At 45.6% G+C, this 53,304-nt stretch overlaps 1 protein-coding gene across 4 annotated transcripts; it reads left to right on the top strand.

Annotated features, from left to right (window-relative positions):
- Positions 1-6,230: 6,230 nt before the first annotated feature.
- On the top strand, positions 6,231-30,065 carry CCDC126 (coiled-coil domain containing 126). Of its 4 annotated transcripts, XM_007505359.3 has the most exons (5): positions 6,231-6,503; positions 7,218-7,799; positions 17,099-17,310; positions 17,467-17,856; positions 27,976-30,065. In XM_007505359.3, exons 4-5 carry the CDS (start codon positions 17,619-17,621, stop codon positions 28,158-28,160), a joined length of 423 nt encoding a protein of 140 aa, XP_007505421.1. In that variant the 5' UTR covers positions 6,231-6,503; positions 7,218-7,799; positions 17,099-17,310; positions 17,467-17,618; the 3' UTR covers positions 28,161-30,065. The 4 variants fall into 4 exon arrangements, with proteins under 4 accessions (XP_007505421.1, XP_007505420.1, XP_016281995.1 ...); XM_007505358.3 differs by lacking the exon at positions 7,218-7,799; XM_016426509.2 differs by lacking the exon at positions 17,099-17,310.
- Positions 30,066-53,304: the final 23,239 nt, after the last annotated feature.

The raw sequence follows: 53,304 nt of genomic DNA, 5'->3' as shown, positions 1-53,304 counted from the left end.
CAGCTGTTAGGCATCCGTGTTCCTCTCCTCCATCTTCCTGCCCATTACCTTTATCTAGTATGCATTTATTTTGTAACCTATAATGGATATGTGTGTACTTTTATAGCTTAAAACTGTACCAAGACTTTTGTGACAGCCTGAATTTTTCATCTACTTATATGTACACATTATATATGTGTGTGTGTGTGTGTGTCAATTCCCTAAGGGTAAAACTATTCTAATTTTGCTTAATTAGATTCTCTAATGCCAACTCCAGGACTATTTCTGCCTCATTGAGTTGCTTCTGTTTATTGAAACTTGTTAGTGAAATAACAACTGATTTATACAAAGACTTATATGTAGTAATTAGAGAATAATAAATCTCTAATAAAATTCTAAACTGGATATAATCAAATCACTTTGAACTCTATGATTCCAAGTGCCAAAATATATGATGCAAACAATGCAACATTAAACGCAAAATGAAAATATAAACATTTCAGAATCATGAATTCTCTTCTGTTATTTACTGTCGTTGAATTATTTTTCATGCTTATGTCTTTCATGTTTTATCTTTCCTATTCAGCAAATACTGATGAAGTTTTGTTTGCATATACCATGTCTCAATGGCAGTAACAAAGAATTTCATATTGGTTTTCTCTAAATTCCTTTACTTCCAGAACCATATAATTTAGCACTGCACTGCATTGCTCTCTAGTCCATTTATTTCTCCAAGTAATGCTTTCTTAGTTATATTCCTCAAGAGTAGGGACAGCATCATATATTTCCCTTGAGTCCCCTGAAGCATCTAAGAGTAAATGACACCTGGTAGAGATCAGTAGTTCTTATTGATGGATGGATGTATTGATTACTTGTCAATTAACTAACAAAATGATGTGTGTATGTATTATTATTCAATGTGGCCTGCCCGTTCCCAAGGCTTTATATCTTGTGAAGACATATAGAGAAAAGAGAATTATCAGCCAGAGGAAAGGGGCAGGCAGGGAGGGAATGATAACAACCTAGGATCCAAGCTGCCAGTTTCTCTCTTCCTTCCCAGAGTCTCTCTTTTGTCTACTCTGGAACTCCAGAGAAGGGAGCTGACAAGGTCTGGGTGAGAGGAGCTGAGACTGTATCAGAATTTTCTCAACTGATTCCATATGTACTATAACAGTACCAATCGGAGTAAGTCAAAGAATGGACACTGTATTGGAATGTTGAAGTTTATGGAACACGAGAAATTGAAGAAAATGTCCGGAAGATCATAGGAATCAATGAAAGAGAATTGGTTGGTGCATAGTTGATAGATATCAAAAAGACTTTTAAAAACAGAAAGCCTGAGCTCGTAGAGAAGCTCCTCTCCAATTTTTCGTCAATCTTATAACACCTTTAGAACTACATCTAGGTAGAATAGTACCTGGGTTTTTATATTTTATTTTTATATTATTTATATTTACAAATGGGAAAGCAGGTAAGTTATTTTATCTCTGTTTTTCTATGATAGAGAAGGAAATGGCAAACCACTCTAGGATCTTTGCCAAGAAAACCTGAAATGGGGTCACAGAGTTGGATGTGACTGAAACGAGCACATAACAAGGGTTAAATTGGTATCTATAAGAGAGTATATACCTTTTACTTTTATCTTATTTGTCTAATCTACCTGCTGGTAAGGCTGGTCCTAAATATGCTATGGATATGGAAGGAAAGAACACTGCATTTTTGTCAAAAGACTTGGCTTCAAAACACAATTTTTCACTTGTTCTTCATGAGACCTTGGCTAATTTACTAATTTCCCTAGGCCTCAGTTTCCTCATCTGTAAAAGAAGAGAGTTGGATTAGATGATTTCTAAAGACCTTTCCAGCTCTTAATCCAAGATTCCTTATAGCCAGTCAACAACCATTCATTATGTGCTAGACTCTAGGCTAAGTATGACATATATTTACACCTAGGCATAGTCATTCTTTATCCTCTGCTTGCAGACTTCAGTGGGATGAACCTGCTCTCAAATTCAAGAGCTGGAAAATTAGAATTAATATTTTTAAGCCAACATTTTAGGCATTTTCTACAACTAGATTGTTGTAGCTCCTTCATCATCATCCTTTCACTGGGTGAAAATTACTCTTCATTAATGATGTACAAATTGTAAGCACTATTAATTGGCAGAGCTACATCATTTGTGTGTGTGTGTGTGTGTGTGTGTGTGTGTGTGTGTGTGTGTGTTAGAGAGAGAGACAGAGAGATAGAGAGAGATAGAGAGAGAGACAGAGAGACAGAAACAGAGAGACAGACAGAGGGAGAGACAGAGAGATAGAGAGAGAGATACAAAGAGAGAGAGAGAGAGAGAGAGAGAGAGACAGAGAGAGAGAGAGACAGAGAGAGACAGAGCTATTTGTGGTTCTGAATTGAAGAAGTTCTTTGGGCATAATACAATGGCAGAGAGCTCCCTTAAGGAAATATATTAGGAGCTTGTAAACAAATGACTTCTCTCTCCCCATCCCACCATACTACAACTAAGTTCTAGCCTTCTGGGAGTTTTTAGGTCAGTAAGAACTATAGAATTTCCCATGCAGGGATGATGTCTTGCTAGTTAACTTAGGACCATAGATTTGCTGGAAATGAGTTAGGAGAATCATTTGGTTCAACTTCCTCATTTTTCAGATGAGGAAACTGAGTCCAGGGAGTTTGGGTTATCCTTCTGAAGTCACTAAGGGTAGTAAGTGGCAGAGTCAGGATCTGAATTCCAATCCAGTGGTCTGTGAAGAGAGAATTGAACTCTTGGTTTATTTTTAAATGCAATCAATCAGCAACCTTTAATTTAATCAAATCAAGAATTTGAAGTACCCCTACTTAGCAATTAGTAAGTCACTAGGTAAGCCTCCCCCCCTCCCCCTTGGGCAGTGTAGGCAAAATTGGGAGACTGAAATTGCTTTCTGTAAAGAGGAGGAGAGATGGGAAGTGCCACAATTTGTTTAGGCATCCACCAATTGATGAGCATCTGAGAATATTTTCTAATGCAATAATGAGGAATAAAAAAATACACAGATATTAAGATAGGAAGAAAAACACTAGCAGTTGAGAGAATCAAGAAAGACTTCATGAAGAAGATGGTGCTTGGCTTGTGTCTTAAAGGAAGAGAAAGACTCTAAGTTGGAGATGAGGAGTGAATGTATTCCAGGCAGGAGTATGGTCAGTGCAAAGGTATGGACATGGGATATTGTAGATCATTTGTGAGGAACAGAAGACAAGAAGCATAAATTATTTGAACTTCTTTAAAAAAGAAAGCAGCTTATATAGTATATAGTATAAAAAGATATGTTAATGCAAGTAAAATATCAAGATCAAATCTGAGAAGTTGGAAAAACTATTCAGTAAGCAGCACTGCATAAACCATGTTTTTGGTTCAATGTTTATTCGATAAACATTAAGTTCCTCTTGCTTAAAATGTGCTAGGTGTTATAGGCTATTCCAAGATAAATGAGACATTGTCCCTCTAAGCATACAGTTTAGTAGGGACCCAAGCCGGTGTTTTCATCATGATGACCAATCATAGGAAAGGACTTTAGAAAAGGAAGCAAATTTGGAACATGAGCAAATGATTAAGAAGATGATGTCGGAAAAGCTCATTGGCTTTTTGGATCACGATTTAAAATATAGGAGTAACTGGCTTGTATTTAACAAATAAAATATAGGAGTAACTGGCTTGTATTTAACAAATAAAATGTAGGAGTAACTGGCTTGTATTTAACAAATAAAATGTAGGAGTAACTGGCTTGTATTTAACAAATAAAATATAGGAGTAACTGGCTTGTATTTAACAAATAAAATGTAGGAGTAACTGGCTTGTATTTAACAAATAAAATGTAGGAGTAACTGGCTTGTATTTAACAAGGTTGCTGAGAATATAATTGTGTGAAGTCTTTAGAATCCACCCCAAAGGGCTTTAGCTTGAATAGAAAAGGGAGCGAGAAGCAGTTTAAAGAGACCCCATCTCCTGTATGTGTAAAGCCCCATAGCACTCATTCTTCCAAGCTAGCCAACACTTTTGTAGAGAGAAAACTTACCCTCCTAAAGAGTCTTTTGATCTGTCTCTGCTCAGTAACAATGCTATCAGCTTGGGCTATTTCTCCAGGTCATCCCAGTCCTCCCCAAGGGAAGTAGCCATTACAAGGAAAAGTTGTATTGGGAGATGGTTGGTAATGATGAGCAAACTGGGGGCTGCAAATGTCTCCCAGAGAGGGCAAATGAACTTTTGACTCATAACTTGGGGAACTGAAATGACTAATGCTTTTGCAAAGGGTAGATGGTGCAGTTGATGGAGTGCCAGATCTGGAATGAGAATGATTTGTCTTGCTGAATTCAAATCCTGCTTCAGACACTTCCTAGCTATGTGACTCTGGGCAAAATCCCGTTTGCCTCAGTTTCCTCATCTGTAAAATGAGCTGGAGAAGGACATGGCAAATAATTTCACTATCTTTGCCAAGAAGACTCCCAAATGGGGTCATGAAGAGTCAGACACAGTTTTCAACTGAGGAAATGGAGGATCAAGGAGGTTAATGGAGTTGCCAGCAGTCACACAGGCAGTAAATTTCAGAGCTGGGATTGGAACCCAAGTATTCTTGACTCTATATCAGGCCCTTTAGGGCAGGAGTTTTCTACCTTTTTTGATGTCCTGGATCTCTTTGCACATTTGGGTAAATTTCATGAACCCTTCCCAGAACAATGCTTTAAAATATAGAAAACAAAATACATAGCATTCGGATGAAATAGTTATCTAAACATTTTGTTTAAAAAAACCCCCAAACCAAGTTCATGGATCCCTGGTTAAGAAGCCCTTCTCTCAGGCACGTCTACAGACCTTGTAGGAGTCTTCCACAATTTAAGTATCCAAAAATTTATCACCCTCTGGTCACTATAGACTGATGAATTTCCCTGTCATTCTCTGTCTCTGTCTCCATCTTTCTCTTTGTTTCTGTCCCTTTTCCTTCTGTCTTAGCATCAGTTCTAAGATGGAAGAGCTGTAAGGGCTAGGGGTTAAGTGACTTGTCCAGGGTCACAAAGCTTGCAACTGTCTGAGGCCAGAGTTGAACCCAGAACCTCCTGGCTCCAGATCCGATGCTCTATCTCACGAAGCTGCCCCTCTGCACATACTGGTTGCCATCCTAGCACGTAAGCTCCTTCAGGACAGGAGCCCCTCTGGGTCTTTTCCTTTGTCGGAGACCCTGGAGTGGGCGCCTCTCGGATCTCGGCTCTGCTGGTCCTTAGGGTCCTTCGGGGCTCTAGAGCTCCGTCTGTTACAAGACTCAGTGACCCTCTATCACCGAGTGACCTCGTTGCGCTGCCTTTAAATCCTAGAGATAGACTCGGGACCTGGGGACTCCCAGGAGAGGACTCTCCCTCCGACAATGCAGGTTTCTTCCCGGCAAACCCAAGCCTTAAAGGGACGTCTGAGGCGCTGAGTGATTGTCCTTTACTTGGAGTCAGCTGACCGGAGTTCAGGGGGAGGTCCTCTGGGGGAGGCCACATGACCTCCTGCTTCCTGGTGCTGCAAGACACATCTGTGAACACTGTAGCCACGCAAGAACAGCTCCGTTAATGACAATGTTGTTCTCCTAGGACTTTTGCAAGGGCTCCGTGTGGGTTCTATTGCCCCAACTTTACAGATGAGGAAAGTGAGGCCCAAAGAGGCCTCATACAACTAGTGTCAGCATTTGAACCCACATCTGTCAAGACTTCAGGCTATTTCATCTTTGTGCGCCAGAATCTACCCCAGAAAAGTGTCTGCAAAACAAGTGTTTGTTTGGTCACTGTGGGCTAGAGCCCAAGTGGCTCCTGCTTTGTACAGGCCAGCCCCTAGTCCAGTGCTATTAGCTCCATTTTACAGAGGAGGCAGACAGAGGTTAAGCGATTTGTCCAGGGTCTCCAGAATCTGTCTGAGTTAGCATTCGAACTCAGGGCTTCCTGAGCCCAGTTCCTTCGTTCCATCCTTTGCATCGCCTGTTTGCCTCAGTCGAGCTCTAGACCTCAGTTTTCTCGTCCATCAAATGCAGAGGTTAAGCTCGATGGCCTCTAAGGGGAGCCTCCTAGTGCCGAACCTTGGATACACTCCCAGAGCTACAAGCCTAGTCGTTTCTATTTAGTGACAACACACATGCGCACACTATCTAGGGTGAAGGGGAGGTGCCCTGGTTGCTACGCAACGGCATTTCCGAGGGTGGGGTGGAGGAGGAAGAGGCGGGGGAGAGGGCAGGGTCGGTGGGCGGAGTCTGAGGACATGGGTGGGGCGGGCATTCCTGGAGACTCATTTAGCCGCCCAGCCACTTCTTCCGCCGGGCCGAACTACATTCCCCACAATGCAAAGCGGGAGGCGGAGCGGAAGCCGGGAGTGAGAGGGGGCGGCCTGAGCTCTGTGCCTCGATCCCGAACCTGCCCGGGGAGTCTTCAGCCTCCACGCCGGTACCTGTGCGTGTACCGCCAAGGGCGTCCGCGCCTCCGCACTGACCTGGACTGACGGACGGACGACGAGGTAATCCCGGAGGCGGCGTGGTGGCGGCGGCCCCCGTTGCACAGCGCTCTCCGCTGCCCCACCTGGCCCAGCTGGGCCTCCCTCTGTGCCCCGGGTACCCTGGAGTGTGAGGCGCAGGCTGGAGCCTAGCTTAGACCCAGGACCAGGCTCACCCCCGCCCCAACCCAACCCTGGGGGTCTGGGGCTTCTCCCTAAGGTGGTCCCTCCAGTGGTGCAGATCGCATCCCTCACCTGCTCTGGGGGAAGGTGCAGGGCCCGAGCTTTGACCTTGACCTCCCTCCCCTATTCCTTTTCCATCCCCTTCCCCCTGCCCGTGCCCAGGCTGTCCCTGATCGCCCCTGCCGCCCGGAAGGCCCGAAGGGGTCCCAGTCCCTTGGGGTCACCTTCACTCCCAACCTGGCGGGACCTCCACTTCCCCATCTGTGAAGTGGGCGTGCAGCGACAGTGGTGGTTCCCATGTCCGTCACTCTCAGGTTGGGGTCCCGTGGCTCTGGGGGACTGCTTGGAGAGGGGCAGCCCCTTCCTCCCCAGTGGGTGGTGGGAATGAATTTGAACCCAGGATCAGGAGTCTATGTGTGCAGCCCCTCCGTAGGGAGTAGCCAGCCACAGGTTGTGTTCTGTCCAAACAATCCTCCTAACATGGCAGCCCTCGTTTAGCTCTCAGGGACGCCCAGGATTTCCACGGATTCTCTCTGGGGTTTTTGTGGGGTGTAGGAAGAGCTCCGGAGAGGGCATCCGTCGGAGCCCTTTTACAGCTGGAGACATCGAGGCCAGCAGGGAGGAAGGGCCAGTAAACCACAGAGCCAGGCCTTGAACCCGGGTCTTCTGCGGCCAGGTCTGGTGAGCCGGTGCCTCCACGTTCTGCCCCAAAGCAGAAAACTCCTGTGGGGTGGCTGGTGGTGGTTGCCTCTATCAACAGTTGTGAATGGCTCACAGATGCTTTGGGGTTGGATCTTTGTGTCTTTCACCCCAAGAAGAGAATCAGATCTGAGTGAGTTCCTGGGGTTCAATTGTTCCTAGAGCCATGGGAGCACCCTAAATCCTGTGCCCATCCCCCCTTCCTCCTCAGACCAGAGTAAGAGGATTTTCCTGCCCCTGCCATCTTCTGCAGGCCTCCCGCCTTCAGGTAGGCACGGAGGAGAATACACTGGAGAAACTGCTGATCTTGCTTCTTTAGGGATCAGTTTTCCTTTTTTAGCCTCCCTTTAGAGGATTCTGAGCTGTCCTACAAGTGTTTTGCTCCTGCGTCCTAGATCCTGCCGGGTCCTAAAGGAGTCTCCAGCGTGGTTTACTTTGGTAAGCTCTGAGCCTCCTCACGTCTCCTTGATTAGGGCTCTCTCATCTCTTAGATGCGGCATTTCTGAGTAGTTTTTGTGATGCTGAGGATGGCCAAATTAGTGTCCTTACTCAGCAGTGTATCAGCAGAGTTGGCAAATGGGCTGCCCTCGGTTTCTCCACAGTTTTATTTGTATTTGGTGCTGGTAGGCTTTTCTTTCTTCTTCTTCTGTATTATTGAGCTTGGTAGGGAATTTCCCCATCTTTTGAAAAAGAAAATGTTTGCAGGCCTCAATAGAATAGAATTTTATTTCAAATAGCCATTCTGTTGTATTTTATGGGCACATAGGATTGAGATTATCCTAGCCATGAGCTTGTTATTTTTGGAATAAATGCTGTTTTGTTAAACAGCAAATGGCACACAAGAATCGGAAGTGGGACATTTATGGCAACGGGTAGGTTTTCTTTCCTTTTTCAAAAATATTATTTTTCACATTAATTTAAAAAAATCTGAGTTCACCTCCCCCCCCCCCCATCTCCTCCCACACCATTGAAAAGCTAAGCAAAGGATACCCATTATACAAGTCAAGCAAAACAGTTCCAGATTAGTGGGGGGAAAAAAGGTACACTATGAGCCCATCAGTTCTCTGGAAGTGGCTGGCATTTTCTTTTCTCTCCACCCCCACCCCCATTTCTCTCTCTCTCTTCTTCCTCTTTTTCTCTCTCTCTCCTTCCTTCCTTCCTTCCTTCCTTCCTTCCTTCCTTCCTTCCTTCCTTCCTTCCTTCCTTCCTTCCTTCCTTCCTTCCTTCCTTCCTTCCTACATTCCTTCCTTCCCTCCTTCCCTCCTTCCCTCCTTCCCTCTTTCCTTCCCTTCTCCATCCATCTTAGAATCTACCCATTGCTTCTAAAGCAGAGGAACAGTGAGGGGTGGGCAATGGGGGTTATGTGACTTGCCCAAGGTCACATACCTGTGAAGTTTCTGATGTCAGATTTGAACCCAGAATGGCCCAGCTCTAGGCCTGCTCTCAATCCACTGAGCCATCTAGCTGTCTCTTCTCATGTTTAAACATGGAAGTGATGGAACATTCTTTCATCCAAGCTTGGGACACTGCAGCAGAGTTCAAGGTGTAAGAACATTGGCTCTGTGCCCTTATTCTTCGAGTAAAGTCCCATAGAGGCAGTAGAAGTTGTTACGTTTGAATTCTGTTGTTCTGTTGACATCCACATCCACACTTGGGGCAGATGGACCCCTCAGTTGCATTCCCCCAGCTACATGAGACCCCTTTTAGGGGGGACTTCCAAGCAGAGACTCTGTATTTGTTCTGACAGTGTTGGGGTCAGACAATTCATTTGGTTCCTGTGGATCCTCGTTTTATGGAGAGACCCCGAGTGATTCGTGCAAGCAGGAGGGCCTGGGCTTTGAGCTGTGTTTTCAGGGTCACTGGCAGTTTTCTTATGTTCTTCTGAGCAAGGCTGGAAGCCCAAGCTGCCCAGGCCGGTGGTCTGGCTCATCCTTCGGTCATCCCCGGCGGATGGCTATCTCTGGTCTGCTGCCCTGTGTGCCTGGTGGTCTGCCTTCTTCCCAGCCACAGTGGGTGGTGGGCTCTCCTTTTGCCACCAAGTGAATGGCATTTCTGGGCCTTGCTTAGTCCCGCCACTATTCCTCAGGGCTGAAAACTGTGCTATACCTGGATTGTGTTGTTTGAGGAAATAGCCCAAGCTGTCCATTTTTAGTCTCGTGACGATTGTTCTGGGGAGCCACCTAGAATTAGAATTAGAGAATCTCCGAGGCAAAGGCCATTCGGAAGCCTGGCCTGTGTCTGAGCTGGAATTCCCTCTCACAGATCCCTCCAGGTGCTTAGCAAGTCCTCTGGGGTGGACCCTTCCCTCCTTCTCTGCCACCCTCTCCTCTCCCTGAGCAGCTTCTTGTCACTTTTGGGTTACTCCAATGTTGGGTGTTCCCTTCTGTGGACCCTGTGGCCGCTCCTGGAAGTGTTCCTCCATCAGTTCTAGTCCTGCCTCCCAGGGTCAGGGAGAAGATGACCAAACCCTTTTCTGTCTCCAGCCAGCCCTGCCCAGACTGCCCTTTTGGGGTCCCAGGAAGACCAGCTGGAAGCTGGGGTGTTTTGCCGTAAGGCCTCTTTCTTTAAGCTTAGGCGTTCTGGCTTGGGGAACTCTAGGTGAGGCACGCAGGTATTTAGGGTGCTCAGGATTGCGTAGCCTCCTTCCCTCCTACCCTTCCAGGGCACAGAATAGGGAGAAATGGCCTTTGTCCTCTAGGGGCTTCCAGCCTAGCTGGGGAACCATGGCAGGGAACGGTTAGAGGTGGTGTTGGCAGAGATGGGTCCTTGAGGCTGAGCCTGGGGTCATGTGTGCTATGGCCAGGAGGCTTTAAGTGGGGTTGAGGGCCTTGGCTTGAGGCCTCTGTCCCTCCTGCTCTTCCTCAGAGAACTTAAACAAGTCACCTCCTTTCCGAGGCCTCTACACACTCATCCATAAGTGAGAGGGTTCAGCTCCGGATGTCCGAGCTCCCTTCTGCTTCCATGGCGTGGCCTTTGGGCAGAGGAGCCCAGAAGGGACTTGAGAGGAGAAATCCTGGTGGACTGTAGGGCCCTTTTGTGCCCAGGCCTGAGCTGAGGAGTGTAACAGGCTCCTTGTTCTGGGGGTGGCAGGGGTCTTCCTTGGGTAGGAGACAGGCAGCTGGAAGGAGACGGCTTAGAGAGGAACAGGAAGAAGTAAGGCAGGAATGGAAGGGGAGTCCCCAACATGGCGGGCATGGATGGTAACGCCTGGGGAGTGGGAGCAGGCCCTAGCGGCGAGGACTGACCTTGGTGTTGTCAGGTGAGCCAGCAAGCGTTCTTTGGGCACCCGCTGGGCATCATGCACTGAGGGCTCCCTGCCTGCAAGGAGCTTTGCATTTGGTTCAGGGAGAGATCTCCAGATTTGGAGTAGACCGGTGAGATACAGAGTCAGGTGGGGGGATGTGGGCAGCTGGGAAGGTTGGGAAGGACCTCATGTAGAGGCTGAGCCCTGGGGAAAAAAAAGCTGGAAATGAGAGGGAAAAGCATCCCAGGCACTAGGGACCACTGGGGCAAAGGCAGAGAGGCTGGAGGTGGAACTTTGTTAGGGAAGGTTAGAAAGGTAGGGGAGCCAGAGGCTGGGGGGCTTTCAAAGCAGCTGAGGGGGAGTTTGAGGCAGTTGTGGGCCAGCCTCATTCCCCACAGGACCGACAGTGCTCTAGGAGGGAGGTTGGAGAGACCCGGGGGGAGTCTGCATGCAGCTTTCCTAGGTAGAAGCTTAACTGGTCTAGCTAGGGAGGAGCTCAGGACTTTGACTTTAGTGTTCCATAGCTTTAAGTAAGAGAAAGCCTTTAGATAGTTCCAAGAGGCCAAACGTCTTTGTTAGTCATTTCCATTGTGTCTGGCTCTTTGTGGCCCCATTTGGGGTTTTCTTGGCAAGAGATACGGAGATGGTTGGCTGTTGCCTTCTTCAGCTCATTTTCTAGATGAGAAAACTGAGGCAAATGGGGTTGTGACTCGGGGTCACCCCGCTTGGGAGTGTCCCAGACCAGATTTGAATTGAGGAGGATGAGTCTTCCTGATTCCAGGCCTGATCCTTCAGCCCCTGCACCGTTAAGTAGCCAGGAAGCGAGGGAAGCAGAGATGCCAAGTCAGGCAAGAGCAGAGGAGAGCCTAAGGCTTAAGTAATGCTGACTAAGGCTCGTTCTGTTGTGATTGGGAGATGACTTTAATTATGGATAGGCCCTGTGGTTGAATGTACAAATAAAAAGCACTGGACAAGCAAACAGGGCTTAATTGGATCCCCTAGCCTTCCCCCACCGCCTCCTATTTACTTTGGATAAAAAGGTTGTGATGGAGAAGAAAGTAGCTTTGGTTAGCTGTTAAAAACCCAAAGGGGACAGCCGGGTAGCTCAGTGGATTGAGAGCCAGGTCTAGAGATGGGAGGTCCTGGGTTCAAATCTGGACTCAGACACTTCCCAGCTGCGTGACCCTGGGCAAGTCACTAGACCCCCATTGCCTAGCTCTGACCGCTCTTCTGCCTTGGAACCAATAAAAAAACCCCAAAGAGCTGAACGTGGCCTGTAACCCTCCCTTTCCCACGCTGACTTCTCTGGGCCCTTTCATGTAGCCCGTATTTAGGGCAGTGCATTGGGAGATTGGCCCTCGGGCAGCCTATATCAGGAGAAAAAGTCTATGAAGGAAGGCATGGAGCAGGCTGTGCCGGATCACCCAGCGGTACCCAGAGGGGAGGAAGGGAAAGGATGCAGCCAGGATGATGCTCTTCAGCCCTTTCTCCCAGGATACTTGGGCAAAAAGGAAGAGATGCTTTTCAAAGATGTTAGCCTAAAGAGTTGCTATTCTACTGGCCCACTATCTATGGGCCTCACTCACCTCGGTGATAGGTCCAAGCCTCCATGCTTCATTCTCCTCTTGGCTGTGCTTCTGATTCTCTCAGCTCACCCTGCCTTCTCCCTCTAGCCCACCTGCTTTTCTACTGCTTTTTATGAATGGCCTTGCCTGTTAGAATGTCAGCTTTGGGACAGGGACCAGCTTTTTGCTTGTATTTGTATCCCCAGCCCTAGAACAGTGCCTGGCTCCCCATAAGCTTGTCGTCTTGCCTTTGAGTGCCTCTTCAATGCCATACCAACCAAACGACCAAATAATTATTTTATAGAATTAGAAAAAAAGAATAACAAAATTTATCTGAAGAACTGAAGGTCAAGAATATCAGGAAACTAAAGAAAAGAAACGTGAAGGAAGGTAGCCCAAGCAGTACCAGATCTCAAACTGTATTATAAAGCAGCAAGAAATAGAATGGTGGATCAGTGGAGTAGATTAGTAGTAAATGACCTCAGCAGTGTCGATAAATCCAAAGACCCTAGCTTTTGGGATAAGAACTCACTGTTTTGACAAAAACTTTTGGGAAAACTGGAAAACAGTATGGCAGAAGCTAGGTATAGACCCATATCTTATACCTTATACTTGTGATGGTGAACCTTTTAGAGACCAAGTACCCAACCCTCAACCCTCACGACGCCCCGCCTTACCCAAGACAGGGGAGGGAGGAAGCATTTTGGGCAGAGGGGTGGTGATGGGAAAAATGTCCTCAGGCACAGTGGAGAGGGAGGAGGGCAACCCCCTGTGGCATGCTCCAGCACACATGCCATAGGTTTGCCAACATGGCCCTATGCCAAGATAAGGTCCAAATTAGTATATGATTTAGACATAAAGGGTGATACCATAAGTAAATTAGGGGGAACATAGAATAGTTTACCAGGTAGAGCTATGGAGAAGGGAAGAGTTTGTGACCAAACCAAAGATAGAGAACACCACCAGATATAAAATGAATAATTTTAACTATATTAAATTTAAAAGTTTTATTCAAATAAAACAATACCACCAAGATTAGAAGGAAACAACAAACTGGGAAAAATTTTCTATAGCAAGTTTCTCTAGTAAAGGTCTCATTTCTCAAATCTATAGAGACAACTCAGTAATTTATAAGAATATAAGTTATTCCCCAATTGACAAATGGTCAAAGGATATGAATAAGTAATTTTCAGATAAAGAACTCAAAGCTATCAATAATCATATTCACTCTTGATTAGAGAAATGCAAATTCAAACAACTATAACCCATCAGATTGGCCAATATGACAGTAAAGAAAAAGTGATGTTGGAGAGGATGTAGCAAAATTAGGACACTAATGCATTGTTGGTGGAGTTGTGAACTGATCCAACCTCTTGGATCTCTTTGGAACTCTATCCAAAGGGCTATAAAATTTTTTAATAAATTAAAAAACATTTTTATATAAAATTTTACTTTGATCCTGTAATACCACTATTGGGTTTGTATCCCAAAGAGATCATGAAAAAGGGGAAAGAAACTACCTACACAAAAACATTTATAGCTGCTCTTTTTGTGGTGGCAAAGAATTGGAAATCAAGGGGATGGCTGAACAAATTGTGGTATATGATGCTGATGGAATTCTATTGTGCCTTAAGGAATGATGAACAGGATGATTTCATAAAAAAAAAAAAAAACCCTAGAAAAATCTTAATGAACTGACACATAATGAAATAAGCAGAACCAGGAGAGCATCGCTTATAGTAACAGCAATTTGTAGTGGAATGATCAACTGTGATAGACTTAGCTACTCTCAGCAATACAATGATCTGGGATAATTCTGAGGGACTCATGACAAAGAATGCTATCTACCTCTCGAGAAAGAACTGTTGGAGTCAGATGCAGATCAAAGCATATGATCTTTCACATCAGTATATTTACAGTTTTATTTTGGGTTTATATGATTATTCTCTTATAACAATGACCAACATGGAAGTATGTTTTACATGATGATACATATATAATCCAAATCAAATTGCTTTCCATCTCCAAGAATAGGGAGGAAAAGGAGGGAGAGAGATAATTTGGATCTTATAAGTTCATAAAGTGTATGTTGAAAATTGTTATTACATGTAATTAGGAAAATAAAATATCTTTGAATAAAAAATTACTATTAAATTTTAAAAATTACTATTAAAAAAAGCCTAAAAAGTTACTATGCCTATTGGTCAGCTCCATCTAGGGGCCTCACTCACCTTGGCAATGGGTCCAAATCCCCATGCTTCATTCTCCTCTTGGCTGACTGACTGTCCTGATTCACTCTGCCTTTTTCCCCTGGACCACCTCTCCACCATCCCTGCCCCATTCCTTTTTATGAATCGTTTAGCCCAATTAGAATGTCATCTTTGGGACAGGGACTGTTTTTTTTTTTGCTTGTATCTGTATCCCCAGCATTAACACGGTGCCTGGCTCCCCATAAACACTTAAATACTTGTTGCTTTGCCTGTAGGTTAGGGGGTTCTTCATCTTTGTACCCTTTCTAAAAAGAGTGGTTTTTAATGCATCCAATAAAAATATAGGATTACAAAGGAAATAAACTCTATTGAATTATAGCTCTGAAAATATTTTAAAAACCAGGTCTCAGGTTAAGAACTCCTGCTTTAGACTATTATTGAGACAGATCTTAGGAGGCATCTGTTTAGAACGAGAAGCAACTTTTGAGGGCATTTGGCCTCTTCTGTTTTCTCTCTGATTGTTTGATATTCTGTTTCTTCTGGGATTCACTCAAGTTTCTCCAGTCTTCTGCCAGTCTCCAGTCTCAATGGTACCTTTTTTCCCTCTGCCCTTTTCAGCTCCCTTTTATGACTGTCAACTTGAGGGTTGGAACTGACTGTTTTGCTTGGTGACTCGACTCCATCTGACTTCTAGTAGTCCAGAGTTGGACAGTGCTGCCCCTTGAGCTGCGGCCCCTCTTTTCTCTTCCCTAGTGGTGTTGTGTCTAGTCATAGACTTTGGCTTTGCCCTAGGACAAGTTGAAGAGCTGGAACGTTGGGACCATAGATGTACATTTAGAAGGAACAACCCTGAGAGCTCATCTGGGCCAATAGCCTTCTTAATAGAAGGAGAAAAGCAACAACTTGTCCACCCCCAGAATGGGCAAGTAGCATGATTGGAACCCAGTTCTCTTGTTTCCAAATCCAGTGGTTTTTTTCCTGCTGCCCCTCCTTGTTGTTGCTCTATCCTAGTGTCAAAGCCTAAAGGTTTCAGAGCTGGGTTTTCCTTAGCTCTTTCACATTGACTTGGTTCTTTGGATGCAGGATCAGGAGAGACCGATATTACCAGTTAATTTACATGGGAATATAGACTCGATTTTCTAGCTGGGGCCAGTGCCTTGTGCACTCCCTTTCTGGTAAGCATGTGCTCATAGGCATCAGAGCCTGTTGATAGCTTCAGATGTGCCCGCCACACCCTGAGGACCTCACCTGCTCCAACCCTGGAATATTTCTTTTCACCAGCACCATTTGTCTGGGATCCGGAAGCACCTCCTTTCCCTGGTTGGTACTGGAGCCATACTGGCACCCCTGACTCCTCTGTGTAGGCAGGCCCCATCTGGGCAGAGACTCCCTCTTGACATGAGGAACAGGGCATACTTTGGGGCACGCTGTCCTTCCAGCTTGTTACGCCACTCATAGCATGTAGAGAGTCCCTGCCCAACACTACCCATGTTGTTATAACTAATTCCTCTTGTAAGTTCAGAGGACCCAGAGAATTTTTACAGGTCCACAAAAATGACTCGAGCCCATATTAGTGCCCATGAAGACAAGAGTGCTTGCCTGTTAAAGGATCAGTCATTTATAGTGCACTACCAAGATGGCTCCCAGTGCAACTCTGATCATTTGGCATCTTCCTTGCCTTTTGGCCTTCAGTCCTCCATGCCCAGCAGATGTGGATCTTCCTTTGTAACTTGTACCTCCCCAAGGCCAGACCGAAGTTTTTGTATTCAGAACCCTTCTCTTTTTCCCACCACCCACGTTTTTGCATGGCCAAAGAGAGGTGGGTGATGCTGCCAGGACTCCTTTGTTTGGGCAGGGTCTTGGAGAATGAGTGACTGGTTCTAGGTGGTTCTCTGGGGTTAATTTTTGATGACTAATTTATCTCAGAAGGGAGGCTGAGGCCAGCCTTCAGGAGAACTCCACTATCATCTCCATGACATGCTGTTGGCAAGCCCAGTGGGCTCCTTCCCATGGCACACTCCCTTGATCCTTGGGTCCCATTTTTCTCAGCTGCCACTAAATCTTGGCAGTCAATAAGTATTTATTAATTTACTGCTCTGTGCCAGACCCTGTGCTAAGTACTGATGGGACAAGGAAAGTCCCAAACTGTAGCCCCTCCCCTCAAAGATCTCTGAGCCTAACGTAGGAGGACATGGAAACAGACCAAATATACACACGACACCTTGGGGGCATCTTGAAGAGAAGCCACCCACATGAGGGGGGACTGGGAAAGCCTTTTTGCAGGGGGCGGGACTTTAGTGGTCAGAGATGAGCAGGGAGAGAGTAGGTTATCTCTGTGGTGAGTACAGTCCCTGCTTTCCATGCCCCCCTCCATGAGGGCCAGGATCCTATTGCGTTTTGTATTCCCAGTTCCTGGAACTAGTGGCCGTCTAGGAAATGGTTGTTTGGGTGACCTTGAAGGAGGGGCTTTGATTAGAATGTGTCTCCCAGCAACATTTTGAAATTGCTCGCTTGTCACCATTTTCTTTGGACAATTAAACCTCATATTGTGATGGCTTCTAGGCTTGTCTGTTTCCGACCTTTGTCTGGTTTGCTTTCCCCCCCAATTCTGGTCTGCCCCCTTGGGCCTATCTCATTCCTCTACCTTTGGGTCTTGTGTGTGCTGACTCCAGGAGTTCCCATTTCCCTGCCCATTCTAGCCTTTCTCCCATTTTGTAGGAGACAGAGGCGGTACCCAAACTTGTGCATAGAATCCCCAGAGCCACCCAAGCGGACCATGGTGATCTCCGAGTTCCAAAGGAGAATGTTTCTCGGAGTTGTACCAGTATGGTGGTGATGATAACGCTTCGGACGGACTTCAGTTTAAGCAACTAAAGAGTTTTGTCCAGTACCCTGGGTTGAAGCAGTTCATTAATGGAATAGGAGATAAGGTAACTAGCTGCCCTCCATCTTCAGAAAGCCGTCAGATTTAGACATTAGCTAATGGTTTAAAGCAAATCCAAGCTCTTCTGCTGTCTCTCATTCTTCTGCTTCTCTGCTCTGGAACACGAAGAGTAATTACTCTTTTTTCCCTGACTTTCACATAGGGACGGTGCATTGACTGGGAGTTGGAAAGAATTGTGCTCAAGATGAACCATCCAGGAGATTAAAGGGGTTCCCCCCAATCTATTTTTCCAGTCATTTTCTGGTGTCGCTTCCCAACTCTCCAGGCCAGCTCCATCTGCTCCCTGCATCCGGAATGTTCCTGACATTCTCCAGAAAAAACATGTCCCAGAAACTGAGTTTGTTGTTGATTATATTCGGCTTCATCTGGGGGCTGCTTTTGCTTCACTACACGGTCCAACATCCACGACGTCCGAGCAGTGTGGAGTTACGGGAACAGATCCTGGACTTAAGCAAAAGATACGTGAAAGCTTTGGCCGAGGAAAACAAGAGCCTCATGGATGGCGAGAATGGGGCATCTCTGGCAGGATATGGTAAGGGGGCTCCTGGGATCTTAAGCTTTTTCTCCCCAGTTAAATCAGAAAGGAAATCGAGTTGTGCTCTAGGTATATGTCTTTCATTTAGTCCTTCTGCATCCATCTTTTCGGGCTGTTCTTGTGCAGGTGTCTGGGTGAGCAGTACCCCCAACACAACATTTTTGACTGCAAGGACAGGGGGAGCCTCATCAGTGTTCCCAAACTCTTTCACATTCACACATTTGCTGGGAAACTCCAGAAGGGACGCTCGCTCTTTTCTGAGCTAGACGTGACCCTGGCTTGGCTCTCTGGCCATGCGCCACTTCCAGCACAAGATTGGTACCTACACGCTTTTCAGATCCATTAGAATGGAATCTCTTTGCCAGGGGCATTGTTTGTTCTTTGTACTTGAATCTGCAGCGCCTATTCCCTGGCACCCAGGAGCCCCTTCATAAATGCTTATGGGTTGATTAATAAACCCAAATACATCCCGGCCACCTCTTCCCTCTTGGCCTTCCCATCTTTGCCCTTTGTGTAGTGGCAGATACCTTCTTCAGCCTTATGGTTAGTCAAAACAAAACACAGGCCAGGAAAAGTAGAGGATGCCACGATGCCAGGAAGGAACAAGGAAATGGGGAAAAAAGACCTAATGGACCCCCAAGGAAAAAACCATCTTCAACAAATGAATTCTCTTCTTGCCCTTCTGAGAGCTAGCTTACCTTTTAGTAACTGAACTTGAGAAGTCTTCATTTTTACCCCAGGAAGTTAAACTCCTCCAGACATTTAATAAAAGCTTCTCCCAAGAGGACATCTCCCTTGGCTTAGACTTTTAGCATGTGGAATTTGAAAGAAAATGAGATTTCCTAAGTCAAGATTTACTAAGCTCTTCCTCCTCGATTTAATCCCAATTCTGTTGAAGGATGGACACCAATGTGAGCATCCCTTCAGGAAGTATTGATATGCTCCTGTACTTTTCAGTGAGTCTGCAAGAAGAGCCCAGGTGCTAGGTACCATGACAGGCCGTAGGAGACCAGTGCAAAGAGGGGCACAATTCCTCTCCTTACCAGTAGCTTACATGGGGCAGGGTGGCGCCTAGGACACAACAGGTACATCAAGACAGCATATAGACATACAGCATAAATACAAAGTGAATAAATACCAGGTGGTTTGGGAGGGATGGCACCACTGATTGGGAGACCAGCCAAGGCTTCTTGCCAAAGGTGGGAGTGCCACTGCTTCTCAAAGCAAGAGAGGGATTCTTTGAGACACAGAATGGAATATCAGTTTGGTGAGATTGGGAAGAGAGAGACAGAAAGAGAAAGAAGGAGGGAGAGACAGAGAGAGAGACAGAGAGAGAGAGAGACAGACAGACAGAGACAGAGAAAGAGAGAGAGAGAGCGAGAGAGAGGAAGAGAGAGTAGGGGGAGAAAGAGAAACAGAGAGGAGTGGGACAGAGAGACAGAGACAGAGAGAGAGAGGGAGAGAGAGAGACAGAGAGAGACAGAGACAGAGAGAGAGAGACAGAGAGAGAGGGAGAGAGAGAGTAGGGGGAGGAAGAGAAACAGAGAGGAGTGGGACAGAGAGACAGAGAGACAGAGACAGAGTGAGAGTGAGAGTGTTGGGGGCGGGGGTTAGAGATAAGAGGGATGAACCCAGCATTCACTAAGTGCCTACCATGTGCCAGGACCTGTGCTAAACAAATATGATCTCTTTTAATCCTCCCCACCACCTTGTGAGGTAGGTGCTTTTATTATCCCTATTTTATAGTTGCAGAAATCGAGGCAGACAGATGGAGGGTAAAGAGCTTCAGAACTTCAACAAAAGAGTTTTTATGCCAGGAATCCCTGGAGTTGATGGAGCAGGAAGTGAGTGGATCAGATCTGTGCTGAGCAAACTTACTTTGGGAACAGTGTAGAGGAGGGCCTGGGGTCGGGAGAAACTGAGGCAAGGAGGCTACAGCAATAACCCTGGCCAGAGGGGATGAGGGTCTGCTCCAAGGTGGGAGCTGGGTGAGAGGAGACACTGAAGACATAGAAAGGGCAAGATTTTGTCCCCGATGAGCTGTGCCAGGTGAGGCAGAGTGAGGACTGGAGCCTGGCAGAACTGGGGCCTTGATAGAAATCTGGACTGGGGGAGGCAGCGAGTTCAATTTGGGTGAAGTGGAATTGAGACGTCTCCCCGGTATCCAATTTAAAATGTAGAGTAGACGGTTGGTGATGTAGGACCAAAGTTTGGGTGGCAGTCGGGGCGAGACCCGTAGCTGGGAGCGACCTGTTGGAGCGAGAATGGAACGAGAGGCCAGGGGAGCCGTGCCACACATCCTGGGGATGGACGAGCCAGATTGAGGGGACATGAGCCAGCAAGGGGGTGGGGGAGCAGCCAGAGGAGAGGAGAGAGCATTCTGGAAGGGAAGATGGCCCGCGTCATCCCAGAGAGCAGACAGGGCAGAAGACCGTCAAACTGCAAACGAGAGATTGGGGGTCACGGGGCAGAGGACAGTTTCTGTTGGTGGAGGCCTGAGGAATGGAGGCGAGAGGGGGAGAAGGAGTGGGGATCCTTGTTTCTGCGAGTTGGGCTGAGAACGAGAGGAGAGATCTAACATGACTGTCTGAGGAGGCCCCTGAAGGATGTGCAAGCCTGAGGAGGTTTGGGCCGTTCAGAGGCATCAGGAAAAGAAGCAGCGATCAAGGGGGCCAATGGAAGAAGGTGGCAGGGGGTGGGCCCAGGGCCCGGGCAGGGGGCCAGGGGGATGGTCTTCAGGGCTTTGGGACGAAGAGGAAGGGCACGAGGGAGCTTCTCTTTGAATGGACTCGGTTCTCTCAAAGGCTGGAAAGAGAGCAGGGAGGCAGGGCGGGAGCCTGAGGACCGGAGAGGATTGGAAGGGCTTCTGTGAGGCTTCGGAGAGCCGCTTTGTTGTACCAGGTTTGAGCTGGCCTTCAAGCCTGAAGGCAGGGCTTGGCAGAGGCTTCCCCGAGAGCTGGATCTCTAGTGGAGAGCTGCTGGTCTGTGCTCGCAGGTCCTGTGGCTTACATGATAGAGAAGATGGTTCTCTGCTGTAGAATATGCTGATATAATAATGGTTTCCTTTGCATCCTCTTTATTATGGATTTAAAGAACAGTTCTGAGAAGGGCGCCATGGCCTTCACTGGAGTGATGGCCCGGGGGTTGTTGTTGCCCAAAAAGCCTGCATCGTGCTGTGATCGCTAGCTGGGTCCTCGGCAAGGCCTCGAGTCAGCAGAGCCTCTGTGACGGAGGGAGAAGGGGCTGCTCTGAGGGGACCCTGGAATTCACAGCTTCCCAGCCTGCTGGGGGCTGGATCCTCACAGACTTAGTGGACAGTCACTCGGGGCCAGCCTCAGTCTGTCCTGGCCCGTCTTGGGCGCCTTCCCAGTGCGAGGTAGCCCCTCCCAGGCCTCCCCCTCTTCTCTTCTGGCTTCTGAGGACTGGGGCACCCCTGGCCAGGATGCAAGAGCAGGGCAGGGCCTTAGTGGATGACTCAGGAAAAGCGGGGCCCCCAGGCTGTGGGCCGCTTCAGGGGAGCTGCAGGAAGCTCTGTGGCTTCTGGGCTGCCACCCTCCATCACTTCTTATCTGACAGCTCCTTCTGTGGCGATGGGAGATGAGGGCCGTTCTGGCACCCAGCTTGATCGTCCCACGGGCCTTTGGACTGGGCGTCTCTCCCGCTCCGGGCCAGAAGCCGGCGTGTAGCCTGTGAGGACTCTGACAAATGTCGGGGCCCTTCGCAGGAGCCCTCCTTCTGCGCCTCCCTCACGCACCCACACGCAGGGGGCAGCTTAGTCTCGGCGTTTTCTTCTGGTTCCAACCCTCCTTCCGGTTACCGTGTTTGCCGCCTCTTGTCCCCTCAGCCTCCACGGAGGCGTTGGTTCCCCTCTCTGCTGCCCGGCCACCCCCGGCTGAGATGGCTTTCTGGGGGCTTTGGGGCACCAAAGCTGTCCTTGTAGCCGCCAGGGCTTTCCCCAACCAGCGCCATCCTCTGCCTCGGGAGCTCCACAGGCTCCCTAAGCCCCAGGACCACGAGGCAGCCCCTCATTAGCCAGGGCTTCCTTTCATGCCCTCCTGGCCTTTGCCTCCCCCCGGGCCTAGGTCAAGGCCAGCCTCCTGGGGGAAGCCTGTGCCAGTCCCCAGGACCTGGGGCCACCTCGGCGTGCTGTGGGCTTGGGTGCGAGCCCCTTGTCTCCCCTCTGTTCCCCATGGGGCATAATAACTTGGAGGGCAGGGCCGTGCGTCTTTGTCGTGACATGGCTTCCTGGCCTATTGCAGGGACTTCATTCATGATTTTTGGGTTTTTCATTGTGCGCACACACGTGCCTGCGCACTCCAACTCCCTCTTACCTTTCTGGAGTTTCCTTCGTGGGAAGCCAATGTGTGCACACCTGCTCAGAGCCAGCATGATCTCGTAGGATCCCTCCCAGCCCTGTGAGGAGAGGCCATCATGATCGCCATTTGACAGACGAGAAGCTCTCGCAACCTCAGCACGGTGGAGCATTGTCACTGTTTACCAGACAGCAGGGCCCAGGACTCGCTCGGCCCCTTATCCCTTCCCTACTCCGCTTGGATGCGCCCTCTGGACGCCCCTCAGCCCGTTCCTTCGCTCAGTGTTTGACTTGTCTCATCTTTATCTCCGAATGGACGGAGCTCCTTCCTCATATGAGAAAACAACTCGGCTCTTTCTTGCCATCTCAAGAGGTAAATAAAAAAGTAATGAACACACACACGAGCTCTCAGGCCCCTGAAATTCCCTTTGGGAAAACCTTCCACACCAACATGCAGGGAGCCCTCCGTCACGGGTTGGAGGACAGCGCTGAGGGCACCTTCCGGAGCTGGGGAAAAGTGGGCCACGAATTCGGTGAGCGAAGCCGCAGAAAGGAGTGGGGGCCTTGGGGGGCCCTGCATTCAGCACGAGCAGGAAAGGCGCTGAGCACTCAGAGACAGATAGAGCTCCATTTCGTCAGGAACAAGAGTGAGACCTCACAACACCCCGTCTTAGTAGTTATGTGGAAGAAACCAGTAGAGAGCAGAGATCCCGAGGCGAGAAATGCCAATGTTAACACTGCAGCCCCTGCCAGGCTGGGTTCCCTCTGCCTCTGCTATTCCTATTTTTAGCCATCCCTTGATTAGCTGTGGAATTATGAGACCTGGAGTTTATTCTTATTAAATCTTTCTTTTAAACCCCCTGTAATTAAGCAGATTAGATGACCAAGGCCTAGTGGGTAGTGTTCACGGCTTCCTTTACTTACACGTCCATGCCAACTGGAAACCCAGCCTTTTCAACCCAAATATCTAATGATGTCAATAGAAAAGCATTTAAACAATTTTTATTTCTGTCACTTGGTTTTTCTGCCACCTTCATTTATGAGTAACCTTCCTCTCACCCTATTCTTCAAGCCTTTCCCTTCCATGAAGAAAAAACAAATATTCACGTAGTTTCATGCTAATCAATCTTAACCAATCTTAGACTGTGTCCTCATGCTCCTGTCTCTGTGTTTTCCTGGCTCTTTGCCTAAACTTGGTCCCTATAATTAGCATTTAGTTTCAATTTTTCATTCTTTCTAGTAACATTTCTACCAGCCTCTAGTGCCTACTGTGTGCCAGGGGCTGTGTGTATTTGGAGATAAAAGTAGAAAAGCAAGTTACTCCCTGTCCTCAGGGAGCTGACATTCTAATGGAGGAAGATACTTTGAGAGGAGTGGGGACTAGGGAAGGGTATTTATTTGATTTGGAAGGCATTAGGGTGGTGAGTTAGAACCAGAGGGGAGACCCGTTAACTTATCCCTTCTCAATAGTCATACTGATGTCATTACTGTTCCCAGAATGTGAGTTGGAAATTAGGGGAAGATTAGGAACCCTGGAATCAGAGTGATGGCAAGGAAGTGGCAGGATGGATGGCTAGATGGGTGATGAAGCAGGGTTTGGGGATGGCTAAATATATCATGGGCCATATGTATCTGTTTGTCCTGACTCTGACCCGCCAGTTAGGATATTGTGGCTTCACTGTGGTGGTTTCCAAAGTATGAGTATGGTAAGTTCCCAGGTCATGGTGTTGGGAGGCCCAAGGGTCCAGAGGATGCATGACAGGGAGGATGACAAGCCAGTGGTCTGGTAAAGCTAGGATACTGTAAAAGGATTAGGGTTAGGGTTAGTTCTTAGTTCTCTTTGAGTTTACACTTGTGAAGGGAATCCTTTATTCCCTTTTTCTATTTTGAGTTAACACTTTGGTTAACAATAACTTAAGTACCCCTACTTAGTACCTCACTAGATTGTGAAGACAGGATTAACTCTCCTTTGTCTACTTGAATTGAATCAACAAAAGCTTGAACACCCTACTTAGCACTAGGTGGAGGAACTCTCCACCCTTTCAATTCAGCCAAGAAATAGAATTCACACCTCAGTCTGCCAGGATTCTGTGAACTCTTTTGATGAGTATTCACCTCTCCTGGAGGTGAGAATTGGTTCCCGAAAACACTGCCCCCAGGGCAGTAATGGGCAGTTTGGAAGCTGTGATTGGCCCTTGTGAAAAGGGGAAGGGACAAGAAGCCACTATAAAAGGTTCTGAATTTCTGGGGCTAGTAGAGTTGATTAAAAGAAGAAAGTCAGCTTCAAGAAGGAGTTGGACTTCAAGAAGGAAGTCAGCTTAAGGAAGAAGATTGGCCCAAGGAAGAAAGTTGGCCTCAGGAGTCACCTTCAACTCAAATCATTGTCTTGACCTGCCTCTTGGAGGGAGCTTGGGTAGTGGATAGCTGGCTTTTCCTTCCTGTCTTCTGGAGAGAGTTGAATTCCAGTTGAATTCCAACAAGTCCTGGCTGAGTTGAGCACCAAAGCAGTATTTAGTTAGATAAGCTAATGTCATCTCCACTCTTGTATTTCTCTGATTTCACTCTTTCCACCTCTTTTGTAAATAAAAGCTATTGAAGTCATTTCTACTTTGAAGCAATAATACTTTGAATCAGCAACTACCATATTATTTATACATTTCATATATTTTAGTCAAACCATTAAAATTTAATTCTTATAATACAAACCACACTTTTGGACTCTGGCCTAGTCATTGTGGACTTTCTTCCAGCTCTTTGCCTCAGTGATTGCCACAGATTATTTTATAATGAGCACATTTTCTATTCCTCTGCAAACTTAAAAAATGATAGAAAATTTTAATGAGGCTGAGAAATCCTTCTGTAATCTGATTTACATAGTTTGTATAGCACATCTTTTCAGAGATCATGGGAAGATAAATTTGGACTGTAGTCCAAGTCTAAATTAATCCCAAGTTTTAGGGGAGTGACTGAATTATTGTAACTTTAATATTGCTCCAGTGTTGTATTTGTGAACATAATTGAATTGAGTGTGTTTCAAACCAAATCTTCCTATGAACAGAACTTTTCTTGAGTTGTGAAGGTTGATAAAAACATCATAATTTAAAACCAAGCTGTTAGTTGCTAGGTTTACAAAATATTGGTATTAAAATAATGGTATTAATGTTAAGGTATTTGCCCGTCAAAGGTTGATATTTCTATCTCCTGTGGAAATAGATCTAACAAGCTAAGTTTCAAAATCACTTTAGCATTTCAAGATAAGGGAACTCCCTCTTCATGGAAATGCCAATTCTCATCAGATAGAGCTTGGTGGGGCTGGTCCTCAGTCTTCATGCTTTCTGGTCCAGCCATTCCTACTACTTGGTGGTATTGCTGCCAAGGGATCTTTGATTTAAAGCCAGCAGGGATCCCCAAGGCCATTGAATCCAACCCTTCTTTTTCCAGGTGAGGAACTTGAAGCCCAGAGCTAGGAAGAGACTTACCCATGGTAACTTAGGGAATGACAGAGGCTCTTGGTGCTCCCCCCATTATGGCCCATACTGCCTCTAGGAACCATCCGACCTGCCTCCCTGATCCCAGCAATCCAGTCAAGTTGCCTTAGGTATTGGCAGCATGTGCATTCATCCTTATTCCTTCTGAGTTCTACTCAGACTCAAACATCCTCTTGTTTGGTGGCATCTCGCTGTACCCTTGGAACCCCCATTTCATTGTCCACAAACTTCCATTTCTATCTTGAACTTTTCAGTCAACCTTTCTCCCACTCCCTTGGTTTGACAGAAACTTGGCTTTCCCCCGGGGGCACCGTGTTCTTTGCAGTCCTTTCCCCTAGTGACCATCTCCCACTCCCTTGGCAGGCCAAGGAGAAGTGGGTAACCATGGCTGCTTCCAGATCTCCATTTTGAGGTCCAGGAGATTCAGTCGTAACTCCTTTCCCCACTGAGCTACCATCAGCTGCCTCCTTTTTTTCTGGGGCTTTGGGTCTTGGCTTATGGCCTTTTCCCTCTGTCTGGGCTTCGCTAATCCTATCGACAGCAGCTGATCATCTCATTCTCTGTCTTCCGCCCCAGCAGACTCTGTTTCAGCCACGCTCCTCTGTGATTCCATCCTGGACCTCATGGTCTCTGAGGATGATGCTACTGCGCCCGCTCTGGCCCCCCTCATGTTACCGCCCTCCCACACGACCAAGAATCCTGCTCTTTCCGCTTCTTCCTCAGGACCTTCTTGGGTTGCTCTTGGTTCTCAGGGGCAGATTCTGATGTGGTCATGACCCTTTTGATACCTGATAGCCTCGGCTGAGTCCTTCCTGCTGCTATGGCTCTGCTCTATTGATTCCTCGTCTCCATCTCCATGGCAGCTCTGGCCTCGCTCGCAGAGGCCAGAAGACCAGGGTGAAGCTCGAGGGGACTGCCTGGCTCTGTGCCTACCCCCCCTTCATCGCGTGCTCTTCCCCTGCCGGCTATGGCACGAGAGCGTTCCCCAGGCAGGATCCATCCGCTCGTTCCTGGTCCCATCCCCTCCTCCTGCTGCCGGACCCAGGCCCTTTCCTAGGCATCTTCATTGCCCCCTTGTCATTCATCGCAGCTGGGGCGGAATAAGCCACCCCTGGGCGCAGAGCACAGGGTGGTGGCAGGCCCGAAGATCTCGCACCAAAGTCTGCTGACAGCCTGCGCCAGGGTCCCCCTAAATCCACGGGCGGCCTTGGAGACCAGGCCGGGCTCCGTGGGGAATGGAGGGTCCCAGGAGGGTTTGGCGCGTTCTCAGCTCCCTCGGCAGTGCCGGTGGGCGTCCAGAAGACAGAAGAGGTGGCTCTGCCCAAGCTCTCTGTTTACATAGAAACAGCTTTATTAAAACAGCCAATTCCAGGCTCATTGCACTTGGGAGCATTGTTAAAGCAAACATTCAAAATGCAATTAGGCTTTCTTTCTCGCCGATTCTTAGTTTTCCTTTAATCGCTGCTCCTTCCCTTACTCTGGGAACAGACCCTCCCTGGGAGGCTCCTTTCGGACTCGGCCGAGCCTCCCTCGGTGTCGCCCTCGTCCTTGGGGCTGTCAGGCCCTGACAGCTTCTTTTTCCCGTTCCCATAAGAGAGAGCCTGGTGGGGTGTGGAGTGGGGACAGAGGTGGAACCCTACCTGTGAAAGGGACAGTGATGCCATCCACAGAGGGGGGAGTACACCCTGTAACAAAATTCAGAGGATGTGCCCTTCCTTTTTTCTACACTTCACCTTCCGTCTTAGAATCAATACCAAGGATGGGCTCCAAGGCAGAAGAGTGCTAAAGGCCAGGCAATTGGGGTTAAGTGACTTGCCCAGGGGCACATGGCTAGGAAGTGTCTGAGGTCAGATTTGAACCCAGCACCTCTCATCTCCAGGCTTGGCTCTATCCACCGAGCCACCCGGCTGTCCCAGGATCTGTAATCTTCATCATACTTGGCCTGCGTGATGGCATGTCTGACCTATTCCTGTGGCCCGCCTTGAACCCTTATGACCAGCTGGCCTGGCCCAGCAGGCGGATGATTCAGAGAGACTTGTGTGCCTTTAGCCAAATACAAAATGGAAGTCGCTTAGCCATAGTTAAATGCTGGGAGAAGGGTGGTTTTGGTAACCTGCCGGGGGCACACAGGTAGGACGAGGGGGAGTGGGATGCGAAGCCAGGACCCTCCCCCAAGTGGAGGCTCGTCCTTCAGAAATGTGTGTGGAGCACGCGAGGGCCGCCCCATCCCTTCTGGTTCCCTCGGCCCCCCAGAGAGCTCATTAATCTGTCCGTCCCTTCTTCCTTTCTCACGTGGCCCGTCTTTTCCGTCCCCAGCTGACTTGAAAAGAACCATCGCCGTCCTCTTGGACGACATTTTACAGCGCCTGGTGAAGCTGGAGAGCCGGGTGGACTACATGGGGGTCGGCGACCCGGCCACCAACATCACCAACGGCACCACCGGGAACCTCGTGCCAGGCCCTGCCAGTAAGAGGATCAACGCGTCGGGCCACATCAGATAGCGCCCCAGCGCGCCCCGCGGGTCGCCGCTCCCCCCAGGAACGCTGCGGAATCTGGCTGGAGGGGCTCTGGGAGCGCGGGGATCTGTGGAGCCTTCCCTCCTGTACATACCTTAGAGACGGCGACGGGCCCTTCCCAGGCTAGCCCGCTGGCGGGCGCAACACGGAGCTCTTGCGGGAGGCCAAGAGCCGGCGCGCGCGGCTTTATTTATTTCATAGAAGTAGATGTCTGGGACAGGCGGATAGACTGTAGTTCAAGCCAGGCATCGCCCATACACGCGAGACGGACGCTGTTGGGAAGTGTCTGTTTGCCGTATTCTGTTCTGTTGTCGAGAGAGACCATGTGGAGAACGTTAAAACCACGACCCGGAGAATGTCTTTAATGCACTGTTTGCCGGAGTATCGAGCAAGGATTGCCGTATATCTAAACATTTCCTTAAAACAGGAGCCGCTCCGTCCAGAGTGGGCGTCCAGACGCCAGCCGCAAAGCGGACTGACCTCCTCCTTAGATTTATCCTTATCCACAGTCTAAGGAGAAAAGAAATAGTCTATAGCAGGAAGTTAATAGTGATTTAAAGGAAGAGTGATGACTTCCAGATGTGTGACTACTTCCATCATTTCTCTTTTCGTGCTTAACCCCTGGACAGGGTGTGCTATCGGCAGGGCACACTGGCTCTTTATTCTGGGCCCTCTTTTTTCTTGTACCGAAATGGAAGGAAGGAAATAGAATCCAGTCAGTAGACGTGGGGGCTCCAGCCGATGGTTGTTATGCTCAGAGGGAGGGATTCTGGGAAAATGGGAAGTCAGGGAGTCGTCGGGTCCTCGGTGGACTGACCCTACTTCCGGGAGGGGACAATCTGGATTTATGCAATAGACACTTTAGGACTTCTTTGAAGTAGCAGCCTTTCAGGTAGATCTTTTAGAGCAGAGGTGTCCAACACACTGCCCGAATGAGATGAAAATGGGATTGGGAAATAGTTAACTAAATCAAAGTGAAATGCCGTAGAACATAAACACGGGAATACTTGATTTTCTAGGTGAGTCTGTGCCCTTCTGTCTGCTTTCTATTCAAGTTAGAATTCCCAGGCTTAGAAGATAATTATATAAACTGAATTTTGAAGAATACTTTGGTGATAGAAAGCAGAAGTCTTCAGCTGTTTTTCATAGAATCAGAGAATGTAAAATACAGATGAGGAAACTGAGGCCCAGAGGGTAGAGTGACTTTGCTAGGAAGTAGTGTTGGTTTGCTAAGGAGGGAGCAAATGTTCTTTTCCCTGGAGCTCTGAGATTACCAGCGGCTGGTGATGGGGTTCAGACAGGGAAGTCCTTGGGGACCCAGAGGGAGTTTTGACAAGACAGTTCTAAGGAGAGGAGGCAAGCTTCACTGTCACAAGCCTCACTGACCTCTGGAGGCATCTCAGAGTGGAAGAAAGGGGACTGTGTTGGTGACAGTCCACTCCATCCAGGAGTGCCTGAGCGGCTTCTCACATAGGATTTTGCCTCTGGAGCCAAGTAAACCTCCGTTTCACTTTCCTTTGTGTAAATGGCCTACCTGTCTTGGTGATGCCCTCTTTATTTCCTCATTTTTACCTTTTTCTAAATTCCTCAGTTACATGCCCTGGTCTTGGGTTTTGAAATAAGTTTTGTGAGGTTGCATTTGGGAATACCCATTCTTGCAATTCACTGTTGTGTTGTACCAACTATTGTAATATTTTACTAAATGAAGATGGAAAATTTCAGGTGCTTTTCATATTCAGAAGTTGCTGTCTAAGTTCGTTCTTCTGTAGCCTCTCTAGAGGCTAAAGCTGTGTAAGTGAGGCTACGACGATGGGGAATGTGGAATAGTTGGGGTTGTTGAACCTAATTGTTTTTTTCAGGGAAAAAATAAAATATTTGTACTTATAAAAAGTGATCTTAGTTTTGTGTTCCCCCTTCTTTCCTTTTTTAATGTGCTAGAATATCCTCTTCCTTTCTCCCCAACTAAGAAAGTTATACCTTATAATCAAGAATAAAAAAGAAGTCAACAAAAGTGACTTGGCAAAAAGAACCAAAGTATCCGTTGAGCCATCTCGTATATTCACTGCTTTGTACCCACAAGCCCCATCACCTCTGCCAAGACAGAGGGAGGGAGGTATCATCTCATTTCTTTCTGGAAAGAGAGGTTTTCTTTGGGACTATCTGGAATTATTTTTAGGACCCTGAAAGTTACAACTCACACAATTGGCCCTGCCATTTTTAACAGTTTTTTAAAAGTTTATTTTAGTTTTTTAGATTTATCTTTATTTTAATAACAAATTTACACATAAGTTTTCCAAATTTATATGATTCATATTGTCTTCCTCCCTCCTTCCCTCCCCTCTCCTGGAGTTGACAAGCAATTCAGTCTGGGATGTACATGTATTATCACTCAACACATTTCCAAATTATTCATTTTTGTAAGTGTAATAATTAAAAATGTGTTTGACAAATATAAGAATTTATAGAATTGAATTGTGGTCGCTGTTTATAAAATTAACTCTTAAGTCACGAGGATGTTAGCAGCTTTAGTAGCTTTATTATAGCAGGGTAGAGATAGTAAAGAGGGAAATGTAGGAAGGTGATAGGGGAATTGTCTAGCCTACCACTCTTAAGTCTGCTCTGAAGAAATCTAGCTAGCTCCCTGACAAAGTTCTAATCACCCAGAGGAGCAGGAGAATCTCAGCCTCCAAAGCAAAAGTCCTCCAGTGCAGAAAATCCTCCAATGCAGAGACACCAGTGCAGAAGTCCTCCCTCAGCAAGAGCCACCTGAGCCAGCAGAAGCAGAAGAAGTGATCCAGAATGCTCTCCACTGGCTTTTATAAGCAGTTTTCTCCATATCACTTCCTGCCTGTCTGGTTCCTCCTTCCTTTCACTGTGGGATGGTCTATCATATCTCAGAAACCAATCAGAGTCTCTCAATTTGCCTAGCACTGCCCAGGGGTCAGTGTCTGTGGGATCCACCTCCCATCTTCTGAGGGTGTGAACTCTTATCACAAGAATTCATAAGTTCCTGACTGATTAATATAAGGGTGGAGCACTCCAAGTACTTAAGTTGAGATTTAAAAAAAATTCCCTTCCACATAAGTGAATAATCTTTTAAAACCAAAGCCCCAAATCATATACCCAAATAAACAAGTGATAAATCATATGTTATAAACTGCATTTATACTCCCTCAGTTCTTTCTCTGGAGGTGGATAGCGTTCTTTGTCAGAAGTCCTCAGAATTGTCCTGGAGCATTGCATTGCTGTTAGTAAAGTCGATCACATTTGATCATTCCACAATATTTCAGTTTTTATGTACAGTCTTCTCCTGATTCTGCTTATTTCACTCTGCATCAGTTCACGGAGGTCTTTCCAGCTCTTTCTGAAACCACCTGTTCATGATCCCTTATAGCACACTAGTATTCCATCACCATCATATCCCATCATTTGTTCAGCCATTCCCTAATTGAGGGACATCCCTTTAGTTTCCAATTCTTTGCCACCACAAAAAGGACAGCCATAAATATTTGTGTATAAAGAGGGCCTTTCCCATTTTTAAAAATCTGGTATACAGACCTAGGAGTGGTATTGCTAGATCAAAGGGTATGCATTCTTTTATAGTCCTTTGGACATAATCCCAAATTGCCCTCCAGAATGGTCTAATAAATTCTCAACTCCACCAGCAATGCATTAGTGTTCCAATTTTGCCACATTCCCTTCAACGTTATTATTTTCCTTTACTGTCGTACTGGCCAATCTGCTAGGTATGAGGTGGTACCTCAGAGCTGTTTTAATCCACATTTCTCTAATCAGGAAGGATTTAGAGTATTTTTCATGTGATTATTGATAGCTTTGATTTCTTCATTTGAAAACTGCCAATTCACATCCTTTGACCATTTATCAATTCAGGAGTTTTAGCATTGTTCTAAGGGATTACAGAAACCATATCATTTGGCAGAAGAATGCAATTCCTTCTAAATTCAGCTTGTTTTGAAATCAAGGTCCTTTGCCCGCCAAAGGGAAAACCCTCAATGATTATCTGAAAAGACTTTGCATTGTCACTTGATCTATAAACCCTTGACCTGAGCCAGAGGTGACAGATTAAAAAAGACAGGAGCAACAAGACAGCAGAAAAACGCAGCCTAAGCTGTGAACCCCCCAATGAAAGAGGACAGAATATGAGGAAGTGACAGATGGGGCTGAAGGGAGTGGGCACTGGCACACGAACTGCTGATGGAGTGAAAGCCTTGGCAGGGGGACCTGTTGCATTAGCTTGAGAAGATGGCAAGAGGGACCATCTTTTACTCCAGATCTTCAGTAGGTCCTTGTGAACTAGACCTAGGGCTCTCCACTGTGTTATTGCATGCACCCTTTACTCCAGCCAGACTGAACAGTTCCCCCTGAATGTCCCATAGTGTGCCTTACCTCAGTTTCCCCCTGCATCCATCTGGAAGACTCTTGTTTATTCGCTCCCTGAGTTCCTCTCCATCACTGAAATGGTCCCCTTGCACCAAGAGTCTTCCTTGGTTTTACCCAATGGTATCCACCAGCCCACTGGAGCCTTTAGTAGAATCTAGGTTCACATTTCTCAAATTCACACTGATCATGCAATACCTAGATGAGCCTTATCCCTCTATTATTACACTGTAAGCTTCCTGAGAGTAGGACCTGTGCCTTATTTAGGTGGCATCTCCTCCAAGTGGAGGATAATTCTCTGTCCCCAGCAGGCACTTAAAATGCATTAGGTGGAATTAGTATCTATAAAGAACAAAAGCTCTAAAGTATAGACAGTCTTCTGTCCTGAAGGAACCCTTATTAATAGGGCTGGCTTTAGAGTCCAAGGACCTGAGTTCAAATTGTACTACTTTGTACTTGTGTAATCTTGGGCAAAACACTTCCTCTCTTGGCTTACTTTTCCTGTGTATCAGATGAAGGAACCTGTGGCTTCTCATGTCCCATCTGGCTCTAAGCCTATGATTCTCCAACCTTAGGCAAATTACAAACTCCCTGGGACTCCATTTCCTCTTTTATAAAATGAAGGATGGGGCTTGGAGTTTATAAAAGATCCCTTCCAACTCTAAATAGATAATCCTATTTTTTTTTTTAATTCTTACCTTCTGCTTAGAATTGAGTCCAAGACAGAAGAGCAGTAAGGGCTAGGCAATGCTGGTTAAGTGACTTGCCCAGGGTCATAGCCAGGATGTGTCTGAGGCTAGATTGGAACCCAGAATCTCCTATCCCCATGTTTGGCTCTCTATCCACTGATCCACATAGCCATCCCTAATCCTATAATTTTCAAGCCAAGGTGTTGTCTGCATCACCTGGGAGGCCAGAAGGGTGCTGAGAGGTAGGACTAGTTATAAAATCTCTGCTACTAATATTAGCCATTACATAGTGTTTGTCATGTGCCAAGCACTGTGCTAAGCACTTTACAGTTATGATCTGAATTACAGCAATGATGCAATAATCCTGCTGGGCATCAGAGAATCCTGGAGCTCCTCCAGGCTGTTGTATAATCAGGGGACAAAGACGTGATGCCAGGAGCCAATCAAGTCTTGAGGATGGTTTCAACCCTTTTGAGGAAAACCCACGACAAAGCAGCCCTCCCCAAACTAGTCTAACTTCTGTGGGAGTGTAGAGCTATTGCTCCCACTACAAGTGGATAATGTGTTGTTATTCAGTCGTGTCTGATTCGTTTTGCTGGCAGAGTCAGGAGGGGCTCGCCATTTATTTCTCTAGCTCATTTTACAGATGAGGACACTGAGGCCAACAGGGTTCAGTGACTTGCCCAGGTGGATAGAGTTAAGATACCGGCATGGTTGGCCGTTTTCTTCTCCAGCTCATGAGAAAATTGAGGCTAATAAGGGTTTGGTGACTTGCCTAAAGTCACACAGCTAGTTTGCGTTTATTTCTCCAGCTCATTTTACAGAGGAGGAAACTGAGGCCAACAGGGTTCAGTGACTTGTCCAGGGTCCCACAGCTAGTGTCTCGAGGTCTTGCTGACCCCAGGGCCGGCACGCTGTCCACTGCACTATGCGGCCAGCCAACAACTATTTATGAAGCCTCTCCCCTGTGCCAGACACGCCAGGTGCTGAGAATTTAAAGACAGACGGGCAGCGGGCATTATAGTGAGGGAAACCACCGACCCACTGCACTAAGGACTCGGTCTATAAGAGCTAAAAGAACAGACCAGGGAAGAGGCAGGGGAGCTTCCAATCAGATGGTCAGTAGGGGTCAGAATAGGACCGGGAGGGTTGTTATATATATTTTTAATCCTTACCTTCTGCCTTAGAACTGATTCTAAGCACTGATTCCAAGGCAGAAGACAATGGGGGTTGCTAGGAAGAGTATGAGGTCAAATTTGAACCCAGGACCTGGCTATCCACCCAGCCACCTCTCCGACCCTTTTCCCCCTCCCCCCCCCCCCCCCTTTAAGGTGGACGGAGCAGTAGGTGAGACTTGGAGAGGGGCCCGATTTAGCCCGCAGTCAGAGGAACACTGGCCAGTTCGTCTCCAGTTGGGATCAGGTAGGGCGGCTGTTGTGGGGCAAAGAACCCTCTGAGCCAGGAGACCCGGAGCCCCGCCCCAGGCACACGGACCGGAGGGTATGCCGCGGGCGAGCATTTTGCTCCCCGAGGCCCAAAGCCAGCGGAAAAGGATGCAGGGTTCCCAGGACCAAAGGCTGAACCTCTTCCTGGAGAAGCCGTGGCAGAGGCAGGTGAATAACAATTCATTACCAGGCCCGGGAGCTGCCGCGGAAATAAATCTGGCGGGCAGTTTGACAGCGTCAATGAAAGCGGGGGAGTGGCGAAGCTGGCCAGATTCGAGCCCTGCAGGCGCACCGTGGGGACAGCTGTAAGCGTGCCGGCCCCCTCTTCCCGGCTCCTTTACTGTCCCGCTAAGCTGTTTGTGCTTCTCGCCTCCCAGACACGAGCCGCTCCCTTCACAGCCCAGGACCTTGGCGCTATTTCGCTGAGAAAAACGCCCCTTCCACTACTTCTCCTAAATGCCCAGCCCGAGTATCTTCCCTGATTTCCTTCTGGAAAAGGTTGGCGTGCTGGATCCCATCTCTCTGTCTCTCTCTCTGTCTCTCCCTCTCTCTGTCTCTCTCTCTCTATCTCTCTTCCCCATTTCTGTCTGTCTGTCTGTCTGTCTGTCTGTCTGTCTGTCTGTCTGTCTGTCTGTCTGTCTGCCTGCCTGTCTCTCATCTCTCATTTTCTCTCTGTGCTCTTCCGTGCCCCAAAGGGAAGCTGGCGCCTTGTCCTAGAGGCAGTAGGGAGCTATAGACAGTATTGGAGTAGGGAATATTCCAGTGGGAGCTGAGTGGAGTATGGATTAGAATGGGGGAGAGACATGACGTGGGGAGAACAGGTAGGAGTTACTTCTACAGTTCCTTCAAGCTTGAAAACCACAAAAAACCATATCTTAGGATATGGACACCTGGCAGGGATTCTGTGCCCATTTCTGGAGCAGTCATTAGAGAGTGGTTTTGTGTCCTTGGCACCCTCCTTTGTTTGTTTTCTTTTGGTGAATGGGCTTTGGAACACTCAAGAGAGGTCATTTACTGTCCTACCAATATCAAACTACACCTCGTAGCCAAACATTGTATAAGTTCTGGGACTGTAACAGTCAAGTAGCTCCAGGATCTTTCCAGTTCTGAGGCTCTCTTCAATGAGGTCGATCATTCCCTCCCTGTCTGCTGTGAGATTTAAAATGGTTGAGGTCTTAAACTGTAGTGATTAAAATAGTGGAAGATATAAATTGTGATAGATATAAGAGAGGGTGAGTAAATTTGACCTCAGAAATATGTTTCACTACAGTGTCTTGGGTTTTAAAATCAAATATAAGGTGGTCACCAGGGAAATATTCCCAATTATTCAAATACCCAAGTCAACTGGGTTTTATAGAGATTTTAATTAACAATACAATGAGTAATCAAAGAAAGAGAGAGAGAGTAAGAAAGGAATAAGTACGAAGGGCCTCAAGCCAATATGGCCTAGACCTGAGTCTTAAAAGAGAAATCAGTCAGTTTTTTTACACTCACCACAAGGTCTGACTAAACAAGGATTCTAGTAACACCAGGCCAGTGCCCTTCCTCAAAGAGTCTTCCAGCCAGAGATTATTTCAAAGGGCCTCTCTCAAGAACCTCCAGAGCTCCTACCCCAGAGGGACAGAGCCCCTCAGAGGAGCTCCTCAAGGAGCTCTCCTCCAGAATGAGAGTCAGAAATTGAGATCCCTTGCTCTTCTCTGAGCTCTTATTTTTAAGGGCAAAATCTCCTCTGTCACCTCCCCTAAGTCTCCCCTAAGTGATCTACCAATCACTGTAGATGTTTCTAAAGGACCACCCATTTTGAATTCACAGCTGAGTAGTTTTAATCTCTTTAGTAAGTCAGGAAAAAAATGCTGCTGTGTTGACAAATTTCATTAAGAAAAAACCTCTGAATAAGTTATCACCCTTTTAGGTTTAAGTAGTTTACAAGTTGCCCCACCTTTATAGGTACTTAGTATCCCATTGTATCAATTCTAAAACAGTCATGACTCAAAGAACTTCCTGTCCCTTCCATAAGCATGGATCAAAGTACTTTCATTGTTTAGCAAGCCGTTTTCTGTCCTAAAGCAGTCTTAAGTAGGGTGGAGCAGGGACACTCCCATAGCTAGGAACCCCCACACTCAAGTGGAGTTCTCACCATCTGCTAGGGAATTTTTTTAAGTAGAAGATTCCCCAATGGGGGAAACCCCTAACATTCATAAGTCTGAGAAATTTTGAGGTTTACACTGCCCATCCTGGGGGACTTTTGTTCACCGTCTCCCAAGGGTGCCATTATGAGGCCACCACCTGGCAGTCTGTCACCCCTTATCCTGGCCCCATGACCGGCATCTTTACTCCATTCTTTGAAGTTCCCCATCAGTTCTCTGTTGCTGTTGCCTCTTGGCGGTAAAAGGAGATCCTGTGTTGTCCACAGTGATGCTAGTAAAGTGTTAACTCCTGTCAGGTTCCATCACTGGAGAGATGCCGTAAGCAAGGTCTAGTTATTGGTAGATACAAGAAAGTGAAATGCATTCAGAGCAATATATTCATGTTTAAAACAGCCCTCACCTTTGGTCTTGGAATCAATCTTGTGTATTGGTTTCAGGGCAGAAGAGCAGCAAGGACTTGGCCATAGGGGTTAAGTGACTTGCCCAGGGTCACACAGCTGGAAAGTGTCTGAGGCCAGATTTGAACCCAGGACCTCTCACCTCTAGGCTTGACTCTCAATCCACTGAGCTGCCTAGCTTTCCCGAGAGCAATTTGTCTTTGAAAGTAATGCAAAAACCTGTTCAAGAACTTTGGAAAACCCTCTTCCAGGTTAGTTGCTTGATTCAACCTTAGAAATATGGTGTTAATTTGCTATAAAAATTATTCTGGTTCGAAGAGACCACATTTTGCCTCTTTCCCATCACAGGAAATCATAACTTGTTTATCCTTAATTTTCTGATACTAAACCATTTTTATCATTACTTCTCATGCTTTGAACTAAGCTCTTGAGTCTCTGATTTAGATCTTAAATTTATAGACACACACCTACCCCAGTTGTATGACTGATTTAATGATGGGACAGAATCCTTGTTCGTCCTTCCTTCTTTCCATACTGTAGTTATTTATGGGGTATACGGGGCAGAGGGTTCAGGGAGGACAAGTACCTCTAGTGCAAGGGCTGCCAACCCCTTTTCAAGGCTGCTCCTCCACCTTTGGTGCCAGCCTTTCCCCAATTCTCACCCGTGGCTCCAAGAAGCTGTAGCATGTGCCAAAGTTATTTTGGCAACCCCAAGTTGAGGGCAACTGACTGGCCTCTAAGCTGTGGGTGAGTTGAGGAGCACCTGAACACATTCCCCCTCAGAATGGGTAGAGGAGAACAATTTGTTCCAACAGCTCTGAAGGCATCTGAAGGAGCTTGGGCAGACACTGAAGATGCCAAAGCTGTTCACTGCCCTCTGGCTGACACCTGTATGCTAGGACGCCTCGGCTTAAGTCCAACTCACGAGTGGGTCAAGACTTTGATGTCATTGGTCTTCTTCAACAAAGAGCAACAAGTCGATCACAGAGAGTGAGAGAGGAAGCCAGAATTGTGGCGTACCCTGTGTGCCCTCAGTTTCCTTTCTTTCCCGTTTGGTTTCCCATTCAGTGATAATTATCGGGATGCCATTTATCATCAAGCCCAGGGGCACCGGGCTCCAGTTCCCTCGGATTCAGCTGCCTTTTGTACTAGAGACCATCCAAGCCCACTTCTTTCTCCTCGCCAGTCTGGGTATGCCTGGGGCCATATCTTGAGCAGATAAACACCGATTTTCAGGGGTGGACATGGATGGACCACCCTCTCCACAACACCCTCTCTTCTCCCACTTATCTGTCAAATTACTTTATGCATGTGTTGTGTTCCAGTCACATGTGAACTGTTTTTAACTCACATGAAGTGGTGACACTATTAAAAAGCACTAATACAGACACCACTTAACTCCATCTGTTGTTTAAAAAAGAGGTAAAGAGAAAACTAGAGGAATTAACAGCATCAACTAAGGACAATCGATGGCTATTGAAGGTTCAATTTCCTGGGCTCAATTGTTCTTGGAAATCTTAAAGGTTTGTGTGTGCCTGTGTGTGTGGTTGGATCTTTGTTTTTGAAGGGCAGGATTTCAATAGGACAATTAAAAAGCAGGTTTCAGGATAACCATTTTTAATAGCCATCAAAGGATCCAGCTGAAGATTTTCTTTAGCATCCCATGTGCTTATCTGCACATTTCAGGCTGGTGATATTTACCAATAATAGATCTGCCCAAACGATTTTGAGAAAAATGAATGTTCCTGTTCGTCTCTAGGGGTGATGCAAATTGTTGAAGAGATAAAGTTACTGTGTTATGAATGGTTGATGCTCTGGCCGTGGAATTAAAAGATCTCTATTTGAAGCCCTGGCACTTATCAGTCATGCGAATTTGGTCAAAGTACTCAAGGACAACAACTACATAGAATTCATTTTTCTCTTGCTTCTCCTGCTCAGCAGGATGCCTTTATTTGCTTGACATAAGGCAATAATTATTTGTTGAATGAATAAAAAAAATCTATATTGGTAAAGGAAATTTGTTGCTCGGAGTCCCCAGATGAATGAAAAAGACATTTATTAAATACTTTCTGTGTGCCAAGAACAATGCTAAACTCTGTAAACTGAAGATTTTTTTTTAAACCCTTACTTTCCGTCTTAGAGTCAATACTGTGTATTGGCTCCAAGGCAGAAGAGTGGTAAGGGCTAGGCAGTGGAGGTGAAGTGACTTGCCCAGGGTCACACAGCTGGGAAGTGTCTGAGGCTAGATTTGAACCCAGGACCTCCGGTCTCTAGGCCTGGCTCTCAATCCACTGAGCTACCCAACTGCCCCACTGAAGATATTTTTTAAGTGACCTAAAATACTCCAAGAAAAATAGTTCTAAAACTACTTAAGAAACAAATCAACAAAAGAAAAATCTGAGCACAATGAAAAAAAAGCAGATAAAAAAAGCCGAGATGAAAACTTTGCCCCCCAAACCCTGAAACAATGGATTGGAACATTATTTGGACAGAAGACAATACAAGAGAAAAATGGATTCTTCATATGGAATTTTCAATGTCATCAGGTATAAGGTGCATTTTAGGAAATGTCTGTGGTGTCTAGAGCTCAAGCAATCCTTAACAGAGGAATTAAATATAATCGTGGAATCATTTCAGTGGAACTCTTCCCTTATTATGATCAAGAATCGAGGGAGTCTTCCCTGAACATCCTATCATAAATTATCGATGATAATAAGCAGATCTTATTGCATTCTCATTCTCTAAAATGGTGTTCTGTGTGGTAACCAAAATATTTGAATAGCAGAATCTTGCACTGAGGGATAAGAGAAAGTCTTCTCCCCTGATGCTATTTGGGAAGAGTGGGGGCATCCTGGGATCATAGACAGAGCTGCTGGTAGTGATCTCCTATTGACACAAGGCTACATCATTTTCTCAAAGTCTCATCCATTTTGTCTTTAAAAAGACATTAGGGGCAGCTAGGTGGCACAGTGGATAGAGCACCAGGATGGGAATTGGAAGGACCTGAGTTCAATTCTGGCCTCAATCTCTTCCTAGTTGTATGACCCTGGACAAGTCTCTTAACCCTGTTTGCCTAGCCTTAGCTGCTCTTCTGCCTTGGAACCAATACACACTATTGATTCTAAGATAGAAGGTAAGGATTAAAAAAGATGTTCATGGGCCAGCTAGGTGGCTCAGTGGATAAAGAACCAGGCCTGGGGTGGGGAGGACCTGGGTTCAATTCTGGCCTCAGTCACTTCCTAGCTGTGTGATCTTGGGCAAGCCACTTAACCCTGATTGCCTAAGCCATTGCCCTTCTGTCTTGGAATTGTTACTAAGACAGAAAGTAAAGAGTTTTGTTTTTCTTTTTTTTAAGACATTGGTCTTCAATCAAAGCAGAGGACCTGCTATTTCTTGGTGGGAAATCTTGGTGGAGGAAGCGTCCTCTCCCAGTCAAGACCAATTTCCAGGCTCAGAGAGTCACTTGAGGGATTGGGATGTTTGACCACCTGTGAGAGATGGGACTTGACCTGAGGGCTTCCTACCAAACCCCGAGAACAGGAGTCCAATGGGAGACCTCTGGGAAGCTGGACAGTAGGGGTAGGAGAGGGGAAGGGGAAGGTGGGCTAGGGCAAGAGAGGGGAATATTAAATAAACAAATGAATGAATTCCTGAGAAAACAATAGGCATGGCACTTTTTAGTTATTGTAGAATGCTTGGAGGAGAAAAATATAACGAGAGAAAATCCCTGCCCCCAAAAGGAAGTGGTAACCTGAGGAGAGAGAGCTTCGGTCTGGGAAGTCACAGCTGGCAAGTTGATGCAAAAGGGCACTCGATTGACTTTCAAGAAGTAATGGGACTATTGACTTGTTTTCTGTACCCAGATCAAGGGGAAAGTGGGGACCAGGGGTGCAGCCAGTGACAAGATGGCCTCAGTGGGCAGCCAGATGGCCACATAATATCAATAATACAGTTGGTTATTAGATTAGTGTTTTTAGAAAGATGCTGTTATTACCATCTTTTCAGACAATTTCATAGTGTCAGAACCAATATAACCATGGCAACTTTATAGGACAAATTTATTGCTTTCTGCACATCATTACAATTGACTGACATGAGGGTAGATCTCATGGGGCTTCTTAGATTTAGAGCCTTTGTCACAGTTTGGAGATGAAAGAAAAAAAGTCTCTCTCGTCCCCTTGAAATTACTTTTACTTGCTATACTCAGTTATACTAATGTTACGTCTTTATGATTTCTTACATTAATTCTGGACTTTGCATACACTCTGGATTTATCTATCTTTACATATTGTGACTCTTTTTTTCCCCACTTCTTTAAGAATAGTGGAAATTGGGGGGTGGCTGGGTGGCTCAGTGGATTGAGAACCAGACCCAAGGACAGGAGGTCCTGGATTCAAATGTGGTCTCAGACCCTTCCTAGCTGTGTGACCCTGGGCAAGTCACTTAATCCCCATTGCATAGCCCTTACTGCTTTTCTGCCTTGGAACCAATACATAGTATGGATTCTAGGACAGAAGGCGTTTCCTTGAGGTCAGGGACTGTGTGTGTGTGTGTGTGTGTGTGTGTGTGTGTGTGTGTGTGTGTGTGTGTGTGTCTTTATATCTCCCTGGTTTGGCACAGTGTGTTACCATTTGGGATTGGGAGAAGCAGTACCTATACTTGTGACTCCAGAGGTCTAGGGAATACTCCATGAGGGAAATGACTCTACCAAGAGAAGGTGGAAATGCTGTGCAATTTAGAGTCTCAGAGTATTGTCTGGGGCAGACCCTGAGATATTAAGTGACTTGCCTAGGGTCTGACATAGATTTTTATTTGAACCCGAATCTTCCTGGCTGAGAGGCTAACCCATCCACTATGCCTCTGAACTTCACGGACGTTGGTTTATTGAAATTGAAGTCCATCTCACAATCCTCAGGCTCAAATGAATTAGAAAAGTGTGTTTCATTAATATGGATATTCGTCCGATGGAAATATTTGTTAAAGTCCATTTCACCCTCATGAGAATTGAAAACATGGGCTCTGAATTCCGGAGGGATGCGATGAGTGAAGCTAGAAGATGACAGTGACCTGGCAAGTGGGATTATGGTAGTCTGCCAGCCTTGGCTCATCCTCAGATCCACGAAATATTCAGAGACTCCCGTTTTCTTGGCCACAAGTGCAGTGGATCTGGAAAGCAGTGGCTTTTATCAATATGGAAGGAAAAAGAATTGCCCTCCCTGAACAGAGCACGTGGCCTTTCTCAGATTTCTTCTCTCCTTTCATCATATTCATCAGTGGTAGCATCCTTTTCTAAGATCATGTTGTGGCAGGTAGGTGATATATTTGATAGAGTGCTGCGCTTCGTTTGAGTCAGGGAGACCTGAGTTCAGATTCAGATCCTGTGACCTTGGACACATCACCTAATCTCTCTTAGCCTCAACTTCCTCATCTGTAAAATGGGGATAATCATAGTGCCTACCTTTCAAGGTTGTGAGGATCAACTGAGATATTGTAAAGTGTCCAGCACAGTGTTTGGTTTACAGCAAATGCTACATAAATAGCACTATTATTATCATTGTTAAGATAGCCCTGGATAATGAGATTCATGAGTTAGAAGTAAAAATCTACCAAAAGTTCAGAAGGATATATATTTTTATCATCATTTCCTTTCCCTCTTGGGATCGTCATGCCCATTCTTGTTCCCTCTTTAGTTCTGTGCCCAAGACAAGTTTTCAACTTCTTTCTTGAACTCAAGTTGAGTCACTGGACCTCCAAAATGGCTTCTTTTATACCTATAACAATATGAAGTGAGATGGAATCACAGAATTTCAGGGTTCAAAAGGACCTGGGGACCATTGGGTTAAAGCCTGTGATTTCACGGTTACAGGGAGTTCCTCATGAGGAAACTCTCTCCACCGATACAGATTGGCAATCATCTGCTATTTAGAGTCTTGGAGAATTGCCTAAAGCTCTATGAGGGAAGTGATTTGGCCAAAGTCACACATCTTGGAGGTAAGACTTGAACCTGTGTTTTGCTGACACTGAAGCCAGTTTTCTATCCATTGGGCGACGCTGATTCTCCTGTCAGACTTGAACATTTGCTATCCTGTAGAATAAGACTTCTGAACATTTCTTAGGTCATGGATCCCTCGAGCAGTCTGAAAAAGCCTGTGGACCCCTTCTCAAAACAATGTTTTTAAAAGCATAAAATGAAATGTAGAAGTTCATGAAGGAAACCAATTTTATTGAAATGTGTTATTCAGTCATCTTTAGTCGTGTCTGACTCTTTGTGACCCTATTTGGGGTTTTCTTGGCAGAGATACTGGAGAGGTTTATCATTTCTTTTTCCAGCTCATTTTACATTTGAGGAAACTGAGGCAAACCATGTGAAGTGACTTGCCCAGGCTCACCCAGATAGTAAGTGGATGAAGCCAGATTTGAACTTGGGAAGATGAATCTTCCTGACTCCAGGCTCAGTACTCTATAACCTTGTACCCTCAGTACCGTTGCCTAAGTTCATAACACCCATGGAGCTAAAGGGATCTGTGGATCCGAGATTAAGAACTCTTGTTCTAGAACATAACTAAAAAATGGTCATTCAGGTTTTAGGGAGGCAGAATCCACCAGCTCTCATGAAAGCCCATGCAGTTACTTCATTTAGCTGTTTACCTGGGGCTGATGGGAAACCATAGGGCATAGGGGATGGTCCTAGAATTGTACCAGAAGATACCAGGGACTTGAGAACAACTTTTCAATGACTTCTCTGGTGAGCCTCATAGAAATTCACCAATTTATCGTTCAACTTTTGCATTTCCAGTGGAGGTATTTAGAAGACTCATATTTAGAGGACACTATGTGTCTTCTAGAGGAGGTGGCAATGACCATCTTGTCGAGATGGGTTTGGAGCATCAATTGTTCATGGGTGTATGATGGAAAATCTGTTTCCCTAAAAAACTACATTTCCCAGGAGCCCATTGACTTCCTGTCATTACAAATTTCCTGTAGTCAGGGGATATTAGGCAGTGACATGGAGGGTCCTGGCCTCTTTGGCTTCTTGGCAAGGATGGTGGTGGTAAGCACTGGGATTTCGATTAACCATGGGCATGTGGTTTTATTTTGTATCACTTTTATTCCTTTATTTCTAATGATCATTAATAAATCTTTTTAATATAATGTTTTTTATTATTGAGATTAATTTTAATTTTTACATAAGTGCTAGGAGGAAGGCTAGACCATACTGTATCATTAGGTGATGACAGCATTTGTTAGGGTATGGTAGGGGAAAGGGAGAAAAAAGGGGCTGTGCCTCATCTGGGGCACCCCAACCTGGGACCCTCCTCTCTGCTCCTTGATCTTAAAATGATGCAAGTTTCAAGAGATATTGTTTAAACAAGTCACATATCAAAAAACAGTCTCTTTATTTTAAAGTCTCACTTAGAAGAAAGCAATGAATGAACAATCATTTATTTGGCTCCTACTATATGCCAGGCTAGATGCTGGGGATCCAAAGGCAAAAGTAAAGGAGCTCCTAGCACTGGAGACATCTTGTAAATGCTTTGCCTCATTGGGATGTGGATGGATATGGAATTTGCTGCAGCTTCAGTGGACTACCTACTGCCCTTGTGGGTAATCAGGGGGTAGTGACAGGTTTTTACCTCATTCCAATGTTGGGAAAGAATGTTTTCCAACCATTCCAATGCAAACTCTCCCTTTCAACACTTCAGTCTCTGGGGGAATACACCCCAAATGTTAGCTCAGTTCTTGAATAGTGTTAGTTCTACTTTAACTTCATGTCCAAAGGTGGCATCCCTGCCTGCTCAGTGAGCCCTTATTTTAGCTTTCATTGACATTGGTCCAAAAGGAAGGCAGCCCCTGAAGGGCACTTCTTACTTCCTGGGTCATCAATGTAGGACTGGCGATAACATCCAGCTGGGATTCTGACTCCTACGTCACCTGCTCTCCTAACCAAGATGGCGATTCCATTCTCTGCAACTGGACAGGAAATGAAAGGCAGGAACAATAGCCCAAGAAAGGATGAAGGTCCTGAGTCTCTCCTCTTACAGAATAGTCTCTCTCTCAATGCCCTGATTAAAGATGACTCCGAGCTCACTCCAATGTCAATAAAGCCAAAGATGTGACTGAACTTGACTTTTTGGAGATAATTCTGGCAGGCAACAGAAAACATTCCCTCCTAACCATGGGATTAGCCAACCAGGACTAATCACAGTCTGCCTTGTCAAGCTACAAATGTTTACTAAGTGCCTACTGTGTGCCAGGCACTGTTTGAAGCACTGCCTCTATATTCTTCTGAGTCTTTCCAAGGTTCTGCCATCACTATTCTGCAAGAAGCCATCTCCTCAGGGTTCTTCATGTTTTCCACATGGAGAGATGCCATCTGAACAAACTAATGGGTTCTTTGCATGGGCTAGATCCCCTTTCCACTAAGGATCAGGTTAATGGATCACAGATGAGAATATAAAAGATACTAAGGATTCATGTGACTTGACTACCCCAGTTACTTGGGTTGAAACTAAAGGCTGGGTTTGGTTCTGAGAAATGAGGCAGTGCTGGCAGGACTCCCGGGTCACTCACCTTGCTCAGAGCTTCAGGCTAGGTCTGAGTACCCTGATCCCTTCCCTCCTGGTGTGATTTTTATCCCAGGGAGACAAAGAGAGCGGATCCTTTCACAAATGACCCAATGTAGAGGAAGTGGACCTTCAAGCTGACTGATCAGGAATAATCTAAACAAGAAATTGGTAGAATTTGGGGGGTATCATGAATTGTACATGGGAACTTCTCAGTCATTCCAGCAATTTCTGTCTCCATTTCCTCATCAGTCCCCAAGGAATCTTGTCTGGGTTACATCAAATGGAAAAAATTGGGGGAGGGGGAGGACAGCTGGGTAGCTTAGTGAATTGAGAGCCAGGCCTAGAGATGGGAGGTCCTGGGTTCAAATCTGGTCTCAGACACTTCCCAGCTGTGTGACCCTGGGCAAGTTATTTAACCCCCACTGCCTAGCCCTTACCACTCTTCTGCCTTGGAACCAATACACAGTATTGACTCCAAGATGGAAGGTGAGGGTTAAAAAAATGGAAAAAATGGGGACCACAAATAGCATTGAGCTAAGTCTTCTCCCCAACTTTGTAATGGCTCAGAATGTTGCTCTCTCTCTGTCTTATCACTAATGAGATTTCCCATCCGAATTTGGAAACAACCAATGCGAAGAAGACTGGCCTTTAAGGCAGGGAACCTGCCTTCAGGTTCCACTTTTGAGCCTTTCTATCTGTGTGACCCAGGGGAAGTCACCCAATGCTTTTCTCTGCTCTAGGGATGCCCTACTTTCTTCCAAAGCAATTTCTTAAGTCTCAACTCTGCCTGGGAAAAGTACTCTGCACATACCCTGCAGGGTTTGTCCAAAAAATGAAGGCAAGTTTGCTGCCCTCAGGTGGTTGGTGAGTTGGGAGGACTCTAGAAACCTTTGGAACCGGAATCCTCCACATTTGTTTTTCTCTGCTTAAATCTGTTGTGATTCTAGCAAGGCCTCACTTGATCACGCACCCCTTTTCTTTTCTTCCCCCCCATCCAATCCCCAAAGTGTCTATTAAATGCTTATGATGCACAGACATGGAGAACATGTCTACATTATGATTTTAGGAGGGAGAAAAACTTGGCAGCCTCCAGAACTTGAAAAGAACTTAGAGGAGGCAGCGGACAACCCATCTCTGTGTTTGTGTGCTTGTGTGTGTGTGTGTGTGTGTGTGTGTGTGTGAGTGTGTGTGTGAGTGTGAGTGTGTGTGAGTGTGTGTGAGTGAGTGTGTGAGTGTGAGTGTGTGTGTGTGTGAGTGTGAGTGTGTGTGTGTGTGTGTGTGTGCCCCTGCACACTGGAGGTAGATGGAAAAGTTAAGCCCTTACTATGGACCTCAGTCCCTAGAGAAGTCTCTTTGGGGTTCTTAAACTAGTTGCGCATATTTCCTGGCACCTCATTTTAATCCCTTCCAGGGAGCCTGGGCGTCCTTTGTTCTAAGGGGCCAGTCTAAAGAGGGATATGATGCCAAGAATAAAATGATGATTTCCAATGAGTAATAAGTTCACATTGAAGACAAGCCAGTAAGATACAAAGCAGCCGAGATATGTGTCAACGGGGAGAGCATCCATATGGATGACATGGAGATCTCTCATCTCTCAAGTGGTGAAGGAATGGGTCCAGATAGGGGAAGACAGATGTTGTCTGTCTGCTAGGATGTTTCCCCTTGCTGCTTTCTCCCATGTATCAGTCACAACAGCCATTAAACCCAGGCTATCTTTGAACCTCTTTCCTCTACTGACTATCCTTCAAAAGACAGTTTCATTTCTTGGCATGAAGAAGTCTTATGGACTTAACAAAAAGTCAAAACTCCCACAACCCAGTCAGTTGGTTACTGGATCAAAGGTCAGGCAGGAGGAGGGATTAGCTTCCCCCCCATCCCTTCCCTGCTCCTTTCATCCAGATCTCTAGCCAAATCGCTTTCTATCTGAGTCTCCCAGAGTCAATGGAAGACCAGGTAGCTGGCTAGACTTGGAGAATGGACTTCCGTTGGAAAAGATCCCCAATTAAGTGATAGAAAGCATTTTCAGTGCAAAATTAGAATTCACCCAGAACTCCTCATCCCTAATAGATTAAGTGAATTGCAATACATTTACACTGACATTGGATGGTCCCCTGGGCAGAGTGAAGCAATGAGGGAACATAGACTTTATTATTTCACTTAATCACGGCAGGAGCTCTATGCAGGGTCCAATCCATCTCCCTCAGTTATTATCAGTTACTCTACGGCATGTAAAATGTCTAGCAAGAATTGATCAGTGCAACTTTAAATGACTCTAAGTGCCATCAATTTCCACACCAGATTTGCTTATTTCTACCATTAAACAAAGGTCTTCAGATGCTATTGATTTTTTTTTGCATGTTATCTTCAGTTTGTCCTTGGCATTTATGTGTTTGTTCTTTGCATCTACAGAAAAGGATGTGTCTGCTTAGCATTCTTGGAGAATAAAGGGTACACACTATATTTAGTTATATAATATATGCCACAGTTCCGCATTCTGTACTCTTTTCGAGATATATGTGTACAGAAGTGATCGAAAGCTTTTTAATGAGCAGAATGCTGAAGGACATTTTGTCTTAGGCAAAAGAAAAAGAAAAAACACTAACATAATTAGAAATCAATTCTATGAACTAGGGAGAACAAATCAGCTGCAGACAATGTTGCTTTCTTCCATTTCCCCTTTACTGACTTCCCTTGTTTTCATTTCTGGGGAGAGAGTTGAGCTGTTTCCACATACTTTGCACAGGCACACATTCAGTCAACTCACTCCATCAGTATTTATTAAACACCTACTATGTGCTAGGCATTTGAAATGTAAAGGCACAGTCCCTTCCCCCAGGGAGTTTATGTTCTATTAGGGGAGATAACAAGTACATAGAGAAACAAATTCGTTATAATTATGGGATGGGGAAGGCATCCATAGCAAGAAAGTCCCTATGAAGAAGGTTCTTGATCTCAGCTTTGAAAAAAACACAGGCTTAGCAGAGAGAGAGGCGAAGAGGGCAGAGCTCTCCAGGCCTGGGAACGAGGCAGTTACTGGGAAGGGACGGGATGCAATGTGGAAGGGCAAGCAGGCCAGTTGGGCTGGACTGTAGAGTCTTCAAAGGGAAGAACTGTATTTGGAGTTTGGAAAAGTGTCCAGAGCTTGTTTGAGAAGGCTTTCAGGGCCGAAGAGGGTTTAGTACTTGATCTAGGAGCCCTGGAAAGCTCCCTCTTCATAGAAGAATTAAGTGAGTCTCAAAGAATCCCAGCCAGAAGAGGGTATATAACAGTATTTCTACTCCACCACAGATGGGCCAGTGTGTTGACCCTTCCAAATAAAACAAGTGGCATTGCTTGATGTTTTCACTTAGGCTGCCAGCCCAGCATGAATGCCATCAATGGGGAGGTCCCTTGAGAATGGAGAATCCTACAAAAGCGAACCAACACACAAACCAAAGAACTGATGTGAATACCAAATGGGAAAGATGGGGTTTGACAACTACGTATGTGAAGAAGACCTGGGGGAGTTTAGATCCCAAGCTCCCCACGAGGCATCTAGAGCGTGTGGCTACTGGAAAAAAACATCAACACATACAGTTTTGGGTTGCATTACTAGAAAGATAGCATCTGTATCAAAAAATGGAAACATTTCACAGTATTCTGCAATGGTCAGCTTTAGTTTTGGTCACTACATTTAAAAAAATCCCTCACCTTCCATCTTAGATTAAATACTATACATTGGTTCTCAGGCAGGAGAGTGATAAGGGCTAGGCAATGGGGGTGAAGTGACTTGCCCAGGGTCACTCAGCTAGAAAGTGTCTGAGGCCAGATTTGGACCCAGGACCTCCTGTCTCTAGACCTGGCTTTCAATCCACCTGGTCACCTAGCTGCTTGGTCAGTACATTTTAAAGAGGGATGTTGAGATGAGTGGAGGAAACATACCAAGAAAAAAAGTAAGAAGAATATGAGGGATCTAAATTAGGAATCAGAGTTAAAGGAAATGGGAATATTTAAACTGGAAAAGGCAAGAACAGGGGAACATGATAATTATCTTTGGAAATGGGAACATTTAAACTGATAAAGACAATCAGGGGAACATGATAATTATCTTTGGAAATGGGAATATTTAAACTGGAAAAGGCAAGAACAGGGGAACATGATAATTATTTTTAGAAAACTGAAGGGCTCTCACACAGGGGTAACTGATAGATGACAATTTCTGGAAGGCAGATTTGAGATCAATGTAAGGAAGCCCTTTTGGATTCTGACACTTTAGCAGTCACTCTATTGCTAAAGAAATTCCAGTGGATGAGGAATCACTGAAGAGATATCTGAGGCAGGGATGAGTTGAATCAGTTATCCCATGTGCCCCTTTCTAACCTGAAGATTCTCTGAAACAGAGATCAATGAAATCTTGGATTATGTTGTTGAGCACTGAGCCCATTGAGGGCAACATGGCGAAGTAGTGGAATGATACAAGGACAGGAGTTAACATATATGGTATCTATACCATAGAGGGTCATACTCAACGTGGCCACTAGGTGCCACTGTAGAATCTCCGAGAAGAGGGGAAGTAGTCATTTATAAGCCATCAATGGTGTTCCTGCAATTTTCATGTGACTTTCAGATCTAATTATGTCATATTAGTTCAGTGGATAACAGACAATTGCAGTGATATTTCACTTCTTCTGAAAGAATTGATGGCTATTCTTTAGATTTTTAAGTCTTTTAATTTCCCTAGTATTTCCGGTGGTAATTAACCACTTCAACAAACTGTCTGTATGTTACTGATTTGGTAAACTTAAGATTTCTTCTGGTGATGTAAGGCGTGGGGGAAAGGAGCGAGATATATTACCCATTTATTGATTTTCCCCAGGCCAGGGTGGGGCAGCAGGCTTGGAACCAGAAGACCTACATTCGAATCTTGACTGTGATTTTGGACAACTCACTTAACTTCTCTGAGCCTTAGTTTTTTCCTCAGTAAATTGAAAGATAAAATTGGATGATTTTCCTGCAGTCAAATCCTTTGATTAAGGTAAATAGTCTTGCCCAGCGTGGCTCCCATAAATATCTGCAGGACAATTGAAGTGGAAGGGAACACATCTCTTTGTTGGGGCTCAGACTTTGGCTGCTTCCTATGAGAAATAAGCTCCCCTCACCCCAAGATATGAGCTGCGCATGAATTCATTAGAGAAAATTCTCATCCTTAGAGTTACTTCTACATTTTGACAGAAAATTGCCACATGAAACTAGGCAGTTCATTAAAAGCTTTTTGATGGGAATTTAAAAGAAGACTTTTCACCTTGGTCTTGGGCACTGCTTCCCTCAACTTCCAGGCTGCAATAAAAGGGCGAGCTGAAGTAGAACAGTGACAGGTTACAGGCAAATCATCCTAACTCCACCTGATATTGGCATCTGCAGCTGTGAAATTCTGTGGGGAGAGAAGACTGTCAGATGAAAACAAAATGTAATTTGGCTGTAATTACATAAAATTCCCCATACAATTTTATTTAGAAAAAAAGGGAATGCTTCATCAAAGAACTGATGCAGATGACCATCTGAGTCCTTTTATCAGAACAATGGCAGCAGAGAGAATCCCTCTGCTTACCAATTTTTGCCTCCTGCTTTATTAAGGTCAAAGAAAACTAAAGGCTGTGGAGAATTTGAGAAATACCGTACTTATGAAGGAAAATCCAAACCAGAATCAAGTTTGTTTTAATCTTAGAAACAATCAAGTCTTATGATAATACCTTCCAAATTTCTTATGCTATACCAGAATTTTGCTTCACCAATATTGCTCCAAAGTTCAATTTAATCCAACACATTGTATTAATTGTTAATTATATGAAAAGGAGAGAAAGAGCCTGGAAGTGGAGCTAGATACTGTCCAGGACTAGGAATTACTAAGACCTGGGCTCAAGTCTTTTCTCTGGCTCTTATAGCTGTATGTCTCTTTCTCCCTCTGGGCCTTGGGTAATTCTTTATTTAAAGTATTGAAATTACAGAGGCGTGGTTCATTTCTATGGGACAGTTCATTTAAATTATATTCCAGGAACTGTCCGAGGTGCTGCACTTACAAGTACCAAACCAATGAAAGAATGAAAGATAAAGGAAGGAAAGGAAAAACGTGAAGACCCACCTTATTTCTACCTCAAAATCCTTATGTTTTAATGCAGACAGGGTTGGTGGTGGATATAGCATCAACATGAGTCATATGATCACAAATTCGGAGCTGGAAGACCTTTAAAGGCTATTAAGAGCAACCCCTTAGTTTTGCAGGGGGGGAAATCAAGGCACAGGGTAAATGACCTATGTAGGATTATACAGTTAGTAAACATCAAGTTCATATAAGGTAATTTGAGAAAAGAGAACACAAGTAATAATTGATCTCTTGTCCAGAGCTTGGGAATCTTTTTGTTACATAGTTGGTTTTTTTTTTGTTCGTTCATTCGTTTGTTTGTTTTTTGGTTACTTTGGTATTTGTAACAGGATCTGACCTGCATGTAGAAGAATTGCTGAAGTGGTTGTCATTGTTGACTGAAATAAAAGATGTAATACAAGAAGGCCAACAAAAAGCCATTTTAAAATTAGATTTTGGTTTAGGATATAAAATGTTTAAATAATAAAAATTAAATAATTTAAATGCAAAAGGGTTTTTTTTTGAAAGAGATGTTTTTTCAACTGTTTCTTTTCCTTGTCTTAATTTCAACTCAACATTTCATTTATACCCAAGAAAAATGAAATGAACTAGGCAAACTTCATGGCCATGCTTTGGAACTAACCTCTCTGTGGTCAAGACATATCAAATGGCCAATGCAAAAAAGATTTGAAGCCTTCTCCATGATACTTTTTCATCTTAGGAGCCCAGCTCTTTCTAGAGCTAGCAGGGATAGTAGAGACCTTCTAATTCAACCCCCTCATTTTACAGAGGAAATAACTGAAGTCCAAAGAGGTTCACTGACTCACTCCACGTCACACAGGTGGCCAGTGAGCCAGGATTCAAACACTGATCCACTAACTCCCATGATACCATGCTTCTTCCCATCTTAAGGAATTCACTACTAGACATAGAATCACTTCTTTATAAGTTGCAAATAACCTTATTTTTCTCCTCTATGCACCATGAAATATTTATTCTCCAAGTACATGGGTTTAGGGATACAAAGTCTCTTTTGTTACCATTCTCTGGGATCATCTCCCTACTTCTAATATATAGCCTATAACTATGACTTTTCTTCCATCTTGTTCTTGATTGATTGCTCTTGTCTTTTCTCACTCTCATACTTTCTTCTTCTTTTTTTCAGATAAAGCAATCTTTTTTTTTAATAGGCAGTGGGGATTAAGTGACTTGCCCAGGGTCACACAGCTAGGAAGTGGTTGAGGCCAGATTTGAATCCAGGACCTCTGGACCTGGCTTTCAATCCATTGAGCCACTCAGCTGCCCCCAAGATAAAGTAATCTTATTCAATTTACATATTAGACATTGAACTCTCATCTTTCATTTAA

Source organism: Monodelphis domestica, chromosome 5 (genome assembly GCF_027887165.1).
Source record: "Monodelphis domestica isolate mMonDom1 chromosome 5, mMonDom1.pri, whole genome shotgun sequence".
Taxonomy (NCBI): domain Eukaryota; kingdom Metazoa; phylum Chordata; class Mammalia; order Didelphimorphia; family Didelphidae; genus Monodelphis; species Monodelphis domestica.
This window is presented reverse-complemented; position numbering and strand designations above follow the sequence as displayed.

What these genes read in the sequence shown, in the direction of transcription:
- CCDC126 (XM_001363293.4), top strand. Translation starts at nt 17,619, where the DNA reads ATGTTCCTGACATTCTCCAGAAAAAACATGTCCCAGAAACTGAGTTTG. An exon ending in GGCATCTCTGGCAGGATATG is followed by an intron (nt 17,857 to 27,975) that starts GTAAGGGGGCTC and finishes TTCCGTCCCCAG; the next exon opens with CTGACTTGAAAAGAACCATC.